The sequence below is a fragment of the Prionailurus bengalensis genome, chromosome D3 (assembly GCF_016509475.1).
Source record: "Prionailurus bengalensis isolate Pbe53 chromosome D3, Fcat_Pben_1.1_paternal_pri, whole genome shotgun sequence".
Lineage (NCBI taxonomy): Eukaryota > Metazoa > Chordata > Mammalia > Carnivora > Felidae > Prionailurus > Prionailurus bengalensis.
The window spans coordinates 30,096,861-30,167,460 of record NC_057356.1 but is presented as its reverse complement, the minus strand read 5'-3'; the positions used below and the strand labels follow the sequence as shown (position 1 = coordinate 30,167,460).

General features: G+C 47.9%; 2 protein-coding genes and 2 long non-coding RNA genes across 5 annotated transcripts; 1 reads left to right on the top strand and 3 right to left on the bottom strand.

The window, feature by feature from the left end:
• Positions 1 to 34,163: 34,163 nt before the first annotated feature.
• MIF (macrophage migration inhibitory factor) lies at positions 34,164 to 35,040 on the bottom strand. Of its 2 annotated transcripts, none has more exons than XM_043558247.1 (3): positions 34,822 to 35,040; positions 34,471 to 34,643; positions 34,164 to 34,346 (listed from the first exon to the last, which is right to left on the bottom strand). In XM_043558247.1, exons 1-3 carry the CDS (start codon positions 34,927 to 34,929, stop codon positions 34,280 to 34,282), a joined length of 348 nt encoding a protein of 115 aa, XP_043414182.1. In that variant the 5' UTR covers positions 34,930 to 35,040; the 3' UTR covers positions 34,164 to 34,279. The 2 variants fall into 2 exon arrangements, with proteins under 2 accessions (XP_043414182.1, XP_043414181.1); XM_043558246.1 differs by having other exon boundaries at positions 34,794 to 34,990.
• A 1,286-nt stretch (positions 35,041 to 36,326) lies between these two features.
• LOC122470532 lies at positions 36,327 to 37,269 on the bottom strand. Its single transcript, XR_006293927.1, has 3 exons — positions 37,152 to 37,269; positions 36,795 to 36,932; positions 36,327 to 36,537 (listed from the first exon to the last, which is right to left on the bottom strand). It is a non-coding gene; the product is annotated as an uncharacterized LOC122470532 (long non-coding RNA).
• Positions 36,833 to 38,111, top strand: LOC122470531. The gene is made up of 2 exons (XR_006293926.1): positions 36,833 to 36,938; positions 37,813 to 38,111. It is a non-coding gene; the product is annotated as an uncharacterized LOC122470531 (long non-coding RNA).
• Positions 38,112 to 50,351: 12,240 nt separating this feature from the next.
• SLC2A11 (solute carrier family 2 member 11) lies at positions 50,352 to 70,346 on the bottom strand (the record flags this gene model as incomplete). The annotated part of the gene is made up of 12 exons (XM_043559177.1): positions 50,352 to 51,019; positions 51,231 to 51,358; positions 51,594 to 51,669; positions 51,752 to 51,853; positions 52,412 to 52,522; positions 52,617 to 52,804; positions 55,548 to 55,696; positions 56,249 to 56,378; positions 57,186 to 57,310; positions 64,411 to 64,571; positions 67,225 to 67,323; positions 70,296 to 70,346. Coding segments are annotated over 12 exons (1,521 nt in total), but the record flags the coding sequence as incomplete, so codon positions are not given.
• Between the last annotated feature and the right edge of the window lie 254 nt (positions 70,347 to 70,600).

Sequence of the window (70,600 nt, the reverse complement as noted above, 5' to 3'; positions counted from 1 at the left end):
ACAAAAAATTTATAGCTTTTCGTTATTTTTATCAAATAGGGGAGATTCAGCATCAGGCAGGCAAAGCAACTTGCCTAAGGTCACAGAGCTAGTAAGTGGTAGAACCTGGACTTGAACCTATGTCTGTTGGCTTTAATGTCTATCTGCTGCGTTCTGCAGAGAGAGATAGCTATAAAACTTACAGGGAATTAGTAGGAAGGATGAAGAACCCAGGGAAGTCTTCACCCAACTGGTGAACACATACACACAGAAGCACATTACGCTGAGGCCATATGGAAACTCCCCTGTAACAAAAAGGTGGCCTGACATCTTTGGTTCCCACCAGCTTCATGCGGAGTCAGCCTTCTCAAGTCTCTGGGCAACACGGGAATTTGGAAAGCCCTTGGAGAGATTCCATTTCTCTAATCTTGCCAGACACAAGGAGAGTTTTGGAGACGTGAAGGTAGCGGTTATTTATTTCATAAATAGATAACAGCAAGCCATTTAAAGGGAACAGTGGCAGGAAGATGAAAATGCTATTAATACAGTTGGAAGCTCATTTCTTTCAGAGCAGCCAGCAGTGACCAGGGAGGACAAAAATCAGAAATTGCGGTGGGTGCTCCTGACAACACAAATTATTCAGGAGATATTAAAGTGCATTGTTCACTATCATAAACTTTTTTCTTACATTTATGAGATCTGTTCAAAGGCATCTTGATAGATGAAACCGAATAGCATTTTACATGTGTGTGCACACATGCACACACTCACATGTCTTTTGTTCTCGAATCCTTTGTAAATCATTTCTTTGAGCTGATGTACTCAAGAGTGGCTAGGTCCAGCCTACATAATGCATTGTGAAGCCCATGCCCTTGTTCCCTGGGGAACTGTAATGTTCTTGATGTCTGCTGTGCTGCAGATGGGGTTCTAGGAAGCTGGGAGCTGATGTGAGGCAGAACAATGGGGGCCAAGGAAGCACTTCAGTTCTGGGAGGAGAGCAATCAAGAGGGGCACAGGGAGAAAGGAGAAGTATGTAGCAGGGTTTCCCAGTGCATATTGGGAACTCTCTATTCCTACCCAAAGAGGGGGCCAAGGGAACAGGATTTGGACAATCCTTGCACTTCTGACTACCATGGGAGGTTCACGGAGTATGGGATCCTGTTCAAGGCTGTTGATTCTTTTTATTTTTTTATTTAAAATTTTTTTAGGTTTATTTTTTATAGAAAGAGAGAGAGCATGAGCTGGGGAGGGGGCAGAGAGAGAGAGTGGGAGAGAGAATCCAATGCAGGCTCCAGGTTCTGAGCTGTCAGCACAAAACCCAACACAGGGCTCAAACACATGAAACATGAGATCATGACCTTTTAACCCATGAACTGTGATGTCATGACCTGAGCCAAAGTTGGACATCAACTTACTGAGGCACCCAGGTGCCCCATGGCTGCGTTGATTCTTGAGGTAAAGCAACACCCTCAACATGGCTTACTTCCAGTAACTTCCTAGTTTCTGACCATAGTGGGGCACCTGCAAATCTCCAGTGTCTCAGAGAATACTTTCAGAAATACAACTTGTAAGTGATAAAAATGAGTAAAGCTATTAATCACTGTAACTAAGCCACATATCACCTATATGCATGATTGTTAGCTCAATTATTTTTAATTTTTTTATTACGTTTCTTTATTTTTGAAAGGCAGAGAGACAGAGCGTGAGTGGGGGAGGGGCAGTGAGAGAGGGAGACATAGAATTCGAAGCAGGCTCCAGGCTCTGAGCTGTCAGGACAGAGCTGGATGCGGGGCTCAAACTCATGAACTGTGAGATCGTGACCTGAGTCAAAGCCAAACACTCAACTGACTGAGCCACCCAGGCGCCCCATGTTAGCTCAATTATTTTAAAAGAAATCACTTGTCCATTTAGTTAATAACTAATCAATTTAGACAACCTACTGGTCTGATAAAAACTTCCTACTTGAATTATTATTTGATTTAAGACTCGTGGACACAACCAATTTAATTCTAAGGGACAAATTCAGTTTGAATCCATGACCCACTTTTGTAGACTGCTGAAGAACACTAGCTTGGGAGTCAAACACACCAGAGTTCAATCCTGGCACCTCCGCTTTCTAGAGACATGACTTTAGGAAAGTTACTGAACCTATTTAAGTTTCTATTTCCAAAAAAAAAAAAGTTTCCATTTCCATGTGTCAATATAGAAGGGGAACAATATTACTTGGACCTATTGTATTGGCTTGTGCTGATTAGTTGATGCACTGCAGAAAAAAGGTTAGCACAGGGCTGGTACATACTGAGTTTTTTTTTTTTTATGCTTCCTATAAGAGACACATTTTATTTTTTTAATTTTTGTTTTGGTTGGGTTAGTACATTTTATTTTTTTTAATATATGAAATTTATTGTCAAATTGGTTTCCATACAACCCATGGGGGAAGGGAAGAAAAAAAGAGTGGGAGAGAAAAAGCATAAGAGATTCTTAAAAACTGAGAATAGTGAGTTCTTAAGTGTTGTTTACCAGCATTGTCATCACCACCATCACCATCACCATCACCATCATAAGGAAGAGGAGTTAACAGGTGAACTGTAAATCTTCCAGCCTCAGGGATGCTTGAAGGAAGCTGGACTCTTAGATGTGATATCAACTGAAGGAATATATCCACTAGAGATAAATGATCGTCTTGATGGGGTGGCTACCTGCTGATCACTGACCCAACAATGTACCCAAGCACACTGTACTTGGTTGTTGGGTTTATCACATAACCTGTGGTTTATGGAGTGCAAGAGCTGGAGGGTGACAGTGTGGCATGCTCCCTTCCAGGCACCGTGTCACTAACAAGGTTCAAACTGAAGGATACAAGTCCCTCAAGCTTCCCTATCCTGATGTGACCCACAGTGCTCATCCTTGGGACCAAAATGGTGATTGGGAAGTTGGACCTTGGCTCTGGGTGTCCAAGGCCTTTGTGGTGCTGTTAGCTTAACATGTTGCTCTGCTTCTTATTCTGTATCCCTTCTTAAGGCAAACTAAACCTTATGCCTGGTGAGCCTACCATGTGTCTTGTGAATTTCAGTGACAACCTGAATCTGAAAGCCACTCCAGTGGTTAAAAATATCTGAACTTGGTTTGGCATCACGACATCTATTCACTGGGTAGCTTCAGGCAAGTTACTGAACCTCAATGAGCCTTGGGTTCCTCTTCTGCAGAATGGGGACAAAATCACACACTTCACAGAGTTGCGACTCTGTGATATATATTAAATTAAAATGAGATATATTATAAATATATTATGTGTATATATATTTATATATTGTATATATTTATTATTTATATACAGATATATATTAAATTAAATGAGATATTATATGCCAAATGCCTACGACAGTGCCTGGCCCCAAACTGAATGATGATTATGTTAAATGCCCAGTATAATACCCTATACTGGGTTTAGGCAAGGGGATTTTCCACAAACTTCTCTTCTGTCCATCAGGGCATATCCCCACCAGAGCATACTCTGAGGTCAAGAACTAAACCCCCAGTTAGCTGTAAAGTTGCCCTGTATTTAGCTATCTCTAGACCCTCACTAGGGTGTCTCAATCTGAAGATAGAGCATGTCATAAGGCTAGAGACTGTCTAATTCACGTCTAATTCCCTTCCCTATTGTAGGGCATGTGTTAAAGAGTTGAAGAGATTAAGCCTGGGCAGCATGATAATGTGTGGTGATGGCCAGGGTGGGTGTAAATTCTCTCCTGTGTTCAGCAAGGAGCCAGGGAAGGCTTTTGAGCAGGGAGAGAGTAACTAGAGAATTTGAGTGTTTCCTTTGTACCCCAAAATTGCTAAATCTCCACAATGACCCTATGAGTTTTAGAATCCGCGTGCCAGTCAGATTGAAATGCAAAATTACTGGAGTATATTGATACTTGGTACAGGTCAATTCAAGGAGCACAACAAAAATGGAATTGACAAGCTCCCAGCCTGTAGCACATATCTGTCAATTTTACTGGCCAACCAAACACCTCCTTTGTCCTGTAAAATGTTCAACCAAATCAGTCTAATCCCTTATGTCCCAACAGCAAAAGTGGTCACGGCTTGTAGAAGAAGAGCCTTATCCGGTTTAAAGGGGATGGCATGGCTCATTTGTAGCTACGTGGTAATGTCCCCCAAGAGGACATTCTAAGATGTGCTGTGGCGGGGGCTCCACACAGTGTAATGCATGAAGTAGTTGACTTGGGGCACTTTACTCCTAGCTAGAAGATGTGCTCTCCTAACTTCAGATGTCCCTTTCTCTTCAGTGAAAACCTCTTCTGGGACTATTCTGAGTCTTCTATTTGGCCATTGACTATGTTCTCTTTTTTTAATTTTTTAAAATTTGTTTTGAGAGAGAGAGAGACAGGGAGAATGAGCAGGGAAGGGACAGAGAGAGAGGGAGAGAGAGCATCCCGAGTAGAATTCATTGAACTCAGCTGACAGTGCAGAGCCTGATGCAGCGCTCAGATTCACAAACTGTGAGATCATGACCTGAACCAAAATCTTCACTCAACTGAGTCACCTAGGTGTCGCTAGACTATATTATTTCTTGACCATGATTCCAGTGGAACGTGCTGCCACTGTTTTCCCACTTCAGTCAGAAACCAATGTCACCCCAGCAGCTTTCCTGGTCCCATCTTATCAGTCATAAACTTGCTGGAATGAATTTGCAAAGGATCCTGAGAGATGCTGCTCTAGAAAAGTGTCCATATTTTTTTAAAGTCCAGGTGATTCTAGTGTGCAACTGTATGTGATCCATAATGAATGCAGAGGTGGACTTCAACCTGTTATGGTCACAAACCATCCACCAAATGAGCTTCTCCAGGGCAGATGCCCTGTCTCATTCATGTTATTTCTCCAATGTTCACTAAATGTTGAATGAAAGGATGAATGAGTGATTTAAATAACAAAGTGGCAGCCAATATCTATTTGTTCAAGTAGATCAGGTGCTGAACTAAAGATGTCTAAAAACTCTCCATCATGCCTCCCTGGACAGGTGGGCTGTAATCCTCCTTCCCTTGAGTCTGGACCAGTCCCTTTACTTGTTTGACTCATAGAATATGGGGGAAGGTATGCTATGTGGCATCTCAGGCCAGGATATAAAAAGCCTGTAGTTTCTGTCTGGGTCTCTTGGAATGCTTACTCTTTATTTTGGAGGGAGAGAGACAGAAAGAGAGAGAGAGCCAGGAAGGGGCAGAGAGAGAGGGAGACACAGAATCTGAAGCAGGCTCCAGGCTCTGAACTGTCACCACAGAGCCTGGCATGCAGCTTGAACCCATAAACTGTGAGATCATGACCTAAGCCAAAGTTGGATGCTCAACCGACTGAGCCATCCAGGCACCCCTTGGAATGCTTACTCTTAGACCAATGCAGCTGTGCTCCCAGCTGGCTTCCAGCACTATCTTCAGCTACCTTGGACAGCCCAGCATACATGAGCCTGCACATGACTTCAGCCCCCCAGTGACCGGCTGACACCAGGTGAAGCAGAGGAACTGCCCAAGTAACCTATAGGATAGTAAGATATAATACAACGTTTTAAGCCACTGCCTTCAGGGGTGATTATTACATGTCTCTGGATCACAAGCAGACCACCAGGATGTCAGTCCTCTGAAATCTTTAGATGATGAGGGAGTTTCTTGCAGTCATTGGTTGACAGCTGCCCTTGGAGGAGGCTGAGAAGGTGTTTATTCCTTGGTGCTTCCTGTCCTACAAGGAGACAGAGCAGTCTCCACGGGCAGAGGGAGACTTTACACAAAGAACCTGATCAGCCGGTGGTTGGAAATCAGTTGTCCAGCTGGGTGCCCTGAAGTGCTAGGTGGTGACGGTGCCTGGTGGATATCTCCTGAGAATCGGCTACTCGGTACTGAATAATTGTAGGCTTGAAAGAATATGGCTGTGGAGATACCAACTCTTGCGGCCTCCCAAGAAAAATCAGAAGGTGGATCCTCATGTAGAGTTTCATGATTTTTTAAAGTTGGCAACAAACTCAGATTAAAAAACAAATTCTATGAAGCCAAATCATGCAAGCCAAACAAAAACATGTGTAAGGGTGGATGCTTTCTTGATCAGTACAAGACGGAGCAGAGAGAGCATGGAGCTCCACGTCATGGGAAGTTGTGGCAAGATAGGAGGTGGGGCACGGACTTAACCTTAAATGACAGATTTACAAGGAGGTGACTTTCAGGAAAGGCAAGCCACATAGATGAAGGCCCAGGATTGGACAGTTTGTAGGATGGAGGGGGAAGTAACTAGTTTCGTAGTAAAGGCTAGTTAATACGAGGGAAACCAACATTAATCTTACACTAGAAACAGAGAATGTGCTCATTTGCCACATTAAACGCATATATAATTTCACTTCTCCACTCTTAGTAAGGAGACCAGTGGCAGGAAATAGAATGGTTATGTCTTGGTAAGAAATATGCACTGAAGATTATAATCTCAGAAAGAAAAAAAAATATGTTTATTGACTGGGATCCTGTTTATTCTTGTATCGACTAGGCTAATCATTTAAATGTGATGCTTTATCTCAATCTGTATCAGTAAGGAACCAAAATTCGTTACAAAGGTTCCATTGTTTTGAACTTCCCATATCCTACGTTTCATAACACGGGATCAGGTAAAGACTATACAGCCCACACTCAAGTAAATGGTTTTACTTAACCTAATCCGCTGGCTAAGTGACCTTTGGCAAGTTCATTAACCTCTCTGTGCTTCTTCATTTTCATTTGAAAAGGGGAGATGGTGATAGAACATGCTTTAGCCCATGGCTGAGGGGAGCTAAGTGAGATAAGACTTGTAAATCCCTTAGCACAGTGCCTGGTAAAAGCCCTTGATAAACACCAACACCTAGCAAATCTCACACGATGATGGAAATCTAATGAGAACCACCAGTTCATGAGTTTGCTCCATGTTTGTGCCTGACACAGACATTCATTACTGCCTGTCTTGTAATGTGTTTCCCAGAAGATCGTGTCATTTGCAAGTGGAAACTGCTTCTGGCAATTCTCTCTATAAGCTTCCACTCAAGTCTGATTCATTTTCAGTGGGGTTGCTCAAAGTCTCTTATTTTAGCTTCTTCATTCATTCATTCTGTCATTCAATCAACTGCTTACTGTAAGTCAGGCCTGAAGCAGGCACAGAGCTGAAAGAAATAGTCCCTGGGGTTCCTGGGTGGCTCAGTCAGTTAAGAGTTAAGAGTTAAGAGTTGGTTTCTGCTCAGGTCATGATCTCATGATTGTGGGATTGACTGCACATTGGGCTCTGCACTGACATTGTGGAGCCTGCTTGGGATCCTCTCTCTCTCCCCCCTCTCTGCCCTTTCCCCACTCACACCCTCTTTCTCTCAAAATAAACTTTTAAAAAAGGTTTAAAAAGAAAGAAAGAAAGAAATAGCCCTGGGCTCACAAAGCTCATGGTCTAGGGGCAGGGTGAAGGGAGAGGAAAACAGGCATTGGCACCTCAGCGAGATCACAGAAGTGGACAGAAAGCTGAGGGGCCACGGAGGAAATGCTTCCATCCTGTCCATCCTGGGGATCTGGAAAGGAAACTGACATCTAAGGTAAGTCCTAAAAAGAAGGAAATAGCTAGGAAATGGAATAGGGAATGGGGAACCATTGAAGGTTAGGAGGGGAGGGTGATCAGAATGGTGTTTCAGAAAGATCACACTTGCTGCTCTGCAGAGCATGAGTTGGGGGTTATGAGATTAGTTAAGAAATTAGTTTAAGAGGCTGTTGTGGTCTTTCAAGTCTAAACTAAGGTGGTGACAAGAAGGGAATAGATCAAGATATATTCAAGAGACATTAGCAACAGGATATTGAGAATGAGTGGAGAGGAGGAGGTAAGATGTCAAGTTAAGCGCCCAACTTCGGCTCAAGTCATGATCGTGCTGACAGCTCAGAGCCTGAAGCCTGCTTTGGATTCTGTGTCTCCCTCTCTTTGTGCCCCTCCCCCACTCATACCCTGTCTCTCTCTCTCTCTCCAAGATAAACATTTTTTTTTCCGAAGCAAAGAAAAGATTTACTATCAGAAAGGCAGCCCAGTGAGAAGGTGGGGCATCATTCCCAAAGCTGCCTTGCCCTGTTGAGCCCAGGGACAGCCTATATATGAGAGAAGTTGTGAGGGGTTTCTGGAAATCTTGAAGGAGGAGAGGCTTGAAACAATATGGAGGTATGCTTTCTTTAGGACAATGAGGGACCATTAGGGACCTGGTACAATCAGGTCCATCAGATAACTTCAAGGCAAAAGTCACCTTCTGGTCCCCTTAGGTTTCAACAATCAATGGGTAAACAGGAAATAGGGGTAAAAAGGCAAAGTTAATGATCCATTGTGCATTATGCAGTTTTGGAATGGTGGTGGGGTTCCCGAGCTGATGTCCAGGAAAGAATTCTTGAGACATCTTTGGTGCAAAAAGGTGATTTTATTAAAGCACAGGGACAGGACCCATGGGCAGGAAGAGTTGCACTGGGGCTGAAGAGTGACTGATTATATATTATGGCATTGGAGTTACTGTGAAGCTGTTTTTTGCATCAAGACAGTAAGGAGTTCTGGGGCACCTGGGTGGCTCAGTCAGGTTGGGCAACCCACTTTGGTTCAGGTCATGATCTCACAGTGTGAGTTTGAGCCCCTCATTGGGCTCCCGGTTGCTGGTGTGGAGCTTGCTTGGGATTCTCTCTCCCTCTCTCTCTCTCTCTCTGTCTCTCTCTCTCTCAAAATAAATAAAAAATAAACTTAAGGAAAAAAATAAAAATAGGAGTTCTTGGAGAAATATTATACTCCACCTGCTTCAAGTATTTGTCAATGGGCAGCAGGTTATAAAGAAATTTAATTTGGAGGCGCCTGGGTGGTTCAGTTGGTTAAGCGTCAGACTCTCAGTTTTGGCTCAGGTTCGAGCCCTGGGTCTGTGATGACAGTGTGGAGCCTGCTTGGGATTCTTTCTCTCTCTTCTCTCTCTGCCCCTACTCTGCTCACACTGTCTCTGTCTTTCTCAACATAAATAAATAAACTTAAAAAAATTTATTTAATTTAACTACAATTTCTTCTTGCCTTTGTTCCCCACATCACTATGGAGAAGAGGGTGATGTTAGGGCTCCAGGAAACTGAGTCAATAGGTTTCTAGAGATTACTTTTTTCCTTGTAAATGATTAAAACAGTTGCAAACTGATGGGGACTTATGTTCTGCATGGCTGTGATCTCTATCAGTTAACCATTTGTTTTTCCCTTTCCTTTGTCCATGGGCAGCCAGGAGTGCCTGAGGAATGTCACACATACCCCACCTGGGGAGGGGGGTAGTTTTGGGGGTGTTAATTTGTGCTTTGCCTTCAGCTTGCCTTTGGCTCCCTCATCGGTGTATTCAAGGATTTGTCAATGGGCTGTAGGCAGTAAGGGAATTTAATTTTTCATTTGCCTTTTTCCCACATCACCATGGCAAGCACTGAGCCACCCAGGCGCCCCAGCTTGCCTCCATTTCTGACACTCTGGCACAGTTCAACTCCCAGCTCCCCATTTTTTTACCTTTTATTTTCAAATGTCTCTTGTGGGGCAGGGAGCAGGACTTACTTCATCACCTTCTGGGCTTACTACCCTCTTCCTGCTGCTGATGCCCACAGGGGCATGGGGAGAGAAGACATTTGGCAGGCTCCCACAAGATGAAAATGATAATCAGAGCCAAATGTCTCTGGTTAGTTTACCTCGGGACAGGATGTGGACTTTAAGGAATATTTCCAAGCAGCTGTCAAAACTTTTGTTTCAAAGAAGTTCCCTCTCTTTTCTGGAGACTCCCCATTTCCACTTGGTGGGAAAAAATCTGCATCCACTCATCTGTCCAAGCTGACAAGTTTTAGGACTGGGAGTCCTCTTTCTCTGACCTCTGGGCTTTTATCTGCCACCAGGCTTCTTGGCAACACCTCACCTCTTCTGCCTTTCCCTCCCCCTCCTCCTGCTTCTCCACCACCTTGGGCGCAGCCTGCACAGCTGTCTCCTACACCATCTTCCATGCCTCTGACACCATGGGCCCCTCCTGTTCCCCTCGTGGTCAAGGAGTGAAGAACACCCCCTTAGACTTATACTGTCCACTTCAGATTTCCTCACTGGTGCCCAGGTAAAAATTGACAATGGTGAACAAATTGATTGACTTTTAAATGGACACAGGTGGAACATATTCGGTGTTTAAGCTAATTTAAGTTTATTGCTTTAATTAAGATAAACATGGCTTTAGAGTTATCAGCATTGAATATAAAACTTTCTATCTAGGTTTACTGAAGGTCAAACAAGCTCATGTTATCTCTCTTGCAATTTGTCAGCAAAAAGGTGACTTAAATGTTGGTTAATTTTGCTGTCTCAACGTTTTTTTATAAGTTTATTTATTTATTTTGAAAGAGACAAGTGCATGGGAAAGGCAGAAAGAGAGGGAAATAGAGAACCCCATGTAGGCACTGCACTGACTGCACTATTAGTGCAGAGCCCCACATGGGGCTCAAACCCACAAACTATGAGATCATGACCTGAGCTGAAATCAAAAGTCTGACGCTTAACCAACTGAGTCACCCAGGCGCCACTGTCTCAAAATTTTCATGGGTAATTGGTAAAATAGCTTTGAGGGTATTTGGTAACCTGAAAATTTAGAGTTTTGCTTGGATGATAAACTGAATTAAATTCATTGGACATTTATTCCTTTTCCAAATCCAATGGAATGCTAGGGCATTGCTTACTAAACATAAGTTTATGCTTTTGGCTTCTTATTTCAGAAAAACTAAACATATTTAAATCTTTTTAAAAACATGCTTTGTGCTTAACTGATTGATAAATTTGCCATCTAAAAAAATTCTGATGTAACAGTTCACAATCAGTTACTATTTAGTTTTCACTGGACACTAAAGTTTCTAAGAGTTAAAATTCTACTAAATGTGCTTAAGACGATGGAAATAAGGAAAGCAACTCTGTATATAGAAAAGCAGAAGATAGATAAGAAAGATCTAAAAAAAATGGGAATATATTTTTGTTGAAGGTAAAAGAAAGTAATTTTGTCCTAAATGAGACTGATTGGAGAAAAAGGGCTTAGGTCAAAATCTAAAAGCAAAAGAAAGTTGTCAAAGGTTTTTAAAGGAAAAACTCTATGAAAAATTTAATGTGGGGGCACCTGGGTGGCTCACTCAGTTAAGCTTCTGACTTCAGTTCAGGTCATGATCTCACAGTATGTGAGTTCCAGCCCCGCGCGGGCTCTGTGCTAACAGCTCAGATCCTGGAGCCTGCTTCGGATTCTGTGTCTCCCTCTCTCTCTCTGCCCCTCCCCCACTCAAGCTCTGTCTCTCCAAAAATAAATAACCATTAAAAATTTTTTAATTAAAAAAATAAATAAATAAAAAATTTAATGTGTAGTCAAAACTAAGTTTAAAATAAATTAATTTTATTTATTTATTTTAAAAAGTTTATTTATTTAATTTGAGACAGACAGAGACAGTGTGAGTGGGGAAGGTGCAGAGAGAAGGGGAGAGAGAGAAAGCTCTCTCTGTGCTTATGTGAGCTCTCATAAGCAAGCTCTGTGCTACCAGCACAGCAGAGTCAGATGAGGAGCTCAAACTGATGAACCAAGAGATCAAGATCCGAGCCAAAACCAAGAGTCAGACACTTAACCACCCAAGTGCCTCCAAAATAAATTAATTTTAAAAGTACACTGGTATAAGATTAAAATTCTGCTTTACTCTCTGTAAAAATGAAAAGTTTACTTGGATTGTTGGTTTACTCTTGATAAACAAAATGTAAACAAAGTTGTTTTTTTCTCTTTTGTCTGCCCAGAAAATGGAAAGGACTGTGATTTTAACCAAAAGGGCATGATAGCACACACCCTTCTGAGTTGTTTTGCTCGAGCTCTGATTGAAATTGCCCCTCCTTTGATCCAAAGGCTGGGAAAACAGTGTCAATGCCTTTGCTGCCTGCCTCCAAACAACCCACACGAATGTTGTTCCTGTTTAGCAAAGGAATGGGTGCCTAGCCTTATGAGGGATGGTGACCTTGGTATATGATGGGCTTTTTTTTAATGTTTATTTATTTTTGAGGAGGGGTGGCAACATATGGCTGCAACATATCTATATGCACATTACTGAAAAAGGCAGGGGAATAGACCTCGATTTTGGCCCTTTTAACCCCTGCACCAGTGGCCAATTTTATCCTTAAAAGAATGGTTTTCACCAGCCTTTTAAAATATATTTGTAAAGAGGAGCGAATTTATTATTATCTTTATGCTGATGACTGTTATGCCAAAATAAAATTAGTGATCCTTCTACAACCAGGGGAGTCTTGTTTGGCCACAGTCGATCCCCCCAAAGTCCTGCAGGCAGGAAATTGAGGGGTAGAAGAAATCAGGGAAAACAAGGTCAGCTCTCAGCGGTAGAGCCAAGCCTGGGTAAGAGTGACTACTCCCAGCATCTTAAGAGATCAACAGGGCTTTTGACTGCCAGTCACATAGCCAAAACACCTAGCCAGGAGATGAAGCTTCTGGCCAACTCTTGGGGCCAGGAAATGAGGCTTCTCCTGGCCAGCTGTAGGAAGTCAAGATAAGGGACACCTTTTCCTCTTTTTCCTATAGATGGATAATTCCCCAGTCAAAGTCAGTGCTCCTTTGGGATGCATTCTGAAAAATTGGGAGGATTTTTAATTTAATTTTTTTTTAGTCCATTTATTTTGAGAAAGAGTATGTAAGCATGAGTGGGAGGAGGGCAGAGAGAGAGGGAGAGGGTGAGAGAGAATCCCAAGCAGGATCTGCACTGTCAGCACAGAGCCTGATGTGGGGCTCAGTCCCATGAACCCCGAGATCATGACCTGAGCCAAAACTGAGAGTCTGACGCTTAACCTACTGAGCCAACCAGATGCCTCAGAAGTTGGGAGGAGTTTGATCTGCAAACCCTGAAGAAAAAACCAATTCATTTTCTTTTCCACCAAGGCTGGGCCCCAATACAAATTGGAGAAGTAAACCTGGAAGCCAGAGGAAAGTGCCAATTGCAATACTACCTTACAATTGGACTTACTCTGTAAATGTGAAGGAAAGTGAGGTGAGGTCCCCTATGTACAATGTTTCTGGGCCTTAAGAGGAAATCAGCATATGTGTATGCAATGCAAGGTTGACCCTGGCTTATTGGCAGCCCTTTCCAAGGTCCAGCTGCTTGGAATCAGTCAGGAGGGGAAATAATTCAAGGCCCCTTGCCTGTACCCAAAGCAGACCTAGAGAACGAGGAAGGAAAGCCTTCCACCTCAACCCCCTCCTCCTCAGGTTCTCGATCTATATATCCAGACTTAAACACGTGCACTTCTGCTCCCTACTGCCTACCTTATCCAGGCCCTCCTGGAGACATGACAAGCATGTGTCCCCTACAGGAAGCTTGAGCACCAGGAAGGGGAGCACAAAGAGGCATCGCTATGGTGAGAATGCAAATGCCCTTTTCATTGCAAGAGTTAAGACAAATAAAAGGATGTCTAGGTAAATTTTCTCATGATCCAGATAAATACATAGAGACTTTTCAAAATATTACCTGCATTTTTGAATTGACCTGGAAAGACTTAATGTTTTTGTTGAATCAGACTCTTAATGAAACAGAAAAATGTAGAGTTCTGGCAGCAGCTGAGAGACATGGGGACAAGCAACTTATTATCATGAGACTGGCGGTCCCCTACTGGGACCCAGGGAGTTCCACCCCAAGATCCTAATTGGGGTATGACCACCCCATTGGGGAGTAGTATGGCTCCATTTGCAAGCCTGTATTTTAGAAGGATTAAAAAGGAAGTCCAAAGTTAAGACTTTAAATTATACTAAATTAGCCACCATTTTACAAACTCAGAATGAGAGCCTGGTGGCCTTTCCGAGAGAGGTTGAGGGAGGATCTCATTAAATATATGGCTATCTCCCCTGAAACCCCTGAGGCTGAGACGATTTTAAAGGACAAATTGGCCCCAGATATTCAGAGGAAGCTGCAGAAATTCGCTGTTGACCAGGAAGGGACACTGGAGGAGCTCTTACAAGCTGCCAATTGGGTGTATTACAACCGAGATCAAGGGGAGAATAAGAAACAGGAAAGGAAGCTATTTTTTATTTTAAATTAAAAAAAAAATTTTAATGTTTATTCATTTTTGAGAAGGAGGGGAGGAGCAGAGAGAGAGGGAAACACAGAATCCGAAGCAGGCTCCAGGCCGAGCTATCAGCACAGAGCCCAATAAGGGGTTTGAACTCACAAACTGTGAGATCATGACCTGAGCCGAAGTCGGACACTTGACCGACTGAGCCACCCAGGTGCCCCAGGAAGGTAACAATTTTAATAAGGTTTATTTGTACAGAATTCTCTTGGTCTCAATTTATCCATGATAAGAATGTTACTTCCTTCTAACTTAGGGAAGGTATCTTCTGCATGGAATGTCATCTCCTGCTTTTGATAGAGTTAGACAAGAACTGGAGGAAATAAGGCTTCTGATAAATAGGTGACACATTAGACACCTGGAGACTGACAGACCAAGAGCCACTGGTGCAGAATATGAGCCCTCTTCTTCAACTTCTGCCCCAGGGTAACCTATGGCTTCACTATAATATATTTACATTGTGGTTTTGACATCCACCCCCCAATATGGGAGTAATAGTTCCATGACAGTTCCAGCAAGAAACTTGTAGGGCCCAAAACTCCCCCTTCTGACTGGTAGGAAGAGTCCTTCAATGATTAGAAACAACTTCAGCGGGAGATCACCCTAACTATGACTCATAACTTACACAAACATAAAAAGAAAAGGCAGCCCTAACCCCGGTGCACTGCCATCTCTGGGACTGACCACTCTTCCCTCTTGAGAATGCACTGTCCTTAATAAACTGCTTTCTGCTTGCTACTTTCCTTCTGGCTGTCTTTATCTGAATGCAGATCCTTGTGTAAATCTTTCTGTAAATCTTTTGTGGGGAATCCAAGAACCCAGACTCCATTCATGCAATGCAGACACTCCCCACTGGTAACTTTTTTTTTTTTTTTTTGAGAGAGAGAGAGAGAGTGCACAAGAGCAGGGGGTTGGGGAGAGGAGAAAGGGAGAGAGAGGGAGAGAGAGAATCCCTAGCAGGCCCCACACTGTCAGTACAGAGCCAGATGCAGATCTCTCACGTGAGATCATGACCTGACATCAAGAGTAGGAAGCTCGCCAACTTAACGACACAGATGCCCCCCCCTCCAGTAACTTCTAAGAAAAAGGAAAGAGTGGTTTCTGATGAGAACAAAGGCAAAAGATATGTAGATAAAATTAAATTTCCTTACAGTTGCAGCCCATCAACAAATATGTGAGACCATGAGACCTGCAAAGTGTGATATTCCTCTAGGAACTCAAAACTGACCTAATGTTAATGCTTTGCTAGAGGCAAAAAGCAACCCCTAGCTTGACAATAGCCAGACCTCTAGGATCCTGCCAAGTTTTAATATATGAATATCTTTTTGGAAACTTCCATTATCTCTACTCACCCCGTCCAACTTAAAAATATCTAATCAATCGCTCCTTACTTTCCCAGTGCATCTCTTTCCGCCCATGGGCCCTGTCAGCTGTGCTTTAATTAAAACACTTTTTTGCACTGAAACCTCTCAAGAATTCTTTCTTGACCATTCCCTCCCCGCCCACATCACATCAACTTTTTTGCATTTAAGTTTTTTGAGTGTCTAATTCAAACTAGTCAACATGTCAGAGTGGCATATTCTGGGGTGGCATGATCTGAACTCCTTCTAGTAAACACATACACAACTATAAATCACCAGATTCCCCAGCATGGTTTCCTCCTTAGAGGCTGAAGTGTAAGGGCTGGTGGCGGAGGGGGGCGGGGGGGGGGAGTTCATTTCAGCCTGACCCAAGCGGGGGCACCCAGCCACCAGCACTTGCACATTATTCTTTATAACAAATTTAAATCATGATGCTAACAAAAAGGTCATTGCAAAGGTAAAAATAAAGCCAGATAAACTTCCTCTTGGATGCATGCCTCATGCCTGGCCCTCGGCGGAGCATTCTATTCCCCCCACCACGTTTGCCCACTGGACTGGGGTTCAGCAGGAACACCCAGCCAGCGGGTCTGATGGGCAAGCGGACGACGCCGGTCCCGCTCGAGCCCCGCCCCCGCGCGGCGCACTCTGGGAGCTATGGGCTTGCTCAGTAAGCCGGCTGTCGCGGTTCTGGTACGCTGCTTGGTGAGCGGAGCATGCTGGGAGCTTGGGGCGGTAGTGGGCGGGTTGCCTTGGCAACCGGCACCAGAGGCTACAGGCTGCGGGGCGCGCGCACGGTCAGTTATGCCCCGGTGATCGGAGCCACCATTGTGTTCAGGGCCTTCTGAGGGCACCGAGTGGCTCCGTTATTGCCAGGCGGCCACTGAGACTGAAGGGAAAGGGCGGGCAAACCAGCCGGGAGTGAGGAGCTTGCAAAGTGCCGGGGGGTTTCCGAGGCAGGAAGGGAAGGCGGCCCCAGATTGTTTCAGATCCTGGGCAGAAGACAGGGGTAGATGACCCCCGATGTGCCCACTGGGCGAGGGAAGAGAGCCCCTCCAGCCCTTCAGCTGGGAGTCCAGAGTTTCAGATCGAGGGTCTAGTGGAAGGAACTGTGCAGGGTCCAGGAGGGAAGGAAGGAGAAGGGAGGACAGGAAGGCTCGAGGAGAGGGGTACTCAATGAAAAGGTGGAGGGGGAAAGGGAGCGACGGAAGAGACAGCTGGGGCAGTCCCCTGGCAAAGATGAGTGTATGGCATCATTCCCTAGCCTTATAAACCCGATCACTGAACAAACCATAATAGACTCCGACTAATTTTTCGAGGGTCCATATTTTTATGTACAAGTTGGGTAGGGAAAGAATGGTCAGGGAAAGGAGGGAGGGGCATATGGGAGAAAATTTTTAAAACCTCTTTTGACCTGAATCAAGAGCCGAGTTCTGGAACAGGAAGAGACCTCATAGGTTGCTTTTACATGTAGTTGAAAGTTGGACCACAGCTCTTTCTGGTGCCTAAAGCTCCCTCTTAACCACCCCAAGACTTACCTTTACCTTTGGGAGACTTCCCTTCCCTTAGGAGAGGAAAGAGGAAGGGTCAGATGAACAATGGCAATGTAAGGAAGGGATGTCAGTGGGAGATGAGGGAGAAAACACCATGTGGACCCAGCCTGGTGAGAACTAGACACTGATTTTAAGAGAAATCTGTGTCATGAACACGCCTTCCCATTTCATGGATTCTGAGTGTGGTGGATCAAGTGGACCAAGACTAGGGGGTCAGGAGAAGACCTCTCTTGGTAACTCTTGTCAATAAGACTTCACAGGGGACCCACTTCTTGGGCTTGACCTCCCCCTGTGCCCGTCATTTGTTCATGCTTTGTTCATCCTTTGCCAGGGTGCCTTGGGGCCTCAGCCCACCTCCCTCAGGGAGCATGATGGCAGGTGTTTCCTTATGGAATCAGCTCTGATATTAGGTGAATGGCCCCTGTGCCTGATATTAGGTGAGTAATGTACTCACATTACTTCTGAGTACACCAGGGAATATCCTGATGGGGAGGTTATTGAGCTCCCAAAGTTTTCTGAGGCTGCTTTGTCATCTGTAAAATAATCTCAGCTCTGCCCCTTCCTGAGGTTGTTATAGAGACCTAGTGAGATACTGAAAGTGCTTTTAATGGGTCAGGGGGGGTCATCAAATGCAAGGGTGTGGTACCAGAAACCTCCATCTACTTGGCTTGGGGAGCCACTGGGAAAAGAAGGGGCTGGAGCCAACCTGCTCAGGCTGTGACCTGCTCCTGCTGTTCTCCTCACTGCCCCCACTTGCTGGGAGAGCCAGGCCAGCTTGATTGACTGCCAGTCTGTTTGCCCTCACTCTTCCTGGCCCTGCTGAGTCCAAAGACCTGGATTTGAAACCTGGATCTGTCACTTACTTGCTGAGTGATCTTGGGCAAGTCATTTCAGCTTTCCTGCTTAAATAGAGCCAAGATGGCCTGTGAATGAAACCACATAAACCAAAGCGTTTCTGGGTCCTGAAGGAGGCCCCTACTATGGGGGAGGAGCCCTGGCTAGCAATCTGTTACAGACAGTTATTTTGTCACCAACTGGAATGGCCTTGGGACAAAGCGCTGCAACTCTCTTGACTTCACCACCTGCCAGGACCTCATCCTTCATGTTATTGCTGTCACTTTTTTAACACTGTCACCTCCTTCAGCCTTAGCATTGGCCTGGGCCTCAGTTTCCTCATGTGTGACTTGGGGATGATGATCTGTAGGAATCTGTAAGCTTAGGAGAAGGAAGCTATCCTGTCACATTATGGTTTAAATGCATTAAGTGGGATGTTCAGTTCTAGAGAGCAGCAGATGGCATGACATGAGAACAGAGCCATGGAGAAAGTTTGGGGCCCCATTACTTGCTGATAAAAGAGTAACGAATAAGTACTGGGGGACAGTGAGTCCTAAGTGAAGAGGTGGTTGGAAAAGGAGGCTGAACAGAAAACCGATTGGCAACACACTCAAAATGATAAGCAATTCTTTTTTATATAAAACAATTATTTAGATCGAGAAAAGAAATTACAAATTTTAAAAACAAATGCCACAAACACCACAAAGTCAAGAAAAATACCCTGACATTTTTATTAACTGCTAGACACTCCTTCACCTTTAAAATGTTCCTTACTCCCATACTTTTTGACGGTAGATTACCTTTTTATGCGACAATGATTTTCTAATATTTCCTACAGAGTGAATAGAAAGATAATTCCATCTTTCTTTTGTCAGTTAAGTGCCTCTGGAAGCCATTTATGCATTAAAATAGCTATAATTAAGTAGACCCACAAGTGACTTCAAAGCACATAAATAATCCCACTCACCCCATACCTTAGGGACTCCCCCCAATTTTACCTTCCCCCTTAGCCACATCCAAAATATCCACAGGATATGTGTGACAGAATTTGCAGTGCAAACACTGAGTGCTCCTCAACCAACTTGTAAAAATAACTTCTGCAAATTTCCCAACACACAACTGTGGAAGTACTGCTAGGGCCCCTCCCAACGCAAACAGAGGTCCGGACTGTTGACTACCTCTGCCCTAAATAACTGCAGCATGGCTCAAGGTTAGCCCACAGGAAGCTAGCAAAAGACTCTGAACAATCCTGGTTTACTCTCAACTTTGACTAATTTTGTTGACATACAAGGTACCCCTCCCCCACAAGGCCTCACACACACACCAGGGAGGCTCCTGGGATTTGACCTCCTCCCCCCCCCCAACCCCCCCTCCAAAGTATCCTCCTCTGGACAGGAAGAGGGTTCTTTGCTCTGAGCAGGGTTCTCCCTGCTGAGCCCATTCTGCCCTGTCTTGCACATGAGGAAATGGTCAAGCTGACCTTTGAACTACAGGTGCTCTTCCTGAAAGGGAAAAGGGTGGGGGCCAGAAAAGCCAATTAGGGTCCCAGACAGTCCTTTCAGAACCCCATGCCAGCTCCTGTCTTCCCTGCCTGTCCTAAAACAGGACTGTTGAATAGAACCATATAAAACCCATGCATAAGACATCCACAAGTATGAAAAATACCAGCAGGGGAGGAGAAACGAGAGAGAAAAAGCACAGAAGAGGAATTGGAAAAAAAAGGGGGGGGGGATGGGGAAAGGCTTTCGGTGGCTTGCAAGGGAGGGCCGTGGGAGGAGGGTGCAGAGCTGCCGAGGGGAGGGAGGGCTCTCCCTGCTGTTGCTGTGCTGGAGGCCCATATTGCCCACTAACTTGCTGTGTGACACTGAGGGAAGCCTCCTACTTGACCTCTCTGGGCCCCCGTTTCCCCTTTAAAGTAGAGCTGCTAATACCTACCTCACAGGGTTGTTGTGAGGATAACACGAGGTAATGTCTGGGGAAATTGCTTGGGAAATTGGGAAAGGGTACTCATATAGGATCCTCTCGTAATCCTTTGGGCCAAAGGTGGAAAGTAGACTCAGAGGCTCTGGACCCAGGCCTGGGCCTTGCCTCTTTGGGAAAATTGCCCTAGCCTTTACTCAAAGCTGACCCTGCCTTAGGCAGAGTGGCCCTGCTTGACAATTTTCCACACTCTGGTGCAGGTGGGTGCCACCAGAGAGAGCACTGGCTGAGGAGTCAGAAACTCTGAGCTTAGTATGTGGGTGCTCCAGGGCCTGAGCCCCGACTGGCCAAGACCCATTGTTGAAGAAGCCTGGAAAACTGAGGAGTTGCTGTTTTTCTCTAGCCAGACCCCAGCTGCTGGGGGTAGCCCAAATTGCTTCTCCAAGGGGCTGCAGGGAAAGGGACCAGGGGAGGCAAGGGACCAGGATAACAAACCCTCCGCCCAAAAAGTGCATGCAGGAGAACCGTCGTCAGCAGAGGCAGTGACAGGGAGGGCCTAGGCAGGGCTGGGCCAGGCATCAAGGAGCCAAGGGGACCAATTCAGCAGAGGACTGCAAAGCTGGAGCTTCACTTCAGGCTCCAAGCCCAGGCCCACAGATTCAGGTGTTGCCACTGCCCAAGGACCCAGCTGCAGGGTGGTTCCAAAGCAGCCTAGGCCCGTGCAGCATTTCCGTGGTTGATTTTCCTCCGGATGATACATGGGGCTAGCTCTTCTTGTCCCCCTTCCACGTCCCCACTGCCTCCATTATCTGAACATATTCTGCCTCTTCCAGTGTGTTCAGAGTGAGCCCTTTAAAAAAACAAAAAAGCTTACCTGAAATGATAGTTTGGGATTCATTTCCAGCCAAGAAAATGGGTATTGGGTTCTGGGGATTGGGCTGATAGAGTTTGGGGGAGCAAAGCAGATGCTGACTGCAGCATTGAGGATGAGGAGGAAGCCAGACAGGGAGTGTGGGGATGCATCCAGTCAAGTGGGGGAGCCGCTGCTCAGCAGCCTATTGGGGTTCTGGGGTGATGGAAAGGAACCTTCACAAGCTAGCAGTTTGCTCTGCTTCATCCCCAATCATAGAGTGGGCACTGCCAGGCACCCACATGGCAAGGCAGGCCAGAACCCAAGAGAAGACCCAAAGAACTTGTCCACTTTCTTTTCCTAAACTCATGGGTCTGTGATATTGCTGCTACTTGCTGAGCAGAGTGGAGGGTAAGGCTGGGCAGGGAGTGAAAAGGTCCCCCAGGGAGGGGGAGGCCATGACCCATTCAGCCAACTCTCAGTTTGGGGGTTTAGATTCACCATCCTAGGCCTTGGGATGGGTGAGAAACCAGTGTTATTGAACTCCCAAGGGCACATTGGACCCCAAACTAAGAATTCTGTCCCTACTCTTTCCCATCCTAAATTAGGTCCAATGTCAAAGTCCAAATTTGGCTCAGAGATTCTGCAAGAAGATAAAATGACAAAGATAGGTCAACATAGAAATGCCCTCTCTCCGGGGCGCCTGGGTGGCTCAGTCAGTTAAGCGTCCAACTTCAGCTCAGGTCATGATCTCACGGTTCACAAGTTCGAACCCCATGACAGGATCTGTGCTGACAGCCTGGAGCCTGCTTCAGATTCTGTGTCTCCCTCTCTCTGCCCCTCCCCTGCTCATCCTCTCTCTCTCAGAAATAAACATTAAAAAAAAAGAAAGCTGCCCTCTCTCATTATGAATTTCCTAGGGTGAAATTCATTCAAATAAAAACACTAAATTCCCTTGCCCTTTTCAGTTCAAGTTCAAAGAAATAAAAACTGGGGGCACCTGGGTGGCTCAGTCAGTTAAGCGTCCGACTTTGACTCAGGTCATGATCTCGCTGTTCATGAGTTTGAGCCCCCAGTCGGTCTCCGTGCTGACAGCTCAGAGCCTGGAGCCTGCTTTGGATTGTGTCTCTGGCTCTCTCTGCCCCTCCCCCACTCATGCTCTGGCTCTCTCTTTCTCAAAAATAAACATTTAAAAAAATTAAAGGGCACCTGGGTGGCTCAGTCGGTTAAGCAGCAGACTTTGACTCAGGTCATGATCTAATGGTTTGTGGGTTCAAGCGCCACCTCGGGCTTTGTGCTGACAACTCAGAGCCTGGAGCCTGCTTCAGATTCTGTGTCTTCCTCTCTCTCTCTCTCTGCCCCTCTCCTGCTTACACTCTCTCAAAACTTACATTGCTTACACTGCTCTCTCTCTCAAAAATAAATATTAAAAAATATTTTTAAATAATTTAAAGAAAGAAAGAAAGAAAAACTGAAAGTCTTAATAAGGTAAAAGGATTAAAGCCTGAAGTATTCACCGTGAGCCTAGCTGTCTGTCAAAGCCCAGTGGTGTTAATTGGCCAAGGCTCCTTGTCCATCCACTCACCCACCCAGCAGGCAAAGGAGGGCTGGGTGGCTCCAGAAGTAGGGTCCTTCTCCACACCTCAGCATTTTAATTAGCCTCTCGTGTGCTTTGCTTTTTAAAACTCCTGAGTTAACCAGGATGAAGCAGGAGGTGACATCCTCATAGCCCTGCCTGCCACAGGGAAATCCCTAGGGCAGTCTGCAGGCCACTGGCTGCCCCCAGAATCCAGTGCTCAGCCCTGTGTAGGCACCTCTTCCCACTACCTCAAGATCCTGGTAAAAATGCCCTGGCAGCTAATGGAAAGTGGATAGGAAATAGAGTGATAGCCCAGATGCTATGCCCTGGGAGTTTGACCCATGGAGAGTTAGCTTTAGCCCAGTCAACCATGTTGGGTGGGGCAGGGAACAACTTCCACTCTCCTTCTCTCTGAGCCATCTGTGCCACTCCACTGGGTCTTATTTATATCTTATTTCTTCCAGAATGCTTGAAACCTTGTCATTTCCATTTTCCTCTGTGGGCCCAGTGCTGGGCTCTGCCTAGTGACATGGTGTCCAAGTCCGGGCTCTGCCCAGTGTTCAGCTCCCAGCCCATGTCAGCAGGTCCTGCCTGGAGCAGGTTCCAGAACTGAGGGCCAGGGAGCAGCCACTCTGTCCCATTGGTTCTCAGGACACAAGCTGTCCTCCATTTGGGATGCTCCTGGCCTTGAGCAGCATTTTTTCTGCCACACAGTATCCAGTGGGCCAACATCTGTTTCCACTGTGTTGCTTCCTCACACTGTTTCTGGCCGGTGACTCCAGGATGGCTCAGCTGAACCCCTAGCAATTGTGCTGTGTTGGCTCCTGACACTGGTTTAAAATCCCTTTTCTTCACACAGAGGGCTACCTGTTTTTGTTGGCTTCCAGTACCTTCCCTCCTTTTGCTTTTTGCTCTCTGACCCAAAATTTTACTTTTCTGACACATTCCTCTAGATTTTGTCTCTTGGGGTCTCCCATGGCAATAGAAAGAAAAACAAGTCAATCTCAAGTTTGTCACAAGAATCTACTATTGAAACAATCCTATGGCTCTACCTGGGGAATGCTGGCCGGTGGCCACTCTGCCAGCAGGTCGCCTCAGATGCCTGGGTCAGCCTTCCTCTGGTAGGGAGGGTTCGGCAGAGCCTTCCTTGAGCCTACTCCATACATTCTAGAACATTCTCCCTAAGGGAATGGGGGTTGCCCACCCAAAATGGATGCCAAATCTCAGTATTCGATGCTGGTCTTTGGTTCTTGAATTTGCTCAGATCCTCTATGGCCTCTTCAGAGCTGCCAGGCTCATGGGATGGCTTCTGGATCTTCAAGAGTCCTGTCCGTGGTGTGGCCAACCCCTCAAGAGTGTTCTGGGTCACCTGGTTCCCAGGCAGGGTGTGTGTGTGGGGGGGTGTCTTGTGTCTTCCCCAAACCTCCGCCCTCCCTTTCCAGCAGGGAGCTTGCCTATCTCCTGACACCTCATACTCTAAAGACATTCATTCCTCTTCACAGCTGGTCTCTCTCTCTCATTTTCCACTGCTTCTGTTCTGAAAGTAAGATTGTGGCATGGTCTCTGAAAGGCCCTGATTCCTTTGCATGCTATTGTCCGTTAACAAACTACCACCCTTCTGTGGGTGCATCAGGCTTCATTCTCCTCTAATTCCAAGGGACTAAACCTCGAGAGCCTCAGATGTATTTGGAGGGTGCAGGAGCGACTCTCCACAGCCCCTGTCTAGCAGGAACTCATTGGTTATCGCCTCCCTTTAGGTGGCCCAAGATTCCCACCCAGTTGCACTGCAGCCCATTGTGCCTTTGCAGCTGAAAATGCCTACACATGACCTACCCCCACCTCCCCCTCCCTCAGCAAGCCCACTGGAGCCGCCTCTGCCCCACTGTTCGTAATAGGCCAAGGTTCTCTTGAGGCCTACCTCTGCTCACCAATCCCCAACAGCTGAGGCTTGGTAAGGCCTCACTCATTAAAAAGCATAGCTGTGAACCTGTGACTCCCTCACCCCACCCCCCCACAAAGCACTGCCCTGGGCTGCTGAGGCCAAACCCTGACAGATACTGCTTGTGCAGCAGAGACTCTCACCAGGAGTTAAAAGCCACTCCCTGGACTGCTTACAGCACCAAAACACTGTGGGGAACAACCAAGGCCAGAAGCCAGTGTGGTCCTCATGAAGCCCCCATGAACATACCAGGCAACCTCAAAGCCTTCACTGGTGTGGACTCAAAGCTCAAAGCCAGTGAATAAGATGTCAGGTTTGAGGGGACTTAAACGGAACAACACCTTCTTCCAAGTCCGATTTCAAGGCCTCTGCCATGGTTGTGGGGGTTGTGGTATGTGCCGGAGGGCAGGCAGCAACACACTGCAGAGCAGGCCCAGGAGGGTCAAGCCAAGCAGTTCAGGGATGCAGAGGGGGGTCCTGGAGGGTTTCTACAAGAGTATAAACCTCACAGGTAAATGTGAGGAGATGAGGGGGGAAGGGCCTCCCAACCCTAGCAGGAACACCAGTAGTAGGACATTCAGGGAGGCTGGGGGTGGGGCGGGGAGAGGGCAGCGAAGTGGGGACAGCCCTCAGCAAGGCCCTTGGTGGGGGCAAGGTCCCAGAGCGATACGGTTGTTGGGCAGCACCACTGTATGGTCTTCCCTTTGTTCTGCTATGTACATGCAATCATTGAAGTACAACATACACACAGAAAAATGCATAACAGTTTAACAAATATAACACAGACACTTGTGAGAACAGGGAGCAAAAAAATACCACTGCAGGACCCCATCACTTCCCATGAACCTACCCCAGTCTCTGCCCTCCCCCATCACCAGGGAGCCCACTGTCCAGAGTGTGAGGGGAACAGTCTCCCGACCTCCATCACAGTTTTACCAGCTAGGCACGGACCTCTAACAATTCAGTTCGGCATTCTCTGTTTTTGAACTTTAAATAAATGAATATTTATCATCTGTGTATTGCACCTTGTGCTCAACATTCTATGCTGGTGAGATTCATCAATGGAGTATCTACAGCTTTTTCATTTCACTGCTGCATAGTAATCTGCACCATAAATATACCACAATTTATTTATCCATTCTATTCTTGGTGGACATCCAGGTTGTTTTCCAGATAGAAGTTTCTTTAGAGTATAGATACCTAGGAGCGGGATTGTAGTTGTGTTAATTATAGCCAACGTGATGGGTGGTTCATGGTATCTTGGGGTGGCTTTAATCGCATGTCCCTGTTTTCTACTAAGGTTGAGCATTTGAGTCTGCTTTGTGAAGTGACTTCTAAAGTCCTATGGTAATTTTTATTGGGTTGTCTATTGTAGGGGTTTAAAAAATATGTTCTGGATACGAGCCCTTTGTCAAGCATATGAGTTGCAAAAGCTGGTGTGGGTTTCCATTCTGTCTATGGTGTTTTACTAATATAAGGTCAAATGTGTCCATATTTTCCTTAGTCATATGTGCTTTGTGCATCTCATTTAAGAAATCATTAAGATTAAGGGCACCTGAGTGGCTCAGCCAGTTAAGTATCTAACTTTTGCTCAGGTCATGATCTCACAGTTCGTGGGTTCGAGCCCTGTGTTGGGCTCTGTGCTGACAGCTCAGAGCCTGGAGCCTGCTTTGGATTCTGTGTTTCTCTCTCTGCCCCTTCCCTGTTCATGATCTCTCTCTCTCTCTCTCTCTCTCTCTGTCTCTCTCTCTCTCTCTCAAATACATAAACATTAAAAAAAAAACATTAAGATGATATTCTCTTTTAAGAGCTTTATGGAGAACTGATTTTTGTGTGGATGTGAAATGGGGGCCCAGTTTGATATTTCTGCCCATGTGGTATGGTAGTCATTATGGCCCAGCACCTGTAACTGAACAGTGCTCCCTTTCACATAGATTTCAATGCTGCCTGGATCACATACCATGTCCGTATGTGTGTGGAGAGCTGTTTCTGGGATTTCTCTTCTTTCCATCCTTCTGTCGTCTACCCCATGCTGCTTTCATTTTGCCTTGATTATGGAACTTAATAACAAATCCCGACATGGGGAAAGCAAGCCCTCCCACCTTGTTTTCTTTAAGAAAATGTTTTGGCTTCTGTTGGTCCTTTGGATTCTCATGTGAATGGTAGAATTGGGTTCTCAAATTCCATTAAAATGTTGGAATTTCTATTGGGATGGTGTTGAATCATAACCCGGACTGGGGAGAAGTTGCATCATTACAATAAATGGTCTGTCCATTTATTTAGTTCTTTAGTGCCTCCCCTGGCCCCATGTGTTACTTTTCTAGAATTCTGCACATCTTGGATCTATTCCTAGGTACAGGGCAACTTATCTGCTAATTGGTTGCATGTTTCCTTTACCCTGCCCCCAAACCATCTTCTCTTCTTTGTATGTATGAAGTCATATTCTATATGGATGTAAAGTCATATCTTATTCTGAAAAATGTCTGTTTCTGCATCCATACTCAGTGCGTGCATTCTAAATATTCCTTGTCTTGAGATTTGGTAAATACACTATTACAGCGACTCCCCATGGGCTCAAATGTTAAACTTGTATAAATTCACACCCTTCATGTCCTTCTTTGGCTTTTCATCTAATCATGAGTACCAGCATCCTTAATGTCCACACACAGGTGGTCCTTCTCTACACTTTGAAATGGCAATAGGGAGACTGTAATAAGGACTGAACACTCTTCTCTGCCTTGTAGCCGTGTTTTGTTTTGACTGGCAGCAACTAAGGAATCACCCCATCACTGAAGGATTCATTCCTTTCCAAGGATCAGGGCTCCTTTCCAGAACCTTTCCTAGCACACAGCCCTCATCCATACTTTGCTGTGAGAGGAGGAGCCCTGTGGATGGATGGGGTTCAAAGGCTCAGAGCCACTCACCTTTTGCTATAAAGCATTATCACCCTGTTTGTGTGTTGTCGGAGAAGGCTAGAGGTTGTCTGTTACAGTCTGAATGGAGAAGGTCGAGGGGAAGATTCTTCCACCTCTTATCTCACTGCTTCGTCTTGTTTTTTTCTCTTCAGTCTGGCTCCCCAAACAGCTCGCTCAGGAGCAATGTCACCTGAGCATCATCAGCCCCACCTTCTGGCTGTGGGATTCATTCACATCCTTCTCCAAAGCTGTGCGGTCACTGGGAGGGGTCTGGCTCCTGGTTCCTTTTCCCTCCAGACCCATTGTTAAAGTCTGGGTATTCGCCAGAATTTTAAAAAGAGTCTAAAGGAATTAAACCCAAAGGGTCTTGGGGCGCCTGGGTGGTGCAGTCGGTTAAGCGTCCGACTTCAGCCAGGTCACGATCTCGCGGTCCGTGAGTTCAAGCCCCGCGTCAGGCTCTGGGCTGATGGCTCAGAGGCTGGAGCCTGTTTCCGATTCTGTGTCTCCATCTCTCTCTGACCCTCCCCCGTTCATGCTCTGTCTCTCTCTGTCCCAAAAATAAACGTTGAAAAAAATTAAAAAAAAAAACCCAAAGGGTCTTTTCATTTCTCTCTGAACAAAAAGGAAATGGCCTTATTTTATAAACAAGAATATTATCCTCTGAATTATCAGAGACCAAAAGAGGACACTCACCACCTGAAAAGTCAAGTGTTGTCCTAAAGAAAAACTGGAAGGTTCTGACAGAGTTCCACCCAATTTTATTCTGTGTGGAGGCCCTGATGTCACATTGGGTTTTTTTCGCCCTTTCTTCAAGTTGGTCCAGCATTCCTTGAAATTCATACTATCTTTGAGGATCACATGTTACAGTTGCAGATGGACATTGCCTCCCCTGCTGGCAGAAGGGAGGAGAAACCTAGCACCAGCAAGAGTTCCTCATTCATAAGCCAAGTTGAAAACTTTGGAATTTGTTGCAGCTTCTTTGTGTATTGCTGACAGCATCAATGTGGTGTGAGAACACTTCGTCCACATGGTCTCTTGACATCTGAGGTCCTGGCACTCTTGCAGGCTGTCTAGTGGACATGATGGACAAAGTCCTGCCAGGACAGCAAGACCAGAAAGGTGGACATTTGGCAGGTGGGAAGGCAGGCTGTGGGGGAAACTGAGGGCAGTAGGGAGCAGCTGGAGGAGGGAGGGCCCTGGTAGGGTCAGGACAAGTTTCCCCTTTGTTTGCAGACTGCCCCCAAGTGCCCCCAAGCTCTTGTCTGTTATAAATGAAATCCAGCAGACCCATCAGGGGGACAGAATCGAGAGTTTTTGTACCCAAGTACAAAGGGGATTTCACTGGGAATAAATTGGCATTTATCAGTGGGGTCAGTTGGATAATTTAACAGATGATGATGGGACAGACAGCTGGGTGGTGTCCACAATAAAAATGGATTAGGGGTGCCTGGCTGGCTCAGGGCATGTAACTCTCAATGTCAGGGTCATGAGTTCAAGCCCCACACTGGGCATGGAGCCTACTTTAAAAAAAAATGGATTAAAAAATAGATGGAAACATACCTCAGACCTGACACAGGGGAAATTCCAGAAGAAGCAAAAATGTAAATGCCAAAACAAAATTACATGACATCTTGAAAGAAACTGGGGGAAACAGTTTGATAATCATGGAGTGGGGAAAACCTAAGAATGACGCAAATCCCACGACGAGGTTGATAAGAAGTGTGTGTCCTGAGTCTATCTACAAAGTCAAAATCCAGATGACAAACTGGGAAAAATATTTGCAACTCATAACAATGGGTTAATTTCTCTAATATATATAAAGAGCTTTAAAACAAGAAAAACATCCAGTGGGAAAATGGGCTTGAGGACTTGACTTAGTTCCCAGGAAAGGAAAAGGGAATGGCCATTGACCCTGTAAAAAGATGCTCAACTTCATAGTAAGAGGCAAATTAAAACCGTTTGGCTGGAGAGAAAAGCATTTTCCCCATCAGACAGCCAAAAATCAAAACTTGGATTGGGAGGGCCTCCCTTGTCCAGCTGGGTAGTGCCATAAACCCCACCTCTAAGCTGGACATCAGACCATATTAAAACATTAAACCTTTGACCAAATGATTCTACTTCCAGATACCTATCCTACAGATAGATATACTTACACATGTGTGGAATTTAATATAGCAGAGCTAAGAATGGAAGTCTGGAAACAGCCTAAACGTTCAGGACAGGAACTGGTTGAATGGAATTGTGGCTGGTCCTAACAAGGGAATACTAGAGATTGTTCAAGTAGTAAGATCAACTTTTAAATGGGGGGAAAAAAAAAAGGCATAGTGCCAAACTTGTATAGAATATGCTATCATTCGGAGGGATATTATGCATATTTGCTTGTATACGCATAAATTATCTCTGGGGGGATTTGAGAGGATAATCCTGTGGAGGGAGGTGGTGGGAAGGAGCCTTCTCTCTGGGGATCCTTGGAATGCTCTGAATTGGAGCCGTGTGAATATATCACCGATTAAAATGAGAATCAAATCAGGTACACAAGAAACCATGTTGCAGGGGGATGCAGTCATGGGGGGACAAGGGGTATGAGACTTCTCACCTGTAGCTTGGGGATTTGGAGCCCTGTCTCGATGTTTTCAGGGCAGACTTATGGGAATGTGGAGTCCAGATCCCACTGTTCTCAGATGGGAACTGAGGCTCCAGGAGAGAGGGAACAGAGCCAATTTCAAAAAACTGACAACTTTTGTCTCTCTTATGTGGGCTTCAAACACAGCAGAGATGTGCTCACTTAATAAGGAGGAAAAATCTGGGCCAGTGGCTGGTGGGTTTGCATTGTGCCCCCCTCAACTCCCTCTACACCCTAGTTCTGGAATTCTCACTGGAAGGCAGGAGGGCTGGAACCCAGTTTGGCAAATGCTCAGCTGAGAAGGGGAGCTGGGCTGACAAGATAAAGCTTCACAGAAACAGTTTTGGGGGGCCAACATAGTTGCCTAGTGGGGCAAGGAGTCAAGGAAGATAGTGGCCCAGAAACTTTGGAAACCTCCTCATCTCTGGGGGTCAGACGACCTCCCCCGGAAAATTGCACTATTTCTATCTACTGCTTTAAAGCAGTGGGGTAGCCCTGTGGCACGAGCTCCAGTGGTCGGTGGGCCCTGAGGTGTGGGCCGGGGTCCACAGTGAATGTTTTAGCTGTGTTCCTGTAGGGGATGTGTGCCCAGCTTCAGGCCCTCCTCCCTCGTTCACCGCCAGCACCGCCAGGCTCTGGGTGGAGAACTTGCCCACACCCCCTAGTCTTTTCTTTGCCCACCCAGGGAAGGGGCTTCATAATTTTTATCAAGACCAAAGTACAGGCATAGGCTACCTGCTCAGTCCTTCCCCTCCCTTGGCAACGTGATCCACATTAATCATGCCCAAGTCTATGCACTGAGATGCTCCAAGGTTGAAGGAATATGTAGGGACATCAGGTGACTCCTTTCATTTCACAGATGGGGATGAGGCCTGGAGGGGAGCAGGGAAGGCGCTTGACTGTAACAACCTCTGTGTGATTGTGTGATCAGGCTCCCAGAAGCAGCGGAGGATTGAGGGGAGGCAGGGAGAGGAAGGCCCTGAGGCAGGGGTCTCAGCTGAGGCTGAAGGAGCAGTGGGTCCCTGCATGTGAGGGGTGACAAGGTGGGAGGCCTGGGGAAAAGCCTGCGCCACTGGCCTCTCCAGAATAGACCAGCTGTGAGGCTCCTGCATGCAGCCCTGGGCCCAAAGGCCACAGAGCTGGGTGCAGCCACCTCTCAATGCTCACAGGTTGCTGGGGGATACAGGAAGAGAAACCCCAGCTCACAAGGCCTGGACCAAAGCAGAGAGGACTTGGCATAGTCCTGCACTGGGTAGCCTCATGGAAGGTTTCCCAGAAAGGCATAGTGTGGGGCTCAAAGTGGGCAGATGGGAGATAAGCAACCCTGCAGAACGAACAGCACCCGTGAGGTGAGCTGTGAGGACAGTCAGGTCTTTATTGGCAGATGACATGGTAGCACTGGAGCGATGATGGAGAGTAGGTGGAAGTCTATGTCCCCTCCCCCATCTGTTTCACACCTCACTTGGAGGCATTTGGAAATGAGTTTCTGCAGCTCTTTTCAAGGCTCCCTGGGGCAGCCACTAGGGTTTGTAGGGTTTGAGGAAGGGACAGGCTGCTCAATGGGCAGTGGAGCCCTTGTTTTGGGCTAAATGGGGCTGACCACGGCAGCATTTGGGCGGAGGGGTGGGGGTGGAGGGAGAGACAGGATGCGGCTTGAGTGAGATACAGCAGCAGGCCTCCTTGGTGTACAGGGCATTACACGTTCCAGGGGACTTGGAAGTGGGTCCCTGACTCACAGACACTCCCCTTTCCTGAGGAGCCACCACCTTGATCCCCCAGCTGGCCTCAGAGCCTGACACTTCCAGGTTTCTTGTTGGGGGGGGGGGGGGAAGGGGGCCGGGCAGTGCAGGCCGTACTCTGTTCTCCTGTGGGGCCTCCAGCCTCCCTAGACACAGCAGGAGCCCAGCCTATCTTGCCTCCCTCTCTGGTCTTGGGAGACCCCCATTGTCATGTGAAGCCACAAGGTAAGCCCTAACTGGGAGTGAATGTGTGGCTGACTCCTGGGAGATGGCTGGCCCAGCACTGGCACACCCAAGGAAGCTAGGGTCTGTCCTCATCTGTGAAATGAGGGAGGTGGACTAGATGCTCGTGGAGACCTGTGCCCTTGCCCTCTCCTGACCATGTATGGTGTGGGATCTGAGAGCTAGACTCTAAGAGCAGATCTGAGCACACCCAGAAGCAGAAGAGATATTCTGTGCTGGGAACTCAGGGACGGGGGTCACACAGGAGCTGAGGGGTTGTGACAAAGGCCAGGGCCGGGGTGGGAGCAGTAGTTGCTCAGATCCATGAGGGAGGCCCCAGCTCATAAGGGAGGCAGATGAGACCTTCTGGCTTTAGCTGGAGCCACACCACCATCCCCACCCCCAGGACAGACACAGATGTGGGGTTCCATGCCCTTTCATTGAGGGAGCTGGAGCAAGACACTCAAGAGATTTTTGTGGAAGAGGAGCATCTCACTCCCACCAAGATGGGCAACACCCTTCCAGCTTCCCTTTGAGCTGATTACTTCCTCTTTCAAAATGTGACTCCAACCATCACTCCTGTACTTCTGGAAGTAAATCCTTGCTGCCTAGGGCTGAAGGGAACAGTACCCGCCCCTACCCCAGGACCTAGACTAAGATGCAAAGCAGTCCTCAGGTATCTTGATTAGCAAGATGGCAAGCAAGGGTGGGCTGCCCCAGAGCACAAGAGGCCAACCATTCTGTGATGGGAGAGGAAGGGAGGATGCAGATCCATGTGGAAAGTGCCAGCTGACTGCACTCCATAGCCTTGGGGCCTGGGTTGTTCTGCATTTGCCACAATCAGAGGGCACATGGGACTTGTCCTCGGCTTTAAGCCTGGGCTGGGAACCAGGAGTTTCCTGCCCCTGCCTGCCAGGTGTTCACGGTGACACCACAGAGGTACCACATTGGCTGGACCACTGACAGCCATCTTAGGGAAGGAGCTCATGGACACAGCAGACCCCCCTCTGTACACACACAGCCCTTGTCACTGCCTGTGGCTCAAAGGCAGGATTGTTCCTCACTCCCTCCAAAGGCTTGGTCCAGGTGACAATGCTGTTCCCTATAGCCCCTCAGCTTTCAAAAGCAAATTCACTTAAATTACATGTTTAAAGAAACAAAAAAATCTTCCATCTAAGATGATCTTGCCTAGAGAGACTGAACAAGAGCAAGGGGGTCTCAAAGGCACAGAGCCATTAGGCATCCAGTGGAGTCCCCTCCCTGTGCAAGCAGGTAAAATGCACTTGACTTCTCCCACAGGTCAGGCAGTATGGGCTGGCCCTTTGCTTTAGTCAACACACAAGTGCTGGCCCTGGCTGACTAGGGCCAGTTCCAGGCATAGGAATTCCTAGTGCTAGTGGCTGGGTCTCACTTAGGTGGAGATGCTGTAGGGGCTATGGAGCCTCTCACACCGTGGGCTAGAAAGGCATTCTAGCCCAAAGGCACCTGCTCTGAGCAAGCAACATGGCAGGTGAGGCCCCTATGGCCCAATATGGGTGCAGAAATTGCCCACTGTCTTACCATCTCCACAAGGGAGCCCCTGCACTTGACGGGAGGGGCCTTGGATCAGTTAGACTCCAGCACACTGGGCCTTGATACTGATTTTATTGTTGACAGTGCCCCGAGGGCCAGGACCTTCAGTGTCCCTGCAGGGTGCACTAAACACCTGAAGGCTTTCCAGAGGCACTATTCCATAAAACATGAATGGCTTCAAAACTACAGGCCCTGTGTTGTGTCCAGAAACTGTTGTGGTGGAGACCTGGGTGCCTAAGGAGAGCAGAGGCTAGACACAGATTTGAGGGACGTCAGGGCAATATAACCAAAAACTCTGCCTCTTGTGTACCTCCCCACTCCCACCTGAAAGCTGTCCAAAAGTTCCAGAACAACAGGACTTTCCAGGTCAAGAAACTAGGGAACTAGGGCAGGGTTTGATCCTGGGGAACAGGGAAGTGAAGGCTTCCTTTTCCCAGGGTACCCTTTGCCCATCTGGTAGATGGAGGAAGGTGGGGCTGGGAGAAAAGCCCAGACCCAGCTGACTCTCCAACCTCTAAAGCAAATCAGATTTTGATCCCGATCTCTCCCTCCCCTTCTCCCCCTGACCCGACCCCAGCCAGCCTGAGCCCAGCCAGCCTTAGCCTACGTGGTGGCCCCGCCCCCGCAGGTGGGAATGGATTCAACTCTAGGTTCCCGCCAAGGGCACAATCGTGAACCTGCCCTGGGAAGGCCAAGCTGCAAACGGCAAACGTTGAATGGGAGGCTCCGATTTGAGTCTGATTCCTGGGTCTGTGGCCCCGGGAAGGATGCCAATCAAGGCTGAGGCTTCTGCTGGGGGCACAGGACAGACAAGGCTAGGCAAAAGGACTCTAAGAGTAGGTTCCGGGAGGGCACCCCTCCCGCCCTCGGTTCCCCAGTCACTGTCCCGGCCCTGCACCCACTCCTCCGCAAGCCAAGGAAGCCCGAAGCAGCAGCAGCCTCCAAACCGTTTATTTCTCCGGACCTGGAGGTGGGGGTCGCTGGGGGCGAAGCGGGCACAATACTGCGGGCAGCAGGGCCTTGGTGCAGGCGGGTAGGGCCAGCGCGGCCCTCAAGCGAAGGTGGAGTTGTTCCAGCCCACGTTGGCCGCGTTCATGTCGTAGTAGTTGATGTAGATCCTGCGGGGCGTGGAAGCCAGATTCAGCGGGCTGCGTTGTCACGGGCCTTGGGCTGCGCCCCTCGGCGCCCCCACCGCCCCTCGGCGCCCCCACCGCCCCTCGGCGCCTCCACCGCCCCACGCACCTATCAGGGCTGACGCGCAGGCGCTCGGCCAGCAGGCCACACAGCAGCTTGCTGTAGGAACGGTTCTGCGCGCCGCCGATCTTGCCGATGCTGTGCAGGCTGCAGAGCGCGCACGGCTCGCTGGAGCCGCCGAAGACCATGAGCTGGTCAGGGACCACGTGCACCGCGATGTACTATGGGGAGACGGGGTGCGGTCAGCCGGCCCGCGAGCCCTCGCCTGGGCCCGGGCGGCCACCCATTCCATCCCTTCCCTGCCCAGAGCCTCGGCCTGGAGTCGCCCCCTCCTCGCCCCCAAGCCCGGGACCACCTCGTCCGGCCCGCACCCCTTCTCCCTGTTCTCTCCTGGCAAACCTGGGCCGGCTTGCCGGTGGCCTGCGCCAGCTGCTGAGTGAGCTCGGAAAGGAGCCCGTCCGGCACGGAAGCGCGGGGGACATTGGTGTTCACCACGAACATCGGCATGCTGGCGAAAGAACGGCGGGGACGGATGCACAGAAACCCACCAACGCGCGAAAGGCTGCAGTACGGTAACCTGAGCTACGTGACCGCCGCCTGGTGCCGCCCAACAGGAAGCTGAGGCCCCGCCTCCTGTGACGCCACAGCCGGCGGACGCCCCGCCTCCGGACGCCCCGCCTACGTGCGGCTGTGGGGCCCTCCGGCTGGTGGGGCCCTTCAGTCTTCGGAAGCGGAGGCCCCGCCCCTGTGCGGCCACAGCTCTCTCCTGACTGCTGAAGTCCAGGCTGGCGGAGACCCTGTCTTGGCGGAATTTGGGTTGCTGGCTTCCTGGTCCCACTCACCCTCTCAAAGCCGTTCTTCACGCGGCGGCCAGAAATATTCCTATCCTTCGTTTCTTCGCTAGTCCTTTACTTTAGTCACTGACGTTTATTCAGCGACGTGTGTGTGCCAGGAGTTCGAGATGCAGCAGTTAACTGAGCACGTGGCCCCTTGCCACCCGCCAGGAGCTCACAGCCAGCAAAGTAGATGAAGTCCCAGCCCATTCCACCACACGCACCGAACCTTTGTGTGCCCTGAGTTTCCAGGGCTACATATTCCCCAAGGCTGTAGTCCTGGGCCTGTGTGTGTGTGTGTGTGTGTGTGTGTGTCTGTGTGAGAGTGATGGGGAAAGGTAGGCATTGCTGCAGGTAGAAGGGGGCAGCCAGAGCAGAGTCAGGGGCAGCATCCAGGTGCCTTCCCTGCACCCTTGCTCTTTAACGTAAGTGAGCATGCTGGGAGGTGCCAGGGGGAGGGGCAGGGAATAAGAGATGAGGCTCAGGCAGGGCTCCATAGGCCAAGCAGTTAACAGCTCTGTCTCGGAGCCCCTGCTCCCCTGGGCAACTTCTCTGCAGGTCTGGGAACTTTAGCTCCTCAGGGGAAGCCCCACCATAGTTAGGTCCTCTAGGAATGCCCTCCCTGAGAGTCTTGGTGAATTCTTTCCATGCCTTCCACCAATGGTAAGCTCAGGGGGCATCTAGTGGGTAGCAAGCATACAAGAGACACAGACTGAATACTGGTTGAATGAACGAATGGGTGAATGAAGACAGTCATGACACGGCAGGAAGAGGATAGGGCAGTGGCTGGATTGGGACCCTGGCCAGGCCTGCAGGCCTTGCCATCCCTGGGAAGAAGGGCTTGTGGCTACGTGGCCACCCCACTTCCACTCTGAAGAGCCCCCTCTGCTCAGGGTGCTGTGCTGGGGAACAGATCTCTCTCAGGTGCTCTAAGGGGCACACTGTGTTTGGCCAAGTCCTCAGAGCTCTCCAGGAAGGTCCTGTCTTTGGCATCTGGCAGGTGCTATCCAGTTAAGGTGGCACAGCACACACTGGCCTTGATATGCTACAGCAAGGACACTTGTGCCTGTGGGACGAGCCAGTATCCATTCAAGTAGGTCCCATGGCCCAGTTGTGCAATACCCTGCAAGTGTTTGTTCCTCCACCTAGGCCCCAGGCTGCTTCCTCACTCTCACACCCTATGCCCAGGCCTCCTTACCACTGATGGACTGATGCACTCCACACCATGTCGACAGCTACCCCCCCTTCCGAGCTCAGTAGCCAATTCAGCACCTTCTGCTTCCTGTGTCCAAATCCAAGTGCATGACTATTCCTCCCACACCTGTTGGCCTGCCAGTGAAATGTACTTCCCTCCACTGTCACCCTTATCCTTCCCTGTCTCCACCCAGCCCATCACCACCACCACCACCTTAGTTTAAACTAGCTGGCTTCACCTTTGGCCTAGCATGGACCCTGTGATAACGCCATGGTGGACTGTTCTTCCTGGGAGAGGAGTCTATTTCCCTGCCCCCTGCCAGCGGACCTGGCCATGTGACTTACCTTGCCCAATGAAATGCAAACAGAAGTTACGTAAGTGACTCCAGGAAGAATATTCAAGAGCCTGCACCTACACCCGGTTCTCTGAGATGGTGGAAGTGTGACAAGATGGATCCACACCAGCAAACACCAGCAATGCCCCTGTAGGTGAGCCACTGCGATTTTGAGGTTTACTGTAGCATAGGGCAGTCTTCCCTAATCAGGACAGCCTATTTACTAATTACCCTTCCCTTTCCCAGTAGCAGTCAGTGCCATCTTTCTAGAAGGGCATCTGGGGAGGTGATATCATTCACAGGCCCACCCCTTACTAGCTTGGACACTTGACTCACCCCCTCTCTGAGATTCAGTTTGTTCCCCCACCTGTAATTTGAAGATAGTAGTGTCCACCTTACAGAGGAGTGTTCTGAGGACCAACCGGCCTAAATACTGGTGATAGTCCCCGCTGATATTAGAGGTAGTACTGTCACAATGCCCTGGCATGTCACAATGCCCTGCCCCACAGTTTGCACGCCTCCCCCTTGGTCCCTGAGTCTGTGCACTGTCCTTAGGGACCATGCTCCTGACTCTTGGCTCTGGCATTGGTCTTGAAATGTGGTTTGCATGCACTTTACCTCATCTACCTCAGTTCCTTGGGAAAGCCCCAGAATCCCTGGCTTTAATGTGGTCCTGTAACATGCCCAGCACCTCTCCTTCCTTTGAGGCCATAACCTTATTCCTATTTGTGCGTTAATGTTTCCTTGCTAGGTGGTAAGCTCCATGAGAGAGGGGACTGGACTGTCTCTTTTTGGCCATCGCTGTTTGCCCACCTCCTTGACCCATTATTACCTCAGTGGTAGGCAGAGGGCCTCCAAAGATGTCCATGATCTAACCCCTGGAATCTGTGAATGTTATGTTACACGGCAGAAGGCACCACACAGATGTGATTAGAATTGTGGACCTTCAAATTGGGGGGTCATTATGGATTATCTGGGTTGGCCCAATGTAATCACACGAGCCCTTAAAAGCAGATAATTTTTTCCAGCTAGACTCAGTGAGATGCGGCAGAAGGGGAAGTCAGACTCAAAAGCAGGAGAAGGACTTGATGCGCCATTACTGACTCTGAAGATGAAGGAGGCTAGGAGCCTCAGTCATACAACCACAAGGAACTGGATTCTGCTAACAACCTGAATGGACTTGGGAGAAGTGGGTTCTTCTCTAGTTGACCTAGGGACACCTTGACTTTGGCCGTACAAGACCCTAAGCAAAAGACCCAGTCACTTGATGCTGGACTTCTGACCCACAGAAAGTGTGAGATAATAAATCTATGTTGTTTTAAGCTGACAAATGTGTGTTGATTTGTTCTAGGAGCAATAGAAAGATAATACACTTGGCATTGATAGGGGCTTGATAATTATTTGCTGAACAGCAGGGACACATGCACTGGGAGGTGTCGGCAGGCTGCTGAGCTGCCTGGGATCATCTCCCCTTTCCTCCTCACTGACCGAATCTCAGTTCTGTTTGATTAGAACACTCGCTGCCCCAGAGCCCCTGACAACCAGGCATGGCCACATGAAGCTCATGCCATGTGTGGGGTTTATGGGGAAGCAGGTGATTTGCTAACAGAGGTGCCACCCTTCCCTTTTCCTCCTGCCCACTCCCCAAACTTGGACATGACCCCCAGATATGCAGCAACTGTTAGGCAACCATGAGCTGGAAAAACACAGGCCAAAGAGCCAGGAGTGGCAGCCCAGAGGAGCCTGGGGCTCTGAAAAATAAACCCCTCTCTGCCCAAAGCACTGCTTATCAGGGTTTGTGTCATTTGCAGCCCCAGTGCAAGTCCTGGCTCCTGCAGAGGACTTCCTGAGTGCCATGTCCAGGCATTCTTACTGCAAGTGTTTTTGCTGCAGGCATTTTCATGGCAAACGTTTTTGCCACATCACTGACCGGTCACAAGGCAGTGTTGCCATAAAAGATAAAATCAAGAAAAATAAAAGAGGGACATTCATTAAAAAGGACATAATTAATGAAACATGAAAACTGAATAATAAAACTACTTGGCTGAGAAATACAAAATTTTTGGATACATTTATTTTTTTTAATGTTTACTCATTTTTGAGAGACAGAGATAGAGAGAGTATGCACGTGCAGGAGGGGCAAAGATGGGGACAGAGGATCTGAAGTGGGCTCTGAGCGGACAGCAAAGAGCCCTATAAGGGGCTTGAACTCACAAACTGTGAGATCATGACCTGCGCTGGAGTTGGACGTGCAACCAACTGAGCCACCCAGGTGCCCCTAATATATTTGAATACATTTAAAACGTGTGTAGATTCTATGCAAATAATTTTATTTTGTGGATTGTATCTATGTATGCTTTCAAGATCTTTCATTCATAGTATTGCACATTTTTTTTTATTCACTCATTAGGCATCACAGTTTTTCTTTTTTCACTAAACTTTCGTCCTTCATTAAGAGAGATATCTGTTTCTAAACACTAGGGTGCATTTTGTTTGTTCGTTTTTATTTTGTTTTTACTTTTTTAAAATTTTTTAATGTTTATTTATTTCTTAGAGAGAGACAGAGAATGAGCTGGGGAGAGGCAGAAGAAAGAGAGATGCAGAATCTGAAACAGGCTCCAGGTTCCAAGCTATCAGCACAGACCTGGATGAGGGGCTCGAACCCACGAACTGGGAGATCATGATCTGAGCCAAAGTCAGATATGCAACTGACTGAGCCACCCAGGCGCCCCTGTTTGTTTGCTTTTACAGGTGTATTTTTGAGAGACAAGGAGAGAGCATGAGTGGGGAGGGTTGGAGAGAGAGGGAGACAGGATCAGTGGCAGGTTCTGTGCTGACAGCAGAGAGCCCTATGCAGGGCTTGAAGAACCATGAGATCGTATATACATATACATAGGGTGTATATCACATCTTTATCCATTATCCATTAATCAATCGATGGACACTGGGGCTGCTTCCATAATTTGGTATTGTAGATAATGCTGCTATAAACATAGGGGTGTATGTGTCCCTTTGAATGAATATTTTTGTATTTGGGGGGGTAAGTATCCAATAGTGTGACTACTGGTAGTTCTATTTTTATTTTAGTTCAGTTTTAGTGGGTTTTTTTCTTTGTGAAAACTTCTACATTGTTATTTGTTCTTGGTATTTTGTCACATATCCATTCATAGACCTTCCATAGTTCTATGGGAAATGCAGTCAATACTCTGCACCCCTGTATAGACCATTATGAAGGCTAAGATTCATATAATATACAAATGGGAACACTGTGTCAATGGAGAAACGAAACCAAACTGTCAACCAGTTGATGAAACCAAAGAGCCCAACCAGTTTTTGTTGTGTTTTTTTTTTTTATCTTTTACAGCAAAATTGTTTCACAGCCAATTAGTTATGTGGTGAATTGCTTACAGCGAAGATGCTTACAGGAAAACGACCTAGAACCGTCTGGTGGGTAAGGACTGCCAGGCACGAAGCAGCGGGGAAGAAAACCTCCCAATGTAGGGACACGCCAGATGGGTAAGGGGGAATATGGCCCACGCAAGCACTCAGCAGACTCTAAAAGCAGGGAGCATTTCTGTGGGCAGGATCTGAGTTACCTGAGCTGGAAAGAGGGCATAGGGAGGACAGAGGCCTGCTGGCACCCCCCTGTGGGGCTACCTGCTCTTCCCCTTGCTGCCTCTCCCCTGCCAGCAGCCCATGTCCCGGGGCAGTCCACCCTTCCACAGCCTCCCACTAGCCTCATTTCCCTCAGCATCTCTCTCCTGGTCACGCAAGGCTCATCACCCCTACAGCAAAAACCCAGCCAGCCCTGAGCCCTCGACAGTCCCTGAACTCATCAGTCCCATGCCCTTGTTCACTGAACACATTGTGGTTCACATGTGGTGAACACATTCAGTGAACAAAGACAAGCGAAGATGATTCATCCCCACCTCATTCCTGCTTCTGGTCACAGTGGAAAGAGACATGGGGGTCAGCTGTACCTGAAGGTATGGGATTGCAGAGGGGGGTGTCTGCCAGGAGACCACCACATGGCAAAGAAAGGGTCTAGGTGTGGTGGGGAGCCAGCAGTCACAGCCAGTTCTCCCCACAGTACCCTGAGACATGGTCCAAAGAAGGTGATCTGGGTGAAGTCACTTCAACTCTCTGAGCCTCAGTGTCAGAATGGGGGGTGAGGTGGTGACTCCTTTCCCATAGGCTTGTGTGAAGATTTAAGGGGCTAAAAGGACAAAGTGCAAAGTCCCTGGCTTATAGTAGGTGCTCAGTGAATGCCTGAACTTACCATATTGTACCCAAGTGTCCTGGAGCAGGAAATGAGCTAATAGACCTCAACCCCAATGGTGGACATGCAAGCCAAGAGGGTGACTGTGCTCTCCTTCCCTGGTGTCCAAGTCCTGTCCCAACCCACCCCTGTCCTCACAGGATCCTTCAAAGCCAAGGCCAGGCTGCTCAGAAGGCCCCCAGGCACTGTTCTGCTCCTGCTGCTGCATAGTCCCGCTCGGACTCACATCCACGAGAGCTCACAGCAGCCTGTCCCAAAGGTAGTGTCCTGGACTTCTTGGAAATCCTTATTTCCCAGAGGACACATAAGCATGCACCCTGGTGGCAGGGCACCTTAGAGAGTATGAGGTCACTGGTCATTGGAGTGTCATGGGAAGAGACCATGGGAGGGTCTGGCTCCCTATAATTACAGGATAAATTCCCCACCTGGCCTTCAGCCCCCCCCCCCCACTTCACCTTAGAGCTCTTCTGCCCCATGGATGCTGGGCTTCCCTGCCCACACATCCGCTCTGTCCCAGGGCTTTCCCATCTCCCTTCAGTAGCATCTATGGCCCTCATGAAGTCTTCCTGACACCTCTAGCTGGAAACCTACCCATCCCTAGGCCTCATCACCCTGGGACACCATGGACACATTTTCATGGTCTGCCTCCAAAGAAAGCCGAGTATGTGTGTGTGTGCGCACACATGCACAAAAAGTTGGCATTCACCCCTGGAATGTGGCTCTACTGCTGGAGCCACAGGGATGAGACCTGGGCTCCCCCTCAGCATCCTTGTTTTTCTTAGAGTGTCTGGTTCTCCCTAACCTTTGATTTCCTGCTGCCTGTAGAATGGAGCCAGGGAACCAGCAGCACAGGGACTCTGACCTCCTGCAGGGTCTGTAGGAAGGGCCAAACTGTGGACTCTCTTCCCTCCTGCCTCTGCAGAGCCTTAGCTGTGGCCCTTTGGCCTTGGCCTCCATGCCCTGCCACCAGCCCTGGATCTACCCTCAGCACTGGCTCAAGCCCCAGGTCCACCACTAACCCATAGTGTCACCGTGGACCCTTCAGATGGCCTTTGGACCTCCCCCACAGAATGGGATCAGATAGCAGAAGAGCCAGGGCCTGGAGGCAGTGTACTACAGTGGTCATGACCACCCAGGTTCAGTCCTGGCCTACCACCTGGTGGTGTGACCTTACTCCTTGGATAAGCCACTGCCTTCATGTGCCTCTCCTGCTCCTGTGTAAAACAGGGATAATAAAAGCACTTATTTCTGGGGGCATTTGCTCAGGTAAGAGGTGCCAATGCTTGTGAAGCACTCAAAATAGTCTCAATAAGTGGAAAAGCTTCCATAGATGTTGGCTCAGAATGGTGTTGTTGATGCTGTGGTTGTGAGACTGTTTGACTTTCTTCAAGGTGAAGGTCACTGCTTCCTCCCAACCCTGGTGCAGCCTGAGGACAGGGACAGTGGTGGACACCTCGGGATACAACAGGCCCTAAGAGAATAAACTGGATAAACTGAAGGAATCAATGTAATCAATGGATGATTCAGCTGAGGCATGGAGAGGACAACCTGTGTCCCAATAAGAGGGAACCAGAGTGTCAGGGTCCGGAGAGGAGTGGATGAGGACGAAGGCAGGAGAATCAACTGCAGCCCTTTGGAAGCCATGCAGCCCTGACCCTTGAGAGCAGGGCATGAGAACTGGTAGCCAGGTTTGCTGGCCCAGCAGGGAAAGGCTGGGCCCCGGAAGCTGAGACTCAAAGCCCGGGTAACTAGCAAGCCAGGGAGAAGGTGTGTGAGTCAGGAGAGGGAGCTAAGCTGGTGCTCTGGAAGATGGGAGAAGCCACACTGTCTGGGGTCTGGGCAGGTGAGTCAGAGCTGGGGGGCCTTTGTCTATGGAGGAGAGCATTTCAGGGGGGTTGGGGGACTGATAGATATCAGTAGACAGGGATGGGAAGGGGCTGGCTGGTGGGACGCCTCCATCAAGGGTGGTCTGAGGGCCCAAGGTCAGGGACTCACCCACCAGGCAGGCCTCCTCGTCTCTGCAGTCAGGGAGGAGGTAGCACAGGCTCTCAGGGAACAGGGGCAAGGAGACAAGCTGAAGCAGCCCAAGCACCAGGCAGCTGGCAGGCAGCAAGGCCCAGGCCTGCGTGGGTTTCCCAGGAGCTCCCTGGGGAGGCAGAGGAGAGTCCAGGTCAGATGCATCCTTGCTAGAATCCTTCCCTTACCCCTTGTTCTCTTGCCTGCAGGCCTATAGAGGGTCCGCATTGTCCTGTGCTTCTTCCTAACCAGCTCTGGATCAGGATGGCAGCCCAGAAGAGGAGCAGGAAGTTTCTCCTGTCTCATAATGCCCTCACTGTTCCCCAGGGGCCTAGGCCCTGCCCCTCCCTGTCTTGAGAAAAACAAGGCTCTGAGGCTGACACCCTTCCACAATCCCTCCATCACCATCACCCCCTACTCTGTGCAGCCTTCGCTCTGCCCCCTGCCCTATGGAGTCTCACCAGGCAGTTCACACTCAAATGGGAAGGCTAATAATAGCCTTGGCCCAAACTGGCAGATTTCAGGCCACGGGATTTGAAGAATCATTTGAGGACAGAAAGACTTACTGGTGTCCCCAAACCCTCCATGCAGGTTGGCATCCAAGTCTGACCCGTCCCATCAGGATCCCCAGGGTTGGGAAGATGGCTGAGGCCACAGATTCAACCCTTATCTCATACCATAAACAAAAATTAACTCAAAATTGATCATCAATGGGGCGCCTAGGTGGCTCAGTTGCTTGAGTGTCCAACTTTGGCTCAGGTCATGATCTCATGGTTCAGTTAGTGGGTTCCAGTCCAGTGTGGGGCTTTGCACTGACAGCATGGATCCTGCTTTGGGATTCCCTGTTTCCCCCCTCTCTCTGCCCCTCCCTACTCCCTCAAAAATAGGTAAACATTAAAAAAATTTTTTTAACTGTTAAAAAAAAAGATCAACATAAATATAAAAGTAAAAGTTAAAACTACCAAACATTTAGAGGAAAATCTTTGCAATGATAGACAAAGACGTCTTAGGACACAAACTGTATTAATCATATGAGATAAAACTGATAAATTGGACTTTATCAAAATAAAAATTTCTGCTCCTAGGCACTATTAAGAAATTAAAAATGTGGGGTGCCTGGGTGGCCCAGCCGGTTGGGCGTCTAACTCATGGTTTCAGCGTGGGTCCTGATCTGGTGGTTCATGAGTTCTTGCTATCAGTGCGGCCTATCTGTGCTATCAGTGCAGAGCCTGCTTGGGATTTCTCTCTCCCTCTCTCTCTCTGCTCCTCCCGGCGCTCTCTCTCTCTCTCTCTCTCTCTCTGAAAAAAAAAATAAACATAAAAATTTTATTAAAAATATCATTAAAAAGGTAAGTTACAGACTGCAAGAAAATATTGGCAATACATATATCTGATAAAGTAATTGCATCTAGAATGTATGAAGAATGTCCTCAACTCAAAACTAATGCAAACAACCCAATAAAAAATGGTGAACACTAGGGGAAAATCTAGATGATCAACCATGGGTTTGGTGATGCCTCTTCAGATATGACACCCAAGGCATGATCCATGGAAGAAAGAACTGATAAGCTGGACTTCCTTAAAAGTAAAAATTTCTGCTCTGTGAAAGACACTATCAAGAGAATGAAAAAACAAGCCACAGACTGGGAGGAAATATTTGCAAAAGACATATTTGATAAAAGGCTGTTAACCAAAATATACACAGAACTCTTAAAACTCAGTAATAAGAAAATGAACAACTTGATTTTTAAAATGGGCCAAAGACCTTAACAGACACCTCACCAGAAGATCTACACATGTCAAATAAGCATATGAAGAGATGCTCCACATCATATGTCATCCGAGAAATGCAAATTAGAACAACAATGACATATTGCGAGCCTGGGTGGCTCAGTCAGTTGAACATCCGACTTCGGCTCAGGTCATGATCTCACAGTTTGTGGGTTTGAGCCCTGAGTCGGGCTCTGTGCTGGCAGCTCAGGGCCTGGAACCTGCTTCAGATTCCATGTCTCCCTCTCCCTCTGCCCCTCTCCTGCTCGCGCTCTGTCTCTCTCTGTCTCTCAAAAATAAATGAACATTAAAAAATAAAATAAAATAAAACAACAATGAGATATCACTAGCAGTTGTTAAATTGCCAACATCCAAAACACTGACAACACCAAATGCTGGAGAGGATGTAGAGCAATAGAAACACTCATTCACTGCTACTGAGAACGCAAAATGCTACAGGCAATTTGGAAGATAGTTTGGCAGTTTCTTACAAAATAAAGCATACTCTTTTTTTTTATTTTTTTTAATGTTTATTTTATTTTGAGACAGGGAGAGACAGCATGAACAGGGGAGGGTCAGAGAGAAAGGGAGACACAGAATCTGAAACAGGCTCCGGGCTCTGAGCTGTCAGCACAGAGCCCGATGCGGGGCTTGAACTCACGGACCGCGAGATCATGACCTGAGCCGAAGTCGGATGCTTAACCGACTGAGCCACCCAGGCACCCCTAAAACAAAGCATACTCTTATCCTGTCGTTGAGCAATCATGCTTCTTGGTATTTGCCCAAAGGGGTTGAAAATGTATTTTGACACAAAAACCTGCACGTGGATGTGTATACTAGCTTTATTCATAATTACCAAAACTTAGAAGCCACCAAGATGTCCTTCGGGAGGTGAATGGATAAATAGACTGTGGTTCATCCAGACAATGAAATATTATTCTGTGCTAAAAAGAAATGGGCTATAAAGCCACGCAAAGACTTGGGGGAAACTTAAATGCATATTACTAAGTGAAAGAAGCCAATCTGAAAAGGCTACATACTGTGCAATTCCAACTATAGGACGTTCTGGAAAAGGTAAATTTATGAAGACAGTAAAACCTCCCTCATTGGTTGCTAAGGATCAGCGGAAAGGGAGGGATGACTAGGTAGAGAAGAGCACTTTTAGGATGGTGAAAATACTCTGTATATACTACAGTGATGGGTGCGTGTCACTATACATTTGTCCAAACCTATAAAATGTAGCACACAACATGGCTGCTGGGTGCTAATGATGTGTCCACGTAGGTTCATGGATTATAACACATATACCACTCTGGTGGGGGATGTTGATAATAAATGAGGCTATGCATATGTGGGGGTAGGGGGTATTTGGGAAGTGTCTATATTTTTCTCTAAATTTCGCTGTGAAATGAAAACTTCTCTAAGAAAAATAAACTATTTTTAAAAATCTTTTTAAAGATGTTTTAAGTTTATTTATTGTTGAGAGAGAGGTGCCTCTAGTATTTTTTAATATTTAAAAAAAAAAAGTAAGGGGCGCCTGGGTGGCTCAGTCAGTTGAGTGTCTGACTTCAGCTCAGGTCATGATCTCGCAGTTTGTGAGTTCGAGCCCCGCGTTGGGCTCTGTGCTGCCACCTCAAAGCCTGGAACCTGCTTCAGATTCTGTGTCTCCTTCTCTCTGCCCCTCCCCTGCTCATGTTCTCTCTCTCTCTCTCTCTCTCTCTCTCTCTCTCTCGGTCTCTCAATAATAAATAAACGCTAAAAAAATTTTTTTTAAAAAGTAAGTAATTTCCATACCCAGTGTGGGGCTCAAACCCACAGCCCCAAGATTAAGAGTTACATGCTCTACTGACTGTGCCACCCAGGCACCCCCTAAAAACAATAAAGTCTTTGGGGCACCTGGGTGGCTCAGTCCAGTAAGCGTCTGACTTGGGCTCAGGTCATGATTTCATGGTTGGTGAGTTCAAGCCCCCCATCAAGCCCCGCATGGGGCCCCGCATGGAGCTCCATACTGTCAGTGTGGGATTCTGTGCCTCCCTCTCTCTCTGCTCCCCCCCACTTGCATTCTCTCCCTCCCTCTCTCAAAATAAATAAATAAACTTTAAAAAATAATAAAATAAAACCTTTATTAAAAAATCAGTGGACAGGCTTTCCCTCTGCTCTGGGAACATGGTGGCAGCCTCAGGGAGAGCTCTGCTGTGAAGGGGCAGGGGAGCAACCGCCAGCAGGAGTGTGACTTCAGCCTCTGTCACAGAACACCGTCATCATGGAGTGCTGGTGGAAGGTGCCACGGGAGGGAGAGGGCCGGAAGCTGTGCCTGCACTGCTGACACTGCATCTACGAGCTGGTAGAGAGAACACCCTGGAGCTAATCCTCACACAGTCAGTGGGAGCACTTGGAGTACTAGTGACCTGGACTTGGTGAAGAAATCTTTGGGCGGAAATTGACTACTGTCTCCAGGTCTGGCGGTAAATGCATCCCCTGAGACCAAGAAATTGGCCGAGGAGGAGAAATTGTTGAGACAAGAAGGAAAGTTAGAGAAGATCCAGAGCAGGGCAGGTGAAATGACAATGACATTTCTAAGAAGCTGTCACCTAGAGGCAGGAATGAAGAACATCCTCAAATGGGAACTAAACCCTGAAATAGTTGCCCACCATTTCTTTCTTTTTTTTAATTAATATTTTTAATGTTTATTTATTTTTGAGAGAGAGCGTGAGCAGGGGAGTGGTGGAGAGAAGGGAACAGAGGATCCGAAGCAGACTCTGCTGACAGCAGAGAGCCCGATGTGGGATTGGAACTCACGAACCATGAGACCATGACCTGAGCCGAAGTTGAACACTTAACCCACTGAGCCACCCAACTGGCCCTGCCCTCCATATCTTAAAGAATCCTGGTTGCTGTGGGCTCACATGTATTAAAGTTACCAGAGGACTCATCACTAGGTGGGGTGGACACTGGTGTGAGGGGTTGGTAAATGGGCTTGATGCTGTGAGGTTACCTATGTCTGTGGTGAACTCTGAAAGGCCCAAGACCGAAAGGTACAAGTACTGGATGATCTGAACCTACTCTCCTTCAACAGCAACAGAGCAAAATCAGAGGAGTGGTGGAGCAAAGATGGGTCATCACCCTGAAACCACTCCCCCCTCTGACCAAGTAATGGAATTTTATTCTGTTTTATTATTTTATTTTTATTTATTTTTTATTTATTTATTTTGGGAGAGAGAGCACGAGCAGGGGGGAGGGGCAGAAAGGGATAGAAAATCCCAAGCAGCCTCTGCACTGATAGCGCAGTCAGACATGGGGTTCGAACTCACAAACTGTGAGATCATGACCTGAGCCGAAACCCAGACTCGGTGGCTTAATCAACTGAGCCACCCAGATGCCCCTATTTTTTTATATATATATTTTAAAGTTTATTTATTTTGAGAGAGAGAGAGAGGGTGAGCAAGAGGAGGGGCAGAGAGAGAGAGAGAATCCCAAACAGTCTCCATGCTCTCGGTGCAGAGCCTGACATGGGCGTGAACTCACAAACCGTGAGATCATGACCTGAGCAGAAACCAAGAGTTGGATGTTTAACCAACTGAGCCACCCAGGTGCCTTCAAATAGTGGAATTTTAAAGAGCATATGGGGACGTTGGCCTAAACTGCATGTACACGTTGAATCCTCCATATTTCCCACCTCCGTCTTTGACTGTTACACATCCAGCCTTATTGGGGCAGTCCTGCTCAAGGAGTACTAGGCTGTAGATTTGATAAGCTGAATACTAACAGATGGAAACAGTCTAGATCCTATTTAGCCTCCTCCTCCCTTGGAATTTAGTGGAACAAATAGGAGAACTAAACACCATCTCCAGTACTGGGCTCATCTTCATACACACTGGACATTTGTATCTCAAGAGGAAATAAAGAGGTTGTGCTCTTTTTATTTTTTAGGTTTTTTTCATTACAGTGATACAGTTAATGTTATGCAGTTATGATTTAATACTGCACCTTTATGTTTATTTACATATCTCTCTACTGCAAATGGCACCATGTATGGTCTTTAAGTGTTTGCATGCATAAGTTTTGATAAATTTTAACTTTTTTTTTTTAGAGAGAGAGAAAGAGCACGAGTGGATGAGGGGTAGAGACGGGGGCGGGGGGGGGAGAGAATTCTAAGCACACTCCACGCTCAACAAAGAGCCTGACTCAGGGCTGTATCCCACCACCCTGGGATCACGAGTCAGATGCTCAACCGACTGAGCCATCCAGATGCCCCTAACTTTGTTTTGTTGTTGTTATTGTTGTTAATAGTGGACAAAAGATTTGAACAGATTCTTCACAAGGGAAGATACATGAATGGCTATATTGAGTACATGAAAAGGTACTCAACATTATTATGATGAGCATTATAATCATTAGTCATCAGGGAAATGCCACCATTAAACCACAAGGAGACAACATTGTACCACCTGCAGCATGCCTAAATTAAGAAGACAGACAATACCAAGTGTTGGTGAGGGTCTGGAGCATCCACAACTCTTCTACATCACTAGTGGGGATGTAAAACAATACAATCACTTTGGACAATTTCTTCTATAGTTTTTGTTTTGTTTTGTTTGTTTTCCTCCCATAGTTAAACATACATTTACTATGGGTTTTTTTTTAAGTAACCTCTACACCCAATATGGGGCTCAAACTCACAACCCTGAGATCATGCTGTAACGACTGAGCCAGCCAGGGGCCCCTAAACATACATTTGCTACTAAACTCAGTAATTCACTTACCCAAAAGAAATGAAACATTTGTCTACACAACTTGTGCAGGAATGTTAATAGAAGTTTTATTCATGAATGGCCAAGAATCAAAAACAACCCAAAATGTCCATCGACAGGTAAATGGTAAACAAATTATGATACATCCATACAGTAGAATATTGCTCAGCAACACAAAAGAATATGTACTAATGATGTGACAACATGTGTGAATCCCCAAAACTTTATTTGGAGCAAAACCGGACACAAATGCATACATATGGTGTGGAATTATATCAAACTCCAAAAAAGGCAATGTGACCTATCATGGCCTGGGCCTACAGGTGGGATGGCTTACTGGTTGCAAAGGGGCATGAGGGAGACTTTGGGATGATGTAAATGTTCTACTTTGATTGTGGTGGTGGTTTCTTGGGCACATACATCTGCCAAAACTCATTAAGTGTATACTCAATATAGATTCATTTTACTGCATGTAAATTACACCTTAAGGTTGATTTTTTTAAACATGTATTCATTTTTGAGAGACAGAGACAAAGCATGAGTGGGGGAAGGGCAGAGAGACTGGGAGACACAGAATCCGAAGCAGGCTCCAGGCTCTGAGCTGTCAGCACAGAGCCCAACACGGGGCTCAAACCCACAAAATGTGAGATCATGACCTGAGCCGAAGTCGGACGCTTAACTGATGGAGCCACCAAGGTCCCCTATCAACGTTGATTTTTTTTAAAAAATCAGTTCCTCAGAAAAAAAAATTTTTTTTTTTTAGATTTTATTTTTAAGTAATCTCTACACCTGACATGGGGCTCAAACTTCCAACCCCAAGATTAAGAATTGCATGCTCTACTGACCAAGTCAGCCAAGTACCCCCAGAAAATTCTTTTCTGACCACCCTCTTCAGATAGGCCAGGCTCCCTAGTATGCACTCACTTTATAATCTGTATTTTCTCCTACTGCATTTCTCCAAGTTTGCAATAATGTTTTGATTGGTTGCCTGTTAGTTAATTGCCTCTAGATGGGGAGCACCAGTAGGTCCTGATCCCATCTCTCTGGCTCACCACGGATTGCTAAGCACCTAGCACCAAGCCTGCATGCAGTAGGTGCTACATGGGCACTCATTAAACAAATGAATGCAGGAAGGAGGGAACGCAGAGGGCTGGGACCCTGGGCAGGAAGCAAAGAAGAGAGCTGCCGCTGGATCTGGGGCCCACAACACCTACAGAACTACAGCTCTGTGGCCTGGATGACTTCCGGGCCCAGCCACTCAGGGCCCTGGCTCTGCCTAGGGAAGTTGAGTCTGTGAAGTTCCTCAGAGATCTCCAGGAAGGTCATGCCTTTGGTCTTGGGAAGGAAGAAGCCAGTACAGATGGTCCCACAGACACAAACACCCAGGAAAGGCACATAAAGAAAGTGGGACAAGCCCTCCTGTGAGTGAAAAGAGTCTCTGAGACCTGGTGTGTGCCCTGTTCAGGACCAGACATAAGGCCACATGACAGGTCATGATGAGGGATTTGTCCCTCTTTTTGAGTCCCATCCCCTCCAGCCTCAGGCTCCCAGGATGGAGACTTCCCACTGGGGCTCTCCTGCAGACACAAGGGAAAACCTAAGGCAAGGGAAGGGTGGGGAGGGTGCCTACCATGATGAAGGGAAACCCCAGCCCGACCAGGAAGAGCATGGTCCACATGAGCACCCGGCAGACCATAGAGGCAGCAGGCCGGGCCTTCTGGTCAAAGAGCTCCATGGCCAGAATCCCTGTCACTCCGGCTAGAAGGAAGAGCAGGGACAGAGGCTGCCAGCCAGGGCTGCCACCTTGTCCCCGACATAGGAGTGGGGGCCCCTTGTCCTCTTCTCCAGCCATTCCCTCCCAGAAGCCCCAGTACAGGGGGGCTGGGTGGCAGGGCATGCGGGTGACATTGCATTTATAGCCACTTGTCATTCGTGAAGACATTCGTGTTCCTTTGGCAAAGCCCAAAGTGCAGAGCTCCTTGGGCCCACTCACCAGGGCCAAGGCCAAAGCTGAGGATGAGGGCAAAGACGCAGAACATGGCCAGGTAGGGCATCCAAGGGAGGGGGCTCTGCAGCAAAGGGGCAGAGGGGGTGGAGTGAGGTGGAGACCAGGCTGCCCCAAGCCACAACCCTCATGGCCAGCCCCACTACCTGCAGGCACAGGGCCACTGTAAAGATACTTCCACAGCAGGCCATCAGACCATACCCCGCTATCGGCAGCTTCCGGCGGCCCACCATCTCGATCACTGCACACTGCAAAGGAAAGGAGCTCTCAGTAACTGACCTGTGCGCTGGAAGCATGCTTCCTTTGGTTTAAAGGCCAGCAGTGGGCAGCTCCAGGTGTGTGTGAGGGAGCAATTAGGAGCAGTTGATTGCTTCAGGAGATTAAGACATTATTAGGGGGGGCCTGAGTGGGTTAAGCACCCACTCTTGGTTCCGGCTCAGGTCATGATCTCAAGGTTTGCAGGTTCCAGTCCCACATTGAGCTCTGTGCTGACAGCTCTGTGATGCTTGGGATTCTCTCTCACCCTCTCTCTCTCCTCTCTCTCTCTGCCCCTCCCTTATTCGTGCTCTCTCTCTCTCAAAATAAATAAATAAATAAATAAATAAATAAATAAATAAATAAACAAACAAACTTCAAATGCTGCTGACTCGTCCCATTTGAGCATAGTGAACTGGAGTGGAAAAGGGCCCAAGGTAGAGGACTTGATAGAAGACACTCCTCCAGGTGTCAGCACCCGATGCACCCCCACCCCCACAGGGCTGGTGGAGGGTCAACCCTGAGCCCACGACAAACTCAGATAAACTCACACTGACGCAGGCCACGAGCAGCTCGCAGCTCCCAGTCCCCACGATAGCATACTGGACTTTCCCCTCGGGGATCCCGGCCTGCCGGAACACGGAGGAGGCGTAGGTGTACACCTGGACAGGGGGGCAGAGGGGTGGGCTGCCAGCTGCCTGTGGTCTGCAGCCCTCCCACCCCCAACCAGTTGAAGGACGCAGCGGGGAGCCTCACCGAGTTGGTTCCGCAAAGCTCCAAGGCACTGCCCAGGACCATGAGGCTTGTCACCTGTCTCCGCAGCCCGCGATCCTGGAACAACTCCCATGGGCGCAGGGCGCGCCGGCCCTGGCAGAAGATACGCTCCTCTTCCAGCTCAGCCAACTCCTCCACCACCTCTGTGGTGCCCCGCAGCCGCTGCAGCGCTAGAGCAGGATGCAAGGGCTGAGGGCGCTGGGCCTCATTTCCCCCAACCTCTGCTTGGTGCCCTGCAGTGAGCTCCCACCCCAGCTCCGTTCACTCTCTCTCTGGGTCCCCCTGATCAGATGGGGATGATCTTCCTGTCCCTGTCATTTCAGGGCATCAAGAACCAGAAAAGGCTTTAGGAGCTGGGGGTTCTGTGGATACATCAGAGGGGACACAATTGTGGCAGATGACAATTATGCAATGTCCCCAGTTCTCCACCCTTCCCTGTATCTATGCTCTCTGCTAGGTGATTTTTGTAGCTGCTCCCACAAAAGGGGCAAGTATGTATCCTGCTCCTTGGCACTGCGCTGTGCCATGTGACTCACTCTGGCCAATAGAATGAGGTTGTAAGGAGGATATGCAAATTTCTGCCCAAGCCTTAAGAGACCTTGCTCATTTCTACTTGCTTTTCTCCCATCACCATAAAGACATGAGATGGGGCTAGCCCACTGGTCCCGGGAGGAGCAGAAATGGCCCAGCTGAGACTGTCCTAACTTTGCCAGTGCCCAGCTGACCTGAATGAGTGACAAAGACCAGCAGAGCCACCAGCTAGGCACAGCCTATATCAGCCAACCCCAGAGAACTCACAGACACTTGAGCTAAGTAATTGCTTCTTTGGTTTGCCATGAGATGTGATTATTAGGCAGCAATACAAAACTAATGAATTAACTGGTACCAGGAGTAGGTGCTACCATACTAGACCTGTGATCTATGGCATTGATTCCAAGACCAGGCAGAAGATGGTGAGGAGGCTGGAAAAATGGAAGCCTGGGTATTCAGGGCAGTAGTGTGGAAGAAAATAAAGAAACACAAACAAACAGACCTAATGAACTTCTGGACTGGAGTGAAGAAACCTCTATATGTTGAAAATATGAACTAGTTGCTGTTAGCTGAGTATTCTAAGCTTACTATATTGAAACATGAGCTCAAAAAACCTTCAGAGGGAAAGAGATTTAGTTCCAGAACTCACTAGGTTGGTTTAATAAAAAAACAAACAAACAAAATAAACCTGTTGCTTATCTCCAGCCTCTCCAGTTAGCAAAAAGAGGCTCACATTAAGTGACAGCCTGAAAGCAAAGATCAAATCCAGAGCACTGCCAGTGAGTCATGGACGCAGGGCAACAATCAAATTAAGGGTGTGGCTTAATGCAGTGACTCACTGCAATGGAAAAAGAGGCATTTAGAAGGCTTAAGGATGTTGGTCCCCAGCCTCCCAACATGCTCCAAATTCCAGTAAGTGAGTCTCAAGAGAGAAGCATGCCTCAGAAAGACTTGTGGGTATGGCTTTTTGGCACATCGATCAAATACATAGAAAAATCACATCAGTTTCAAGAAAATTATATTTACAAACACTCTGCCAGCCTGGAGAGAAAGGGACCAAGACAAATTGAATGTGCCCAACTTTTTGTGGGTACATTTGCAATGCCCTCTTCAGAAGGTGACTAGGAAGTATATCTCAGAGGGAAGAAGCAAGAACCTGGGGAAACCATGACCTGGGGAGCCCCTCCTAGGGGCCAGAGCCAGGACTTGATCATGAAACATTCCCTACCCCCAAGGCAGGGAGATCTGGCAGCGTTTTCTTAAGAGCGCATCGGCATTAAGGATTGGTGACTGCGTCCTGCTTCCTTGACTTCTTGTCTTTGGAATGAGGGTTAGTTCTGGTTACACTGTCCTACTTTCACATTGTGTGCTGAGTTCAGAGAGGCAGACTTGTGTTTTTAGTGCCTAGGTGTCTGGATCAAGAGAAGGCACGTATAGATTTGATGTGATCTTAAGATCCTGGACTTCAAGACTGACACCATGATTGGATGAGACTGTGGGGTCCTGGATGACATTGAGCATGTTTTGCACAGGGGAGGGATTATCAATAATAGCTGTGGCCACAACGGCAAGCTGAGAGGGTGCCTGAGTGGGCCCTGGTCTTCACCCTTCTCCAAATCTATACCCCTTGCCATGGGAGAGGATATGCCATTGATTTTCCCATCCCTTGACTTTGGGTTCAGGGACAGGACTCTCTTTGGCCAATGGGATGTTAATGCGCATGGTGGGGGGGGGGTGGACCATGGGTTTGAAAAGTGTTTGTGCAATTGGATCTGCTTTCTTGTGCCTCTGCTGTCGCTGTAATAAGAACATTCCTGGGCTAGCTTGTTGGTACTAAGAGTGAGAGGAAAGTCATGTGCAGCAGAGCTAAACTACTCCAGCCCAGACCAGCCTGGACTGGCTGACCTCCAGCTGATTCCCACACACCATGAGCTGGCCCAGCTGAGATCAGCAGTCATGCAGCCAGCCCAGCAAGTAAGTGGGTGGAGGATGCAGTAAATGATTATTGTTTTAAGCCAGAGATTGGGTATTGTTCCTTGGGCATCACTATCATGGCCATAGCTAATGAATAAGCCCATCAGCACCCAGTTGGCCTTGGGTCTGTGAGATCTTAACATGTTTCATCTTACATATATGGCGGGGTGGGGGGGCTCTTTATTGGCACCATCCTACAGTTCCTGGATGGCAGGGTTCAGGTCTGCTCTATCCCACTGCCTTGGCACTCAGGACAACCCCTTGGTAAATAGTTTTGAAGAGATGAATGGTTGTCAAAAAAGGAGGGACAGCTTTTTCCTGATAAATGAAACCCAAGAAATGGAGACTCACATGCTCTGGACAGATGTGCCCATTTGTCAAGGGTGGTCTGGGAACACAAGGACTCACCTGCCAGGCAGGCCTCCGTGTCTACACGGTCAATGAGGAGGTAGTGCAGGCTCTCAGGGAGCAGAGGGAGGAAGGCAAGCTGGAGCACCCCAGGCACCAGGCAGCTGGCCAGCAGCAGGTGCCAGGCCTGTGGGTCCCCCAGGAGTTCCCTGGGGAGGCAAAAGAGAGGCTTGGCCAGGTACTTTCTTGCCAGAGCCCTGCCCACATGCCCCCTACTCCCCTGACACACCCACCTGGCCCCTGCCTGCCCTCCTGAAGGCAGAGGATCTGCATTGCTCTCTGTTTCCTCAAACCAGTTCTGGGTCTGGACACCAAGATCCCTCCCTCCAGGTGTTGGCTCCACCTTATCTGTAGCAACTCCTCTTCCCAGGGCTCTGGGATCTGCCCTCTCCCCTCTTTTCTGGGATGACCAGGACACGTTCCCCTTTAAAAGCCCAAATCTTCACCCTCTCCCTTTTTAAGATCTGTTCTTTGCTCCCTGACCTGGAGAGGATGCAAAATGGTGATTTACACTGAAGTGTGGTTGACTAACACCTGTTTTATGTATTGGCCAGATAGGTGAAGACAGGATTTCAATACAAAGATTTCTTAATACAAAGAAGCAATGCCTTAATACTTAATGGATAGAGGAGAAAGTTAGGCGAAGGGCTTTTACTGGCACCCCTCAAACCACTCAGTGCACATGGAGGCAGGTTGCTTACCTGAGTCCAACCACCTGGCCTATCACAATCCCTAGGGCAGTGAAGATGACTGAGGTCATGGCCACAGCTCCTCGGAGCTCCTTGGGGGCGCTTTCCCCTAGGTACATGGGCTGGACATTCATGCTCACACCTAGATGTGTGCACAACCAGTAAGTTTCAGAGTATTTTCTTTCATAGGAATAGATAACTAATATAGACATAGACACCTGGCCATATAAACAGTATTGAGTCAAGAGGGGATTTGTTGATGGGTATCCCTAAACACCCAGGTGGATGTGCTCAAAACTCTGCTTCCTCACATGACAAACCCCAGAAACTGAGGAGTCCCTAACAGCCTACTCTGCCTCTGTAATGAAAACCCAAGAATGCATCCTTTGTACCTTGGCTGCCAGGAAGCTCATGGCTTAGAGTATGGCTCAAATATGGGAACTCTGTCAGCATAGGTTTGGGTATGTTTGTACTCACACCCTGTGTGAGTTTTAGAAACTTTTTCATGTTTCTATATCCACTTTAAGTGTCTACTTATATGAGCCTTTTTAAGAGAAACCATATTTAATCATTTTGCAAAAGAAGAGGTGGGCATGAATGAAAAATGTGAATGGGGAGCCTGGGTGGCTCAGTCAGTTAAGCATCTAACTTCGACTCAGGTCATGATCTCATAGCTCGTGAGTTTGAGCCCCACATTGGGCTCTGTACTGACAGCTCAGAGCCTGGAGCCTGCTTCGGATTCGGTGTCTCCCTCTCTCTCTGCTCCTCCCCTGCTTGCGCTCTGTCTCTCTGTTTCTCTCTCTCTCAAAAATAAATAAACATTTAAAAAAATGTGAAGAAAGAGAATACATGAATGGATGAAAGAAATAAAGAGAACAGATGAATGAATAAATGGAATACACGAATGAGCAGGAAGAGAGAGGCAGGATGGGCTGCCCTCCCCCCATACCTGCACTGACTCCCAAGAGCAGCCTTCCCAGCATGACCATCTCAAAGGAGCCTGGTCTGTGGCTGAAGCCAAACAGGGTCACTGTGGCCACCACAAAGATATTATTCAACAGGAGGGACTTCTTCCTGGGGGGAAAGTAGAATACAGGTAAGAGAGGCTCATGTTCAGTCTAGCAGAACTCTCCCTGGGGATCCCTCTTTGCAGCCCCAGCCAGCCCTGATCAGACCTGTGTGTGAACATGTGTGAGCCGTGTCAAGGAGTCTAAGCTACATGAAGGGAAATGTCCATTAGCCATTGTGCCTACAGACTACCTGGGGCATATTGTCACACTCATCTCCCAAGATACCTGAAGTCCCTCTCCTTTCTGCCTGCACCACAGTGTGCAAAATTTGCATCTTACGGCTTTATCTCTTCAGATTAAGCATTGCTTTCTTCCTACTCCTTTGTAAAATGAGGGGCCTAACATCTGATTTCTTAGACACAATTAAACCATAGAGAAGAAGAGCGGGGACTTTCAGAGTAAGGGAAGGGATGCATGGAAAGCCAAGTACAGTCCCCTCACATTTTCTTCCATGTATTATAGAGTCACTTCTCAGAACTTTTAGGATGGCTTGATGGCCCAGGCCTCACTCAGTGGGACAGACTGCAAACCAGGGAGCAGACAATAGAAATGTCAGTGAGGAGGCATCGGCTCTGAGATTCCTGATATTGAGCATGGAAGTGCTGTCACACAGTGACTTGAGCTCACTGTAGATCATACAGCTTACTATACCGACAGGGAAACTGGAACCTAGTGGAGGCCAGTATTCTGCCCAAAGTCAACAGCACACTGGTGACAGAATGTGAATGTTAAAGCATAGATCTGCTGAGTCAAGAGAATGGAGAATAACATCCATTATAACAAACCTGATCCAGCAGTAACTCCAGTTGAAAACCATATATGAAAAAAAAGAAAAGAAAAGAAAACCATATATGGTGGCTTCTTCGGTGGTGTGAATTAATAAAGTACTTCAACTGTGGGTATTTACTTGGTAAATGCATTTTGCTCCATTTCAATACACAGACAGCACCAGAAACACGCAGCTTTCACCTAGTAGGGGCAGTAATATACCTTTGCTGACCTGCCTGAGGCTAGAGCAGCTCTCCAGCTCTGGGCCAGAATCCCTTCCACCGGGAGCTACACATCCCACAGGGCACCCTGCTGGCCCACTTCTTTGATGACTTTATACCAAAAGGACATGGAGAAAGGCACTATAATAGTACACTAAAGGTCTTGTAAGGTACAAGCATGACAAAGAGTAGAAACTGAAAAACGAAGGGGCCGCTGCATCAATGAACTGCTGAGGTTCAACAGGCTAAGATATGTCATTATATTTCCTCCAAAGTGCATGAGAACTCTCTGCCCTCCCTCTAAGGATGGGCAAATCTCAGAGGATTTCTTCCCATTTTGGAGGGAGCCTGCACCACACAGGCTGTTGTGATTTAGCACATATATCAGTTGATTTGAAAACCTAGCAGCTTCCAGCAGAGCTAAGCAAGAAGAATATTCTCTAGGGAGTCCAAACTAAGTGCATAGAGCTCTGCCACTCGCCCCTTTAGACCTATGAGACCCTGTAATGCTCCAAGTGACTGTGGCAGTTGTCTAAAAGAACAATCACAATGCAAGACCTAGAGTTTTGGAGTACAGCCACTCTAATTCAGTGAATTACCATCCTCTTAATTAGAAATAACTCTGGCCTTGTCAGTAGGCCTTAGCGGGGAATAAACACAAGGCTGTAGGACCCCTAGTGGCCATGTACCCATCATGCACTGGGTGCCGTATGACACACCTATGCTAAGGTTGAGTGTGCCCAGTAGCATTCAATTGCTATTTAAGTGATGCCCCATGTGGCCCCAAAGGTTCTGATGAGCAGGTTACTCATGTCAGCACGCCTACACGACCACACTGCCACCCTTCTCCCAAGGCACACCAGGGCCTCTTTCTTTTCTTCAGTTTTTTTTGTTTTAAAGTTTATTTTTCTCTTATGTGGATCCTGAGAAACTTAACAGAAGACCATGGGGGAGGGGAAGGAAGAAAAAAAAAGTTAGAGAGGGAGGGAGCCAAACCATAAGAGACTCTTAAAAACTGAGAACAAACTGAGGGTTGATGGGGGGTGGGAGGGAGAGGAGGGTGGGTGATGGGTATTGAGGAGGGCACCTTTTGGGATGAGCACTGGGTGTTGTATGGAAACCAGTTTGACAATAAACTTCATATATTGAAAAAAAAATAAATTAAATAAATAAATAAATAAATAAATAAATAAATAAATATTTCTATCCCCAAAAATAGAGGGTGGCAAGCTATAGCCAACGGATCAAATCCAGCTTGCCCCGTTTTTCCAAATAAAGTTTTATTGGGACACACACACACACACACACAAATAAAGTTTATTTATTTTTGAGAGAGAGCAGGGTAGGGGCAGAGAGTGGGGGATAGAGAATCTCAAGCTGGCTCCACGTTCAGTGTAGAGCCCAAAATGGGGTTTGATTCCCCTACCATGAGATCATGACCTGAGCCAATACCAAGAGTCAAACACTCCACTGACTGAGTCACCCAGGTGCCCCTCTTGTCTTCAGTTTGAAACAAACAAAACAAAGCTTAACCCTGGTTTGTAGATGGCTCTGCGCATTAGTTCTAGCCAGAAATGTAGGGCTATGGCATTAAAGCACTCTCAGATGTGGCCCTAAAAGATACTGGAAAAGTGAAGCCCTTCCTGTAGACAGAATCTTGAGCACGGAATTTTGCCCCCTTTTCCAAAGCATTTGGTCAGATAGTCAAAGTCTTAGATGAAGCAGGATTTGAGGACTGGTTTCAAGAAGGTGTTGGAAGGTTAAACAGATGAATCTCTCAGAATTAGCCCAAAACTTGAATCTATACATGTCCCTGTTTCCACTCACCAGAATCTCCCTTCCACTGAAGAAAAGGCTCTTAAAAACCAAGCAGACAGAATGAACCCCTCTGGGATAGCATGCAGCAGCCTTCCTCAGCCCACCCAGTGGTCACTCCATTGCCTCATAAATCAGGTAGAGTCACAAGGATAGAAAATGCACATGGTGGACACCTAGGTGGCTGAGTTGGTTAAGCATCCAACTCTCGATTTCGGCTCAGGTTATGATCTCACATTTCATGGATTCAAGCCCCGTGTCAGGCTCTGCACAGAGAGCATGAAGCCTGCTTGGGATTCTCTCTCCCCCTTTCTCTCTCTCTGCCCCTCCATGCTCATTCTCTCTCTCTCTTTCTCTCTCTCTCTCAAAATAAATGAATAAACTTAAAAAAAAAAGGAAAATGCATATGGACTCAATGATAGGGGTCTCCTATCTCCAGACTAACCACCTTGCCACCCTACACACCCAACCCTGACTCCCAGAAATGGCAACACATGTCAGGACTTCAGTCTGCCACTGGGTGGAAGATGAACTGCACTGGATCCTTGCCCTGGGGATAGGACAGTAAGTTGTTATAAATGAAACAGGTACATGTGCTGAATTTGAATTTTTAATTCCTTCCCTTCAAGCTTCTGCCAGTGCCATCACATAAGGACACTGTACCAAGTATCATTAGATATTTGGGCAACAATGATCAGACAATAGCTAATTTCTTCTATTTTGCAGGAAGAGCCTAAATTTGTTTGGGAATGTGCCCCTACCCTTTAAGGTTCAGGTGTGAACCCAACAATCTAACCTAGCCTTGGTGATCTTGTTCTCTGTGCTAGTGGCCTGGTACTGGGCAATGAGACATGGCACCTTTTTTGAAAAGTTTTTTCTGGGGCACCTGGGTGACTCAGTCAGTTAAGCATCCAACTTTGGCTCAGGTCATGATCTCACGGCTCGTGGGCTCAAGCCCCATGTCAGGCTCTGTGCTGCCAGCTTGGAGCCTGGAACCTGCTTTGGATTCTGTGTCTCCCTCTCTCTCTGTCCTTCCCCTGCTCGTGCTCACTCTCTCTCTCTCTCTCTCTCTCTCCCTCTCTCTCTCTCTCAAAAATAAAAACACTTAAAAATTTAAAAAAAAAAAAAAAAAGCTTTTTCTCTTCTGGATTTAAAACATCAGCCAGACAGGGGCGCCTGGGTGGCTCAGTCGGTTAAGCGGCCGACTTCAGCTCAGGTCATGATCTCGCGGCCCGTGAGTTCAAGCCCTGCGTCGGGCTCTGTGCTGACAGCTCAGAGCCTGGAGCCTGTTTCAGATTCTGTGTCCCCCTCTCTCTGACCCTCCCCCGTTCATGCTCTGTCTCTCTCTGTCTCAAAAATAAAATAAATGTTAAAAAAAAATTAAAAAAAAAACTTCAGCTAGGCAGAAATCCCCTTTCTGCTAGATAATGTTACCTCTGAGTGAGGCACTTGTAGTTTTCTAGCTGTAAGCCCGAGGACAAAGCCAACACACAGTGGAGCCGGCAGACAAAGTGCTCTCAGAGGAGCACATCCAGGGCACTGAGGTAGCCCTGAAGTCACCCACCTATACACTTCTTGTGTGAGACAAAGGACCTCCTATTGTTTCAGCCAACTAAGTCCTGATTTTCTGTTACTTGCAGTTGAAGGCATCCTAACAGATACACCTGTTAAATACACAAACATGGATGTAATCTGCATCCAAGAAAGGTAGTTACATCAATGAAAGAAGAAGGGCTGGTGCCATGGAACTCATTACTGCATTGTGAGTCCCACCATCCAGAAGCAGATGACCTCTTAGGGTGATAACCTGCTGGACATTCCACGCTGTTAGGACCACCAAGCCCACTTAAGAATAAAGATTTGGGTCACCCTGACAGGCAAAGAGCCTCAACCAGTGGACGTACTGGCTCAAGACAAGAGTAGAAAACTGGAGGATGAAGTCACCAATGCAAGCAAAGCCTGGAACCAGTTCCAAAACCACAGAGTAGAACTCTACCTGCACTACCAGGCTTTCTGCATCATGTGCTTCAAAATAAATTCACCCACTACTTTTTTGTTCCTTAATAAGTGTTTCCCCTACTCTTTATCCTTTCCTCCTTCTGTGGATATCTTGATGACAGGTTAATTTGCCATGAATTGTGTAGATTGTAGAACATTGAGAAGTAATGGCAGGGCTGGCAGAATGGTCATTACATGGAAATCCTGGACTCAGAAAGAATGCTTTCCTGATACTGGCCCTTGTGGTGTGACAAGACAAGGCTCTAAGTGGTCTCACTCAGGGAGAGGTGAATACATTTGCTGGTGTACATGATGAGATGGGTGAGGAACATTAGGAGGGCACGCATGGAGCTGAATACAGGGGACAAAGGGGTCTACACATGCAGGGCGGCCAGCAAACTGGTGGACTCTGGTAGCCATTTGTTTTTTTCTGCCCCACAATGCTTCTCTCCCACTGCTTCACTGGTGTAGATATGTGACCCATGGTGGGTCAATAATAATCTGTCTTTCTGGATTTGAATCTTGAATGAAGACAGTGGAGACAGAATGTGTATGTCGTTGGAGCTAATGCACTGAAGGCATCTTTCCCAGAAGGATGGTCCAATGCTCTGGCTGTTGAGATCCTCAGCACCATCTCAGGTCCTGTTCTTCTTAAGACCTGGCTTCTGAGTGTTTCCTTTCATTCTATGAGCTACTCCAGTATCTTTCCAGTTATTACAATTTTTCATCAAGTCAGTCCAAGCCTGTCTCTTTCTCTCTCTCTCTCTCTCTCTCAAGTAGACTTCTGAAAATTTTCATTTATTTTTATTTTATTTAAATCCAAGTTAGTTAATATATAGTCATATAGTTAATATATATAGTTATATATATAGTTATATATATAGTAGGTATATATATTATATATACAGTTACTATATATATAATAGTTAACAACTATATATATAGTTAATATATGCAGTTATATATGTAGTTAATATATAGTTATATAGTGTAAATAATGGTTTCAGGAGAGGCTCCTGGTGGCTCAGTCGGTTAAGCATCTGACTTTAGCTCAGGTCATGATCTCGCTGTTTGTGAGTTCAAGCCCCACATCCGGCTCTGTGCCAACAGCTCTGAGCCTGGAGCCTGCTTCGGATTCTATGTCTCCTCTCCCTCTGCCCCTTCCCTGCTCATGTTCTCTCTCTTTCTCCCTCTAAAATGAATAAACATTTAAAAAAGATTAATAAAATAAAATAAAAATAATGGTTTCAGGAGTAGAATTTAGTGATTCATCACTTATGTATAACACCCAGTGCTCATCCCAACAAGTGTCCTCCTTAATGCCCATCACCCATTTAGCCCATCCCCCTACCCTACCCTCCAGCAATGCTCAGTTTGTTCTTTGTATTTGAGAGTCTTTTATGGTTTGTCTCCCTCTAAAAATTTTTTTATTCAAGGGGCACCTGGCTGGCTCAGTCAGAAAAGCGTGTAACTCTTGATCTCAGGGTCGTGAGTTCAAGCCCCACACTGGGTATAAAGATTGCTTAAATAAATAAAAACTTAAAAAAATTTTTTTTAATGTTTATTTATTTTTGAGTGAGAGGGAGAGAATGAGAGAGAAAGTGCAAGCAGGGGAGGGGCAGAGAGAGGGAGACAGAGGATCCAAAGTGGGCTCTGCACTGATGGCAGAGAAGCCTGATGTAGGGCTCAAACTCACAAACCGTGAGATCATGACCTGAGCTGAAGTCAGACTCTTAACTGACTGAGCCACCCAGGGAGCCCTAAACAAATTTTTTTAAGTAGGCCCCACACCCAATGTGGGGCTCAAACTCACAACCCTGAGATCAAGAGTCGCATGCTCTACCAACTGAGTCAGCCAGGCACCTCTTTTTCCTTTCTTTTCTTTCTTTCTTTCTTTCTTTCTTTCTTTCTTTCTTTCTTTCTTTCTTTTCTTTTCTTTCTTCCATTATTTTATTCATTCATTATGAGCCCGTCTTGTTTGCACCCCAAGACTGCATCAGTTGGATACAGAGAGGGGAATGAGGCCTGAAGAGGAAATACTTGTTTACGGTCCAATATCACTTGCTGGAGAAATGGAACTGGAAACAAGGAGTCCTCCCTCCCTCAGGACACAGGGCTCTTCCCTCTACCAAATCCACTTGGAAATGTGACTCTTGTGGTGAAACTACAGGTAGGGTAGGAGGCTGGGGAGCTGACCTAGGCTTGGGCCTACAGGGCATCTTCCTTCTCCCACATTCCTCAGCTTACAGACTGGGGTACCAATCATCAAAGGGCATTTGGGGTGTACCCAGAAAGCCCTTACCTTCCCAATATGATGGCCAGGGGCCCAGCAAGCAGTGCTCCAAAGAGGCCCCCCAGGGGGTACAGAGACACGATGAGGGACCACACAAGCAGAACTAGGTGGTCGGGCAGTGGCTGGCCAGTACGCACCTGCCATGTCTCATTGATGAATTCCTGGATGGGCTGTGGACAGAGATACCGGTCAACTTCCCAGGGACAGGCTGGATACAATAGGCCTTCCGCTCCACAGGGCTCTGCCTCTGCAGAGCAGGCACCAAGTCCTGAGCAATACTGCTCCCCAGCCAGGGGGCAGGAACAGTCTCTGTTTGCCCTTCAGAGTCCACTTCACCCCTTGTCCTCCTGCTTTTGGTCCAAGAATCCACCTGCATCAGTGGGCTCCTTGCTGACTGGCTTTCTGTTGGACTTGGACTTGGCCAATGGTGAGCACCAGCAGGGCATCAGAGAGAGGCAGAAGGGGTGTTTGTTCCCAGGTCACCCCATGCTGGCTGTGACACTCAACCAAAGGTCACTGCTCCTCTCAAGGGGTCCTACTCCATATGACTCTTTCTTTCCAGTTTCCAGACTCCTTCCACGAGTCCCTTTGGGGGTAGGAGTAGTAATGACTCTGGCATTACTGGGCTCTCCCTGGTCTTGTGTGTTGTCTCTGCCCCACTCAACCTTTGTAAATCATCTCTTGTGGTATCTAAACCTGCTTGGCTTATCTGGAGTGTGCCACTCATTTCCTTGGGACCCCAATTTTCACAGCCCTTAGAAGTACTCTGTTAGATACACATTACTGTGTTCACTGTTTAGACTGGCACTAGGCCTGGGGAAGTGGAAGGACTTGCCCACGGCCTCAGCCACAGGTCAGGGCTGAAGCCAGGTAGTTAGGACACCCCAGGGCCCCACCCCCAGAGCTGCAGTTTCAGGGAAGTGAATGGAGGCCAAATGGTTAGGAAGGATTGCACTTGGGCAAGACCCGGGCATACTTCACTTGCTTAGAGATGAAATGTCAGTGTCTGGCTGATCTCAGGCCTCCCAACAGGATGTGAGGGAGGACCTGAGGAGGACAGTGAGTTTAAGGGTCGGGCCAGCTCTCCTCTGCTCAGGCCAGCTCAGGGTAATGGCTGTCAAGCCTAGCACCCGCCAGCTCCCTCTGGGGGAAAGACTGTCCAGGGGAGCTAGGACCAGGGCAAGCCTCCCTGTCCCTTGGCGGAAACTCCTCAAGAATGACCATCCAGGGGATTAGGAGGAGCCTCTGAGGCCAAGAAAGTCCTATTTTGGGAGGCTGGGGATGGCCCATGGGAGATAAAGCCCAAGAGTGCCTTTTGCAGGTGGATCCTTCTCCAGCCCGTAAGTGTACTGTGAAGTGGGCACTCACATGTGTGTTGAATGAACAAATAAACAAGCTCAGACCTCCCTTTCTAAACCCTGCATTTCATCCTTTCTTTAAGGCATTGGGCTGCTATCACTGTTTCTGCCCAGAATGTGGTCCCACCCTGGCTTCTGCTAGGCTATCCTCTCTTCCTTTGGGGACTTCTCTCCCATCCCCAGTTACAGCCTGTCCTGTCCAAAGGTGGTCACCTGACTCAGACTGGCCAATGGGAGGGCTCCACCTCTTGATCACATGATTGGCTGGCCTGAATATGATCCAAATCAGCCAATCGGACTCTTCCCAGACCTTTCAGCTGGAACTACTAGGGAGGACTTTCCTTTGGGGGTTTCCAACTGGCAGGAAGTCAGTCTGGTACAGTTGCCCTCTTGTCACTGAATGAGGAGGGTAGAGGGAACAGGACGGGCGGGAGAAGACAGCTGCACTTCTGTCCTGGGACCTGCTTCCTGCAGCTCTTTCCCCTGCACCTACAGTGTGCAGCCCCACAACCTTCCCAGCTATGGGACAGGACACTCACCCTTCTGATTTAAGTTACAGGCCAGTTTTTATCAATGGGCTGGAAGATTCACCTTTTCCATGGGCACCACTGAACATCAACATGGGTCAGGTCAGCATCAGGTGCTGGGGGCACAAAGATGATTCAGACACTCAGAGCAAACCAGCAGGAGGTTGCAAACAGCCGACATGCAACCTGAGTGGTGACAGTCAGCACAAAGGACTGGGGATGGAGGGGTGACTTCCAGCCAGAGACTATTGAAGGAAGGCAGGATGTTTGGATGGTTCTTGTGGGGCTTCTGCAGATGCAGTGGAGAGGGCTTCCCAAACAAAGGAGGCTTAAAGAGAGGGCTGTGTGCATTTGAGGAATTGCATTTAACCTGCTTTGCTAGTGGGGTTCAGGGAATAAAGGTGGAAGACAGGCGGGCAGGTTCTGATCAAGGAGGCCTTGAACTTCAGGTGGATGAGTCTGTCCTGATTCCTATAGGCACAGAATGTTTCTGGGCAGGGAAGTGGCTTGATCAAACTTGAGAGGCTGAAGGCAGAGATGCCAATGAGGAGGCTAAGCCAGCAATCCAGGCAGGAAAGATGGGATCTGAACTGGAGTCATGGCAGAGACACGGGGAGAAATGGCTAGCTAGAGGTAATGAGCAAGGACTCAGTGTTTGAGGGGGAGGGGGCCAGAGTCAAGGCTGACCCCCAGTCACTGGGCAGACAGTAGAGTTATCTGCTGACATCAGGGACCCAGGAGGACGTGCAGGTTCAAGAGAGGATGTAGAGGTGGGTTTGAATTTGAATCCACAGGACCAATGGGACATCCCAGTGAAAGTGGACACATGGGAGAAAGTGCCACCAAGTGGATGCTGGCCCGAAGCCCCACAGTGGGCAGCTGTTAGCCCTCACCCAGCACCCACTGGGACGGTGACGGTGAGCACAGAGGATACATACCAACATCAGGGCACTGATGATGGAGAGGTTGTAGCCAAATTGAAAAGTCCCACCAATGCCAGCCGCACAGATGGTCAGGAGCAGGACACTGCCCCGAATCTGAGGAGAGAGGGGAGGACACAGAGTGACCTTTGGCAGCCTCCATCTCCTCCCAGGACTGGAACCTACCAATCACAGCATTGCAATCTATTTGAACCAGGTAGCAATGCTTCCACTTTACAGATGAGGCAACTGAGGCACAGAGGAGGAGAGGAGTTACCTAGGTCACATTGCTGGCAGGCAGCACAGGAAGCCCAGCCTTCTGTTCTGAGTCCAGGTCCTTGCTGGCACCTCACCCTCCACCCTCTCCCCCATGAGCATTTTCCCCAAATGGACAACATTTCTCTGGTCCTCCCTGCCAGGCTGTCCCTGGGCAGGCCTGCTGTGGTTCAGGAGCACAGTGCCCTGAGCTGGGGCCCCAGGTCAGTGAAGCTCTGCACCAAACAGGACTGGAGCCCCTGAGCCCCAGCAAAACTCCAACAGAGTGGCTGGGCCTTCTTCTCTTACCTGCCAGCCAGTTCCACAATAAAGCTAACAGAAGGGGTCACATGGACCTACACATGTGGGGACTTGGGAGGCACAGGAAGAAGCAGAGAGTGGCTGCAGCCAGTGACAGTGCTTGGGTCCCAATGCCAGTTCTGCCCTTACTCCCTTGTCCTGAGTCACTTCTTTGCTGGACCTGGAGAAGATAATGCCTACCTCCAGGTTGGGGGACAGCCAGGGTATATGTGCACCACACATACTTGGTACAATAAAGAACAGTTTTCATCCCTGTGCAATACCCTTAGAGATGGAGAGAGAACTCTCCAAAGTACCCAGCCACAAGAACTCAGTGCCCTGAGGTCCCATCACATTAGGTCAGTATATTTTTTAGGGACTCATAATCTTAATATTTTCCCTGTTATAATTTTTAATTACAAAATAACATGCTTGTTAAATTTTTTGAAAATTCAGTATATGCTGAATGTCCTCCACTGACCCAAAGGCAGAGCATTGAATTGCTCCTCTCAGATACTTTCCTGGGTGTTTACGAAGTAGCTGACTACACAAAAATCAAAGTGTTGGTCTTTTCCCAGTAACAATCATACTGCCTTTCTTGTTCTAGCAAATCATCCTGCAAACCTGAAGTCCTATGAGTCAAATTTATGGTTTTTAAAATACTTACACACAAGTTCATAGTGGAAGGATGTTTGGCTGAAGATTTTATGAAGAATTTCCTGAACCTGAAGACTATTTATTCATTTTGTCAAATACCAAGTGCCTGTCCCAGCTAGAAATTATGCTGGGGGGGGGGGGGGGCAGATACAGCTGGGCAAAAGACTGATGTGCATTCTCCATTTGGTGAGATATTGTGCTGGCACTGGGCAGGCTGAGAAAGAGGCTCTGGGGGGCAGGATCCTGCCAAGGATCTCGCCACAGTTCTGGAGACAGGTCCATCACAGGGCCTGCCAAAAGTTCCTATAATAAGTCCTAAGTAACTTCCTTCCAAGATGAAAGCCACAGGAGGAAACCAGGTAAGGACCCAGGACTCTGGTCTCATTGGAGTCACATTAAAGTTCCATGTGGGCTGCATGGAGGTGAGCGTTCCACTGAGACAGAAGATCTGCAGAAATCAGCAAGAGACCCAGAGCCTGGAGCCCCTGGCTGGCTCAGTCAGAAGAGTATGTGACTCTTGATCTTGGGGTCATGGGTTTGATCCCCATCTTGAGTGCAGAGATTACTTAAAAAAAAAAAAAGAGGTTGGGCGGGGGCACCTGGGTGGCTCAATTGGTTGAGCATGCAACTCTTGATTTCAGCTCAGGTCGTGATCCCAGGGCTGTGGGATCAAGCCCTGCACCAGGTTCTGTGCTGGGTGTGGAGCCTACTTGGGATTCTCTCTCTCTCTCTCTCTCTCTCTCTGTCTCTCTCTCTCTCTCTCTCTCTCTGTCTCTCTCTCTCTCTCTCTCTCTCTGTCTCTCTCTCTCTCTCTCTCTTTCCCTCTGCCCCTCTCCCTGGCTCACGCTCTCTCTCTAAAATTAAATAAACAAACAAACAAATAAATAAATGAGACACAGAGCCTGATAACAATTGAGTCCATGTGGCAGGCAGGATGCTGGCAGGTCTCCAAGATAGCAGGAAATTATTTAATTCACTAAGATCATGCATGGAGATTGTCTAGTCCTGTGCCTGATCATGAAAAACATTCAGACATTAGCTATGGTGGTGATTATCAATTCAGTGAACAAACATCTCTTGCCTCCCTACTGTGGGCAATAAATCAACTCTTCTAGTTGCTATGGATATAACCAGCAGAACAGGAGACAAAAATCTGTGACCTCACAGAGCTGTCCTTGCAGCTGGGGAAGATGGGCAATAACCAAATGAACAAGGAAAATACATAGTCTGTCAGCTGGTGTGATGGAGACATGAAGCAAGGAAGGGTGAGGGGAGTGTTTGGAGAGGGTGGTCAGGAAATAGGCCCTGAGAAGGTGACATCTGCACAAAGACTTGAAAGAGACAGGGGAATGTGCCATGCAGATATCTGAAGGAAATCAGTGCAGGCTGGCAGAGGGATTGGGGGAAGGGGAAGAGGCACTCAGAGATGGGAGGTTGAATGGTATAGTCATTCTCTTCTGGCTGCTCCCATTTCTCTGTGAAGGACATCAGGACAGGGTTTAGAGGGAGCATGGAGGATGTGAAGGCTGGGGAATGAGGCGAGAATGGTAAACAGTCGCAGAAGCCAGCAAAGCGGCCAGGGCTGCAATACCCAAGAGCTGACCCGCCCAAAGACTCCAGAACAGCACAGGCATGGGGAGGGCTGCTAGCGTGGGATCCTGCGGGGCCACAGGTCCTGTAGACACATGACCCCATGCAACCTTGCACTGACCCCCAGGCCATCCCTGCGAGCGACCTCCTGTTCGTCTGAGCCCAGCACCTAACTCCACTGACAAATAAGCACCAGCTATTTTTGTACACTGACACCTCCGTTAAGCCCTTCCAGAGTGGCTGCGTCTGTGCATTCACGCAGGTCTGCAATCCCTGGTCTGAAATACCTGGGCCGGGCGTGTTTCGGAATTCAGATCTTTCCCAATCTCAGGCGGGCATCAAGCACATCTCTCCAGCATTCGCAGCAACAGGGGCCCGAGCTAGCCAGCTTCTCGGCTCAGGACGGCCGCTGCCACAGGCGAGCGGAGTGGAAGCGCACGCCCGCCGAGAGGAGGGCGGTGCAGTCATTTCAGCAGGCTCTCAGGAGAGCCCAAAGCCATGGCACATGCGCCGTAGGCGTTGAAGCAGCGTATGCTATCTTCGAGGCAGAAGCGGATGCGCAAGCGCAGTGGGCGTTGAGGGCGCCCTGGTA

Bases quoted from the DNA above. Each gene is read 5' to 3' on its own strand.
- MIF (XM_043558246.1), bottom strand. From the start codon at position 34,904: ATGTCCCCCGCGCTTCCGTGCCGGACGGGCTCCTTTCCGAGCTCACTC. The intron at 34,644-34,793 runs GTGCGGGCCGGA...GTCTCCCCATAG, and splicing joins GGAGAGAACAGGGAGAAGGG to TACATCGCGGTGCACGTGGT. The intron at 34,347-34,470 runs GTGCGTGGGGCG...CACGCCCCGCAG, and splicing joins CTGCGCGTCAGCCCTGATAG to GATCTACATCAACTACTACG.